General features: G+C 50.4%; 3 long non-coding RNA genes across 4 annotated transcripts; 2 read left to right on the top strand and 1 right to left on the bottom strand.

The window, feature by feature from the left end:
* Positions 1 to 11203: 11203 nt before the first annotated feature.
* On the top strand, positions 11204 to 47272 carry LOC120386420. The gene is made up of 3 exons (XR_005589716.1): positions 11204 to 11440; positions 38992 to 39167; positions 47040 to 47272. It is a non-coding gene; the product is annotated as an uncharacterized LOC120386420 (long non-coding RNA).
* An 8636-nt stretch (positions 47273 to 55908) lies between these two features.
* On the bottom strand, positions 55909 to 59097 carry LOC120386418. Its single transcript, XR_005589713.1, has 2 exons — positions 58955 to 59097; positions 55909 to 56885 (listed from the first exon to the last, which is right to left on the bottom strand). It is a non-coding gene; the product is annotated as an uncharacterized LOC120386418 (long non-coding RNA).
* A 27-nt stretch (positions 59098 to 59124) lies between these two features.
* Positions 59125 to 62263, top strand: LOC120386419. Of its 2 annotated transcripts, none has more exons than XR_005589715.1 (2): positions 59125 to 59253; positions 61996 to 62263. It is a non-coding gene; the product is annotated as an uncharacterized LOC120386419 (long non-coding RNA). The 2 variants fall into 2 exon arrangements; XR_005589714.1 differs by having other exon boundaries at positions 59138 to 59288.
* The last annotated feature ends 8901 nt before the right edge of the window (positions 62264 to 71164 follow it).

Below are 71164 nucleotides of genomic sequence, written 5' to 3'. Positions count from 1 at the left end.
CGGTCCCTGCTCCTGCCTGACAGCACCTTTGGGAGAGCACCTGCAGGAGCAGAATGATGTTCTGGGCCCCCTCAGCTGCAGCAGCTCAGAACATTGTCTTGGTGCCAGGGCAAGTGGGGAAGGGCAACTGCTGGTGTAGGCACAGCCACTGGGGATGGGGGATGATGGGACGTGTCCTCCACAGCTACTTAATGTCCTGTTCCTGGACCCCACAACGCAGTCTCGGGGCTCTTACATTGTCACTCCTAGTGCCACACAGCTGTGCTTATGTGGTGTGACCTCAGGAGGTGGACTCCATTTGCAACACAGCAGGTTGGCAGATCTGGCTGATCCTGCATCCCATTTCCCACTGCACATCTCCTGGGTTGGGCAGGGTGAGCAGCGAACTGCAAGTGCTGCTCAAAAACCCGTTTACCTCGCGCAATATTTCAAACCAACAAAAAATTTTGAAATGTTTTGATTTTTTGGTGGGAAATATTCAAAATAAAATGAACATGTCCTCTCACTTTTCCTCACTTCTAACAGTTGGGGGGAAAAGCTTTCAAATGGTTTTAGAAAGTGGGTGGAGGGAAACACTTTCACTTTTAAAAACATTTTTTTCAACTGTTTTAAAAAGTGGCAAAAGTAGCTCTTTCTTTCCCCCGTTAAAACATTTTTCACACTTTCCAGTTAAGAAAAAGTAAACAAGTGTGGGAAAATGTTTTTATCCACCACTTTCTCAGATGTTTCCCCCCCCCACACTTTTTGAAGTGGGGAAAAAACGACAAAAAGGGAGAGAGATTTTTAACCTTTTCTCCCCGTTTTCCAGTGGATAAACCAACATTTATTGGGTTCTGAAACTAAACTGAAACAAAAAATGCAACCGGAAATTAAACAAGAATGTCAGTTTGGTTTAGTTTCAAAAGTTTACACAGAAAATTGACATTGAAAATAATATTTTTTCTACAGAAAAGAACTGTTTTTGACAAAATCTCATTTGTCAGCGTGAAACCTTTTTGGTTTAAACATTTTGACCAGCTTAGGGTGACCAGATGAGAGGAAGAAAATATGGGGACACGTGGGGGGCGGGGGTCACTGGCGGAGCAAAAAACAAAAAACAGAAAAAAAGCTGAGCGCTGCCGGTGGAGCAAAAAAAAAAGTACCACAAAATATTGGGACTCATAATGCCTAAATATTGGGACAGTCCTGATTTTATCGGGACATCTGGTCACCCTAGACCAGCTGCACAGATAAGCATCGCCTGATGCTGACCACACAACAGCAGCAGGATTCAACCCTTAATGCCTTTCTCCAGTAATCACCTCCTCCTGCCTCGAGGGCCGCCCAGAGGGGGGTAGGGGGGCAAATGGGGCAATTTGCCCCAGGCCCCCATGAGAATATCATATTCTATAGTTTTGCAACTTTTTTTTATGGAAGGGGCCCCTGAAAATTGCTTTGCCCCAGGCCCCCTGAATCCTCTGGGCGGCCCTGCCTGCCTCTGCTCCCCATGCAATGCCTGCTGCTGATATTCAAGCCCAATTCCGACACCCCTCTCTCCACACCTGTGCCTTCAGTGATGGTCGTGTGCGCCTACTTGTCACCACAGCTGCTTAGAAGCAGAATTGCCATTCCATGTGAAATTCCGACTTTTGAAAACTTGTTTTAGGTCCAAATCAGCACAAAAAGTCCAAACATCAAAAGTTCTTTCAGCACAGAAATTCCAAAAAATGTCAGTTCAGAAAGGTCAAATCGTTTCATTTCGACAATGTCAACACATGATTCTATCATTCAATATTAAGTATAGTACATCTACATAGAACATTTAAATAAGTATTTTAAAATAATAGACACATTGGAATGAAATGAATTGAAACAATCAAGTCGCAATGAAACAGTTTTTACCTTATTGAAATGCCACGAGAAAGTCAAAACGAGTTTGTTTCAACTTTTCCCATCTAAAAGCACGTTGAAATTGACTCGCTCATGTGGAAAGCTTGGCTAATGTTTTGGCCAGCTCCTCTTCTCGCAGTGTGACACATGGGGCTGGTGCTACTGTCACTGCTCTGGCCTGCAGGCCTGTGCAGATGTAACCCACATGCCTCCTGGGTATGGGGTTCTGCCCCATCGAGTGGCACTGAGACCACTTAGAGAGACATTAACGAGTCTGCTCTACAGCCTTAGCTAACAGAGGCTCATGCACCGAGGTCCCCGGTTCGATCCCGCCTGCCGACGCCTGGGGTCTGTTGGTGTTACACAGACACCAGACAAAACCCACTGCCTCTGAACTCTGCTCCCCATCAACTTTAGCACATGCTGGGAAGTGCGTGGCCCATGGAGTCTCTGAGCTGCTCCTGCCCATTCAGGGTAGCAGAGCGCTCTCCCAGGCTACTATCTCCTGATCCAATGCCCCTCTGGGACTCCACATGGCTCATCTGGGGGCAAATCTATCAGCCTCAGCCCTGCTGTGACCTCTCCATGGACTGGCACCCACACCCTGAGCTCTCTCCCGTTGAGCAGAGCCATCGCCTGTGGAGCTGTGTCACCCCCTCAGCTCTGCTGTTCCCACCTGATCTGTACCCTCCAAGACCCCTGAGGCTCCCTGGCTATCCCTCTCCAGCTGTTTTGTTTCTCTCTCTGTTACTCTCCAGCCAACCCCAAATTACCCCAGTCCCTGCCCATCCCTTGTGGGGCTTGGCTCTGCTGCCCTGGCAACACACTGACACCCCGAGAGAATAATTAACTGCGTTTCCCTCACGGATCCCTTTAGCAGCCGCGAATCTGCACAGAGCAGCATGCTCGCTCAGGTTTCTCATTGATTTTTCGGGGGGCCGTGCAGTCCTTGACCTGCCTGGAGTGCTGGGAGGAGAAATGAATGGAGCTCTCCATTAACAAATCCCCAAGGATATATTTTTTACCAGCCTCTGCCTTGCATCTTTAGTACCCTGAGAGCTTCATGTTTTACATGATGGCCTGTTAGGCTCGGCGTAATTAAGCCAGAAATGGGCCTTTGCAGCATGTCTTATTGCTGTAGCTTTATCCAGCCTTCCAGATGAATTGTTTGCTTCGTAGGAGCCTGTGATCCTTTGGAAAGCATATTCCAGTAGTTCCTACTTACCATGACCATTGTATGTGAGAATCTCAGGGATTTGTCCCCCGAACCCTGCTGGGCAGCAGGGCAGGGTGGCATGGAGTCCCCGGGCGATGCCCTGGAACTGCTCCCCACAAAGCCAGGCAGGACTTTGGGGAGACTCCTCTCCCTTGGAGCAGACTGTCCCCAGGGCAAGAAGCTCACATGGCTTCACCTCCTGGGTCTCTCCTTGGAGCATTCAGCATGTGCCCCTCCGTGCGCTTCCCACAGCGAGTCCACCCAGGCGGGGTCCTGGGGAAACCAGAGGGTCCTGCACCCCCCACTTCACAGTCAGACGTGACTCTCAGCCAGCCAGTAAAACAGAGATTTATTAGATGACAGGAACATGGTTTAAAATAGAGCTTGTAGGTACAGAGAACGGGACCCCTCAGATGGGTCCATTCTGGGGCCCAGCAAGCCAGACAACCCTGTCTGCCCTCACTTCCCATCCCCAGCCAGCAACTAACTGAAACCCCCTCCAGCCCCTCCTTTCTGGCCTTTGCCTCTTTCCCGAGCCAGGAAGTCACCTGATCTCCTTGTTCACCTTTAGCTATTCCCTTGCAGAGGGGAAGGGTCCCAGCCATTTGTTGCTAGGAGACAGATTGCTGGCCATTTATGCACACTGGAGACTTAAGAAATGCAAAGGGGAAACTGAGGCACCCACCCAGTATTCAGAGGAAACATTAAGAACAATCCCACTTCGTCACACAGGGCTATTGTCCCCATTTTACAGATGGGGAAACTGAGGCCCAGAGTGACTAAGTGACCTGCCGAGGTCACCCAGGAGACCCTGGATGAAGAATAGCTGTGTGAAGCTGAATCTGAGTAAAACAGAGCTGATGCTGGGAGGCAGAGGAAAGTGTTCTGAGGGGTTTGCGGCTGTGATGCCGTCTCCTTTGATTCACACCCACAGTTCAGTTCAGTCTGTTCCTAGGAGCATTCTTGGATTCCTTGCTGATGCTGGGCTCTCTTATTGCAATGGCTGTGAGTGAGGCTTTCTGCCATCTCCGCTGGGCTAGAACGTCCATCTGGCAGATACTGACCTGGCTTCAGCTATTCATGTCTCCATCAGCCCTCGGCTGGGCTAGCCAGGCCACATACCTGGGCATGAAACCTTCAGTGCTTAGGACACTCCAACAGTTCCGAATGCTGCAGCGAGTCTCCTCAGCAACCCAGGCTACTGTGAGCTCATCACATCCGTCCTCTGCTCCCTACACTGGCTTCCTATCAAATATTGAAACAAGTTCAAGGTCTCAGTCCTTATCTGCAAAGTGCTCCTCGGGTCCAGGATACATACAAAACCATGCAAAGCTCCAGGACAAAGACCATGGTTGAGCTTCACTCCTTTGGCACAACGGAACTCTCTATAATAAGAATAAAGCTCATCTGTGCAGGAGACAGAACCTCCTTCGGGGACAGTCCGAGACAGTGAAATAACGCCCCCACCCCGCCGGAGCTAAAGCCCAGTGCAAACCTCACCACCTTCTGCTCCAAGTGCAAGGTGCACAGCTTTAACCTTGTCTTCTCCAAGATAAACACAGAGCACCAGGCACAACAAACCCTGCCAAACCACAACCCCCTACTCCACATGCTTCTCCCTGTGGGGAGAGGATGAGTGAGCGAACATGTGACAGATGTGCAGTCACATTGCTTAGTGCACAACTGCAAGGTGCTTGGATGCTACAGTGATGACCTACCTAGAACCGAGCGCAGTGTAAAGACCTACCTAGAACCAAGTCTGTAGCAGAGCAGGGAAGTAAACACAGCTTGCACAGGTCCCAGAATAACACCCAAACACCTAAACTGCCCTTTTGCTCCTGGTCTCGCATGTTGCACAAGGAAGGAGTTTGCTGTATACAGAGTCCCAGAACACACCCAGGAGATGCCTAGTCATGTGTCCAATGAATCCAGCACTTAGCCCTGTTCTGGTAACTGCCCACCTGCCCCCTACGACCCTCCAGCTGTGCAGATAGGCCTTAGCCCTGCCTGCTTGCTCCAGCGGTGTGAGATTCCTGTGCGTTTGCGTGTGTGTGGAGCCGCATTGCCCTGGTATAAGTGGGATGTTCTCCAGGAGAGGGCATGGTTCCTTGGTGGAATCATGGGGCTATCAGTGAGGTCTGGGGCTGTGGTTTATGTAGACATGGGCCACATTACTCAGGCCAGATCCTCCAGTGGCATCTGGAGGGCCAGGGAGGCTCAGAGCCGGGGCTCCGGATCAGACACAGCTCTAGCTTATTTAATGCCTGAGTGAAAATTCCCTATGTCTCAAAATGCTGCCCAGCTCCATCGAGCCCAGTTTTCTGGGACAGCCTTGCTACCCAGCCCTGCTGCTCCACTCTCTGTAACAGCCCTGCCAAGCAGGCACCACTACCCCAGCATCTGCGCCAGCCCTTGCACGCACGCCCCGGCACCCAGAATTTGTGCAATCTCTGCCGCCCACACGTAAATGCCAGCAGTGCTGCCCCAGCGCTGCCAAATGTTTTGTCCTAGCTCTGCCGCCCCGTGTGCCTACGCCAGTTCCACCATCCTTCCCGCGCCGAGCTGCCAGCCTCCAGACTGGAGTGCCCAGCAAGGGCGGGAGCAATATGCTCCTTTAACTGGGGCTTCTCAATTGTAGGGAGGCGTCACAGAAAAATGTGACCGGAGAATGTGCTCTGTACCCAGCCTGCGTATAGGGAAGGAGGTTAGGGAAGGGCAGTGCCATGAGGTGTGGACAAGGTGGGAATAGGGAGGTGTGTTAAACGGGGCAGGGTGAGAGAGGTGTAATGAAGGTGCTTTTCTGTGGGGCCAGACAGATGGCCTATTGGATGGGGGTGGGGTCATCTGATGGCTAGGGCTGTAGGACCACAGCAGGACACAGGGGGCGGTTTCTGGGAGCCTGTCTCCCTGTCAATGCAGATGGGGCTATCGCTCACTGGAAATGCTGGACAACAATAGGCAGCCAGGCGCTAGCATTCGGGGTAATGGCTCTCCCTCTGCTGGCCCTTGCTCCCACCGGGGGGCGTCCCCTCTGCACTGCTGCTGGGCTCTCTGGCTTGGCAGTTGGTCTTTCTGCCCTGCAGGCTGATTGCTGAGGGTGTGATATAGGCTCTCCGGTGCCCGAGCCCAATGTCCTATCTGACGGCATCAACAGGGGGCCGCGGGATCCCGCTGAAGCTGCCAGAGCTGGCTCTCCCGCTCCCTGAGGCAATCCCTGTCCCATGGCCATGCCAATGGTGTGAGGCCAGAGGCAACCCCGGAGACTTTAGCTGTCCGGTGGGCATGGAGCTTAGCCGGTGTGTGCTACAGGGCAATGGGGAGTAGGCCTGTGTTCCTGGGGATGGGGGAGACCCTGGAAGGGGCCCCCAAGACAGGCAGCCCAGAAGGGAGTGGGTCCGGCCTGCAGGGCATGTCTTAGAGCCCAAGCGCTGGGCTAAGGGTGTGTATACGTCACACACACAGAAATGACGTTAACGGGATGTTATTAAAGTTGCAAAGCCAAGGCCTTAGTGCCGTGAGTAGAAACCTTTGTCTTTGATCGCTCCGTGCCTCACTTCCCCAGCGGTACGATGGGGGTGACAGCGCCCCGCACTGGCCCGGGGGCGGAGAAGATACGTTTGTTAGCATGTGCGACGTGCTGAGAGACGGCAGGCAGGGTTGAGTGGCACAGGAAATTGATCGTTCTGTTTTCAGAGCAGGGTTTGAATAGTGGCAGTATATAAGGCCTAGGGCCACACACTGAACAATGAGGAGAAAACAAAATATTGAATCGCTGCTCAGTAAGTGAGCGCCATCCATCCCGTGCACTGGACAAATGAGTAGGTGGCCATATAACGAGAGACTGCTTTGTAATGCCTATGCTCAGGAGGGCTGAATTAAAGTGGCCCAGGCAACCTTAGTTCTGGCATTTCCTAATTTCCGTATTGAGACTGGCAAGGTTCATCAGCAGATCGGGAACCTTTAGATCCACTACCCAGACCCCTGCCGCTTGAGCTAATGAGTATCAGAGAACAGCAGTGGCTTGTCACCCTCTGTGTGAGCCGGCACTGGAGGGAGTGGGACGCTCTGCCCGAGGGGGTCACAGACACTGGCGGACAGCAGAGGATTGGTGAGACTCAGGAGTCGTGGGTTCCATTCCAGGCTGTGGAGCTGAGTGTGCACAGATGGTTCTTCCCATCCTCCCCAAGTGCAACCCCTGCAGCCTTCTCCCCTGCAGCCCGTCCTATCCCAGTCCTGCAACTTCCCCACTCCTGAATCCTCATGCCAGCCCCATCCTCCTCACCTAGCCACTCCTCAGTCTCCTGGCCCAGCCATCCCTATTTCCCCCACACATTCCCTTGGCTCCTTGTGATGCCTCTCCTTTCCCAGTCCCAGTTCCACACTCTCAGCTCCTCAGCCAACCTCTCTCGTTCCCCAGCCCGGCCTCCAACCCCTCCACCTACGTTCCCCATCCCCACTGGCTCCCAGTTCTAGCCTCCTTCCATGGGCTCCTCGTTCGACATCAGTGTCCCCCTCCAGCTCCTCCTCACAATCTCCTTGACCATCAAGTCCCAGTCTCCCCCCACCCAAACTACCAGTCCCAGTTTTCCTCTCTTCCCACACCAGCCCGGTCCCTCTTTCCTTCTCCCCACCCCACCCCATTCCAGTCCAGCTTTTGTTTCCTCTGCACTTGAGACAGGTGGCTTCCTCCTTCACCTGGCCTATGCCCGAGGAGTTGTGTGGGTGGGGAAGACACCAAGACCAAAGGGCAATAAAACCATTGAGGGCATTGAGACCAATCAGTTCTGGTGCCCAGCTCCGTTGTGGCCTGCAGCAAGCCAGGGAATTGCAGGAAAACTCCAGCTCAGTCCAGGGTACAGTTTACCCAGAGTGAACAGAATCTTTGGACAATTTAGCTGCAAAGCTCTAACAAGTCTCTACTGAGCATACGTGAACTGCAATTATTTGAAGGCTTATGACTTTTCCAAACCTGGGTGTATTTTCACAGGGATAGCAAGAGGCACATTGCTGATACTAAGGCAATTCCCCTCCTAAATTTCCAGTCCCTGCTCTAAAGCATGGGGCCCCTAGAGTTTATCAAAGAAGAGGTCACCAGATTTTGTTTTTAAACGTGGGCGAGCCAACATATTTTTCAGCCTTGTTCTTGGACGTGGCTGAGCAATTTTGGCTGAAATTTTCCAAACAATTTCATAAGAACAGCCATACTGGGTCAGACCAAAGGTCCATCTAGCCCAGTGTCCTGTCTTCCAACAGTGGCCAACGTCAGGTGCCCGAGAGGGAATGAACAGAACAGGGAATCATCAAGTGATCCGTCCCCTGTCACCCATTCCCAGCTTCTGGCAAACAGAGGGTAGGGACACCATCCCATTCACCCTGAAGCAGACTCCGGGCATGGAAAATTTCTGCCCAGACGGTTGAAGCTTGGCAAAGTTTGGCAAACTGAAAACAGGACCTTTTAAAGGGACATGTTGGGCAACCTTAAGTATAGGGGGTGCCACCAGCCCTGCTTTCAATGCATGAGACTCCTGCCCTAAGAGTGCCAGGTTTATTTTTTTGGGAACCCAAGTTCTTCAGCTACAAAACAGCTCAATTGCAGTACAATGAAGCTTCAGCCCCTTCAAGGCCTCTCCAGGCATCCAGGAAGATCTGTGACCAAGGTACGAGGCCACTGAGAATATTCTGATGACCTCCTTCGGGTGCATTGGCAGTCATGCCTTGCCACACACGGCTCACCGTTCAGTTGTCCCGAGGGCTTCCTGCTTGTACAGCCCCGTTCTCTCCCTTCCCGTTGGCTGAGCTTTCCCTGCTCTGCTGACAGGCCAAGTCTTGAACAAGGGGCCCCAGCTGGGGCAGGCTGTGAAGTGTTAATTGGGCCCCACTGGTAATCCCGCAGGAGATTCAAAGGAAGGTGCTAGCCTGCGGCTCGGCTCTCTCTGATGGAAAGAAACAACAACAGCCCTGCTTTTCCTGAGCCCAGAGAAGGCTCCGGAGCCAAACCACGTCTCTCCTCACATTCCCCAGCCCTTGTTGGGGGTGTATTCGTCATTTTCTTTACATCACATCTGTTCCCCTGCATGATTTGTTAGAGTTGCGTGAGCCGTCGATTCAGCCACCTGAGAGAGGCTCCCTGCCCTCTCTGGGGACCCCGAGCCACCTGACATGGCCGATCCCAGGTGACAAGCTGGGAGCGGAGGCCTCTAAGCCAGCAGCCAGATTAACTCTTCAGGCTGGATCCCAGCCCTGGGGATGTCAGTGCAAACGCTCCCATTGGCTGCAAAGGGAGCTGGATTGAGCACTGGGGGGTGCAGGTAGGATTGCCAGCTTTGTAATATTTAAAAACCTCCCCCATCCCGCCTCTTCCCCCGAGGCCCTGCCTCTGACCCTCCTCTTTCCCGAGGCCCCACCCCAATCCACTCCTCTTTCCCCTTCCCTGTGTCTTGCTGCTTCCCCCCTCCCCTGCCCGGGTAGGAGGGACTTGCCTGCGGAGCCAGGGCTGAGACCCCCCAGCTGAGAAGGGGCTGGTGCAGGTGATAACTCGGTGCCTCCCCTGCCTGCAGTAACTGGACTTTGCGTGTCCAGTCAGTAGATCTGACCGGACACTGTCAGATCCCCTTTTTGACTGGACTTTCTGGTCGAAAACCAGACAGGCACAGGGAGTCTGTGGGAATTACACTCCGGTTAATGCAGCAGGCCCTCGAGGGGCTGAGTGGGCTGACAAGGAGCTCAGAGCTCAGTCACTTACTGTGCTGCATGGATTGCTGTAGCCATGCTGGTCTGGGAGACTCCAGGGCAGCTGGGAGAAGCTTCCGTTTAGCCATTTGTTGACTCTGGGTCACATGAATCTTTCCCAGAGAGCACCGCCATCCCTCAGAGCCTCGGGGGGAGCGTGAGTGGAGGGTGCGAATGGAAATGGGTGTTTCCAGCGCAGCAACGTCTCATCCAGAGTTATCACAGAACCTCTGAAAACCGACTGAGGGCTCATGGATCCTAAACGCCCTGCTTGTAAAAACACAGGTTCCCTGTGATGAATTCCAGTCAGAGCTCCTGCACTAGGGGAGCTCTGCTGAGACAGACCGGAGACACCGCTAATGCTGCAGGAGATTAGAGGATGAGATTACTTGGATTTGGACAAGTGGGGATCTGGGAAGTTCCCCAGTGGGGAATTCTGAGGCGGTGGCTACGCTCCAGAGGCCAGACTCCTCCCGTCCCAGCCCGCATGGTCAGTGGGGATTATCCCTCTGACTCTGAAGGTGGCTGAAGAGCCCAATTTCCCAGTGTCCCATCTGCTCCCACCTCCCTCACATTCTCTTGGTGAAATGCTGATAGACGGCTGCCTGCTGAATGGCTTATGCAGGCTGAGATGGGGGTTGGTAGGAGGGGCCGGAACACAGCCTCTGTTCCTGCACCGGTGTCAATTTTACAGGGTACTGCCACCAAACCTACATGTTAGTGTTACATTGTCTAAACTGCTCCTTTTCTCTTCAGCGTTTTATTAGTTTCACAACATCTATCCCTTGATGGTGCCCATGTCGTGCTGCAGGCAGAGGGGCCTGAGCGGTAGCGTTGTGATATCAGAGGCAACTCAGCCAGTCATCTCCCTCTCCCTTAAGTAACTTCATCTCTGATCTTAAACCCGAACCCTAACCCCGTTGCCGGCCTTGGCCATCTCTCCCCTTGCCAGTGCCCATCCGGTGCTGCAGGTGGAGTAATCCCTCTGCCTGCAGGGTCAAAGGGGCGCAATTTAGATGAACTAAATCAGGTCTGACTGAGCAAAGGAAACAAATCTTTTCTGTGCCAGGCACAACGTGGAAGGACGCACAGTGCAACTCTCATGCCGCACTGCTCCTCAGCCAATGCAGCCATTTCTAGTCTGGTCCTGAACCCCCGCGGCCCAGGCCTCTCCCCAAACTCCTTCCTGACCGGCTGTTTTATTCACTGATTTATTCCAACCAATGGGATTGAAGTTTGCAGATGAACTGGAGGGAGTGTGCGATGATTGTCTGAGTTGCCCCTGAGGTCACAATGCTTGGTGCCCACAGCATCAAAGGGGCCCTGTGTGGAAATCAGGCGTATCCTCTGCTGCTGTTTTCTCATCAATGTCTAGAGCAGGCCTGCATAATATGCAGCCCCAGGGCTGCATGCGGCCCGCATGGAATCACTGTGGGGCCCGTGGCAAGCGGTGGGGTGGGGCTGCTGGGCTTGCCCCCTGCCCGGGGCGGGCCCTGCCTCATAGCCCTGCGCTAACGGCCAGAACCGCACGTGTCTCCGTCTCCCGCTCCCCCCACTTGGCGTACAGCGGGTGCATCACTTCCGGGGCCCACTGAGGCGGGAAGCGCTGGGCACGAGGCAGAGCCGGTAAGTGCTGAGCGAGGGGAGGGGGGCCCGGCCTGGGCTCGACCCGCAGCTCGGGGGGGGGGGGGCGACTGGGCCGAGACCCCCCCCCCAACATCCTCCTTCGATTGGAGGCAGGACGGTTACTGTGCTGGTTGGTCCCAGGACAGCCTCTGTAGTTATCGGGGTGCGGGGAGGTTAAACTGTCTGTGAGCAGCCAGGAAATCCCCGGGGGAGACGTGTGTGTGTGTGTCCGGGTCTTCAGCGGCAATTCAGCGACGAGTCCCTCATTCCCTCTCTTCCTCTTTGAGCTGCCGCCGAATTGCCGCCAAAGAGGAAGAGAAGGAGGACCTGCCGCCGAACTGCTGCTGAAGACCCGGACTTGCCACCCCTTTGAATTGGCCGCCCCAAGAACCTGCTTCCTATGCTGGTGCCTGGAGCCGGCCCTGTTAACGAGGCTCCCTGAGTTACCTGGAGACCCAGCAGCCCTGCCTTCAGGCACCTTGCCACACTGCCGGGAGCCAGGGCTGACAGGTCCATGACAGCCCACCAGGCAGGCCGCTGGGGCCGGGGGTGAACTGGCAGGAAACCAGGCCCCTTCCCCTGAGACACCCACCAGGCCTAATTATTACCCCCCATTACAGATGGGGAATGAGGCCCAGAGAGACTCAGTGACTTGCCCAGGGTCACCCAGGCAGTCTGTAGGGTTTGAGCTCTGCTCTCCTGAGCCCCAGCTCCGCTGCCTGTGAACTCTTGGGGGTAGAGATGGTCTCTTCTTACCAGGATATGTTTGTACAGTCTTAGCACAAAGGGGATCTGCCTCTGACTGGAGCCGCTCAGTGCTATTGGAGGTGATGAAGGAACTGTGGTGCCATCGGCCACAGCGGGAAGAAGAGGGCACCGGTGAGGCTACCCTGTGGACCTTGGAGTGTTGACGGGCTTGAAGATAAATGTCCTGGCCTAAGGAGTTTACAGCCTAAGGCCTGATCCCTCAATGAGCTCTGTGCAGCAGGATCTGTACCTACATAGCATTCACTGCAGGATCAGGGCCTGAATGAAAACAAGAACAAAGATGGAGGCGAGGACAGTCTCCTGAGGGGCAGGGAGAAGGATGGCTGGGGATTTGCTGTCACTCAGGAGGTGACTGTGTAACCCCAACACCTCCTGGGTGTGGTGTTCTGTCCCATCGAGTGGCACTGAGACCGCTTAGAGAGAGATTAATGAGCCTGCTCTACCGTCTGAGCTAACAGCCAGTTGGTCTCTAGCTCATGTGGTAGAGGTTCATGCACTAAGGTCCAGAGGTCCCAGGTTCGACCTTGCTCACCGACGCCTGGGGTCTGTTGGCTTTACAGCTGAACCAGCTTTAAAGGGAGCAGAAGGGCTTCTCCTTTTTTAAAATATCTTTTAAAAATATGATTTCATGAGATGCTGTGATCGAGGCTTGGCCCGAGAATGCTGATCCTGACCCAGCCCAGCAGAAGTGACTCAGAATAGTCACTGGGGCCTCAGGCCTGCAATGAGATCTGCACAGGCAGCCCGCTATGCCCATGCGGAGGTGAAGGGCTCACCCACACGGCTCTCCTGCTGTCACTGGGATATTACAGGGGCCTGTGTGCGATGATGGGCCCTAAGCATCCCTGTATTCATGCCCTACACATGATTGTAATCATCTTTGTACAAAATACACCTTGTGAGGTATCATCTGAAAACTAACAACTCGCTGGTCATTAATATTCTTGTGTGATGTGTGTACATGATGGGTATAAGAGTTATGGATATAGGCTGGAACGATGACTATGAGGGTGTGTAAACCTGGCACTTCAGGTGAGTTGGTAAACAGGTCTGTCCTCAACAAAAGGATGTGGGTAAGCAGCAGACAGAAGCAGCAAGACAGCAGCGAGAGGAGTTGGCAGGGAAATGAACAATTTGCATTTCAGCAAACACCAGCAGGGCAAGGAAAAGCATGGAGCTTCCTCTGCCACCAGACGCCATGTTGCCTTCCTCACAGCGTGAATAAACTTTCTTTTGAGGGGGTAACCTTCAGAAGAATTCATTTCAAAGGTTCACTGGGCTATAAAGATGAGGAGCGGGGCTGAACCTCAAGAGATAAGCAACTGAATCAACTGGTTGGATGCAATTTTAATGTGTTATAAAAGTGTATTGCGTGAGGTGTTTTATGAAAGCCTATGCCACAGTGGTGACTGATATCATTCTGCAGTGTATGTACTAATGCGATATAAGGAACTATGGGTACACGTTGATATTAGTTTTTACAGTCTGTGTCCAAACAAAGGGAGGGATAGGTCTCTCCCAGGGAGGAGGACTCTGACCTCCTGTATCACACTGGCCAAAGCTCATGTGCATCTGAGCAAAGAGGTCAAGGGCTGAGTGGGCCATGAGGACTGAGCTCCCCTCTGGCCTCAGGCAGTGGTACTATCCATGCAGGGTGAAGCATGCCAGATCCAGGGCATTGTGGGAGAAGCTTGTGTTGGCACTGCCTGTTCCATGCCTGTTGTGAGGATGGAGGTGATTAATTGTGCTGTTAAACAATAATAGAATATCATTTATTGAAATATTTTTGATGTTTTCTACATTTTCAAATATATTGATTTAAATTACAACACAGAATACAAAGTATACAGTGCTCACTCTATATTTATTTTTTATTACAAATATTTGCACTATATAAAAAAAAAGAAATAGCATTTTTCAGTTCCTCTATTAGAAGTACTGTAGTGCAATCTCTCTATCATGAAAGTTGAACTTACAAATGGAGGATTCTCTGCACCTTGAGGTCTTTAAACCACGATTTGAGGACTTCAATAACTCAGACATAGGTTAGGGGTTTGTTATAGGAGTAGGTGGGTTAAATTCTGTGGCCTGCATTGTGCAGGAGGTCAGACTAGATGATCATAATGGTCCCTTCTGACCTTAAAGTCTATGAGTCTATGAGTCCAGCCTGTAGAGCTGCCAGTCTGGCACCTTTCACCAGCTCTGATTCCTGCAACGCTTTAATTATTGCCAGCTGGCGGCTTTTCCGACTTTAATACCGGTCTGCTGGGAACCGGGGAGAACGCCACCAGCTGACTTCACAAAGGCCACCAGATCCCATCCAAATGCATAAGGGCTATTCAGGACGCCATCTGGGGGGTAATTTGACCTACAGTGTCACAAGGTGCACGGTGGTCTGGAGGGCCATAGCAGGGAAGGGGAAGAATGCCTGGCAGATGTCCTCCAGCTTAACATCCAAGCACATTTTGCCGTATAGCATCAAAACAACAGCCATAACCTATCCTGGACAAAGAAGGAGCAGTATCTGTGTGGTCTGGCACTTGGAGACACTGCCTTCCCCCCCAGAAACCACTCTGGAGGAGCTGCCCCCCATGGGACCCTGAAGTGGCTGGTGTTGTGCTGCATTTGTCACACGTCCCTCCTCTCCTCAGCTAACGTGATGGGAGAACAGCTGCGTTTTCACGCCATCTCTTGGGGCTCTTCCACATCTCTGGAAATATTGTTGGAGCGAGACACATTAGTTTGTTTACAGCATTCTGTTTGCCGAGTACGTCCTCCATTTAGGTTTTTTATTATGATATTTTATTTTTATTGCTCCTCACATGATCGGGTTGTTTGCATTAACTTGATTCTAAGATTTCCTAATCTGATTATGGGGAGCAGGGCTCAGAGGAAAGTCATAAACCAGACATGCTGTGCACCAATATACCTGCATTACTGAGCTCTGACTGTGCTCTCGGTGTTCAGCATCCACCACATTCATTCCAAGGGCTTTTCCCCAGAGACGAAGACCTTTTCAAGCCTTTGGGCAGCCAGAAGGTCCAAAAAGAGTTAAGGGTGTCGAAAGGAAAAGACTTAGGTCTGAGAACATAAGAACATAAGAACGGCCAGACTGGGTCAGACCAAGGTCCATCTAGCCCAGTATCCTGTCTTCCAATAGTGGCCAATGCCAAGTGCCCCAGAGGGAATGAACAAAACAGAGCAATCATCAAGTGATCCATCCCCAGTTGTTTTAAACCTGCTGCCTATTAATTTCATTTGGTGACCCCTAGTTCTTGTGTTATGAGAAGGAGTAAATAACACTTCCTTATTTACTTTCTCCACACCAGTCATGATTTTATAGACCTCTATCATATCCCTCCTTGGTCGTCTCTTTTCCAGGGCTTCACATTCAAGATCTTGGTCCTTGTCTTCACAGTGCTCAATGGCCTGGGTTTAGCGCTCAAAGATTATGTCTACACTGCAGTTGGGAGCATGCCTCCCAACTGGGTAGACAGATGTGTTAGCTCTGCTTCAGCTAATGCCTTAAAAATTGCACTCTGGACATTGTGCCACAGGTGGCGGCATAGGCTAGACACCAGCGTACAAGCTTGCTCCACCCTTGGGGTATGTACTTGGGTGGCTAGTTTGTGCTGCTGCCTATGCTGCCATATCCACACTGGATTTCTTTTATTATTATTTTTAGCATGCTAGCTCAAGAGGAGCAAGTGTGTGTCTGTCGACTCAAGCTGGGAAGGTCCCCCAGCCACAGGGTAGGTATAGCCTCAAAGATCACTGAAAGCTCTGGCATGGAGTCCATGGTTGACAACTCTGCTCCTCTGGTACAATGGAACTCTCTACCATAAGGGGAAAGCTCATCTGTGCGGGAGACAGAACTTCCTTGGGGACTGGTTCAATACGGTAAAACAGACCCCACACAAACTAACCATCACAAACCTTCCCACCTTCCACTCCAAGTCCTGGGCATGCTTCTGTGACCTACCTTCTCTGACAGAAACATGGAGCAGTATGGACATTAAACATACAAAACACGCCAGGGCACATACAATTCTACAGCTCGTGAGAAGGTGGGAGAGAGAGAATGAACCACACAGGATGAATGTTCATCACCTCGCTTAATGCACAACTAAGAACATAAGAACGGCCGTACCGGGTCAGACCAAAGGTCCATCTAGCCCAGTATCTGTCTACCGACAGTGGCCAATGCCAGGTGCCCCTGAGGGAGGGAACCTAACAGGCAATGATCAAGTGATCTCTCTCCTGCCATCCATCTCCATCCTCTGACGAACAGAGGCTAGGGACACCATTCTTTACCCATCCTGGCTAATAGCCATTTATGGACTTAGCCACCATGAATGTATCCAGTTCCCTTTTAAACATTGTTATAGTCTTAGCCTTCACAACTTCCTCAGGTAAGGAGTTCCACAAGTTGATGTGCGCTGTGTGAAGAAGAACTTCCTTTTATTTGTTTTAAACCTGTTGCCTATTAATTTCATTTGGTGACCCCTAGTTCTTGTATTATGGGAATAAGTAAATAACTTTTCCTTATCCAATTTCTCAACATCACTCATGATTTTATATACCTCTATCATATCCCCCCTTAGTCTTCTCTTTTCCAAGCTGAAGAGTCCTAGCCTCTTTAATCTTTCCTCGTATGGGACCCTCTCCAAACCCCTAATCATTTTAGTTGCCCTTTTCTGAACCTTTTTGAGTGCTAGAATATCTTTTTTGAGGTGAGGAGACCACATCTGTACACAGTATTCGAGATGTGGGCATACCATGGATTTGTATAAGGGCAATAATATATTCTCAGTCTTATTCTCTATCCCCTTTTTAATGATTCCTAACATCCTGTTTGCTTTTTTGACCGCCTCTGCACACTGCGTGGACATCTTCAGAGAACTATCCACGATGACTCCAAGATCTTTTTCCTGACTCGTTGTAGCTAAATTTGCCCCCATCATGTTGTATGTATAGTTGGGGTTATTTTTTCCAATGTGCATTACTTTACATTTATCCACATTAAATTTATTTGCCATTTTGTTGCCCAATCACTTAGTTTTGTGAGATCTTTTTGAAGTTCTTCACAATCTGCTTTGGTCTTAACTATCTTGAGTAGTTTAGCATCATGTGCAAACTTTGCCACCTCACTGTTGACCCCTTTCTCCAGATCATTTATGAATAAGTTGAATAGGATTGGTCCTAGGACTGACCCTTGGGGAACACCACTAGTTACCCCTCTCCATTCTGAGAATTTACCATTAATTCCTACCCTTTGTTCCCTGTCTTTTAACCAGTTCTCAATCCATGAAACGACCTTCCCTTTTATCCCATGACAGCTTAATTTACGTAAGAGCCTTTGGTGAGAGACCTCGTCAAAGGCTTTCTGGAAATCTAAGTATACTATGTCCACCGGATCCCCCTTGTTCACATGTTTGTTGACCCCTTCAAAGAACTCTAATAGATTAGTAAGACACGATTTCCCTTTACAGAAACCATGTTGACTATTGTTCAACAGTTTATGTTTTTCTATGTGTCTGACAATTTTATTTTTAACTATTGTTTCAACTAATTTGCCCGGTACTGACATTAGACTTACCGGTCTGTAATTGCCGGGATCACCTCTAGAGCCCTTTTTAAATATTGGTGTTACATTAGCTAACTTCCAGTCATTGGGTACTGAAGCCGATTTTAAAGGACAGGTTACAAACCTTAGTTAATAGTTCCACAACTTCACATTTGAGTTCTTTCAGAACTCTTGGGTGAATGCCATCCGGTCCCGGTGACTTGTTAATGTTGAGTTTATCAATTAATTCCAAAACCTCCTCTAGTGACACTTCAATCTGTGACAGTTCCTCAGATTTGTCACCTACAAAAGCCAGATCAGATTTGGGAATCTCCCTAACATCCTCAGCCGTGAAGACTGAAGCAAAGAATCCATTTAGTTTCTCCACAATGACTTTATCGTCTTTAAGCGCTCCTTTTGTATTTTGATCGTCAAGGGGCCCCACTGGTTGTTTAGCAGGCTTCCTGCTTCTGATGTACTTAAAAAACATTTTGTTATAACCTTTGGAGGTGCCCAGATTCTCCTGTGCTGAGTGAGGGACAGGCACCTAGAGAATAGAATAGAATAGCGGGTTGGATCCTCAGCTGGTTCACACTGGTGTAGCTCCACTGAGCGCTGTCAATGCTGATTTATGGTAGCTGAGGATTTGGCCCCACTTTTTTTTCCTTAGAAAATTCTCAGCCTGTTAAAATGACTTCGCAGAATCTGTGGGACCATCACTAGGGCCTTGAACGGTGGCTCCCAAGCTGTGGCTGTAGACAAGCTGGACCTCACAAAACATTTGATTGTTGGACATGGGGAGCTGGCTTCTCTTCCTGGTTTCCATCTACTAGACTGCATTAAAAGAAGATCAAAGCACATCAAATCCTTCCCCAGTGTTATTGTTCCGTGTAAGCAATGGCTGCACTTACTGCACGTATCTTATCTAGTCACCACTGGAAGGAGAGGTGGGTCCCTGTGGCCATCAATGGGAGGGAAAAGTGCCCAAGAGACCATTGATCTATTAGGATGTGGTTCATACTATGAAAATACGTGGGAATCCCGGGGCTAGAAAATTAGGCACAACGCAAGAAAGAGAAAGAAGTTAATGTCAAGCATATGCCGGGTGAAACTGAATGTCAGCGAGTCCAGGATTTCACCACCGTGCCCAACCTTAGAGTCATTCCTATTCAAATCAGCCCTAGCCGTGCCCTTTTGGAGAAGCCTTGTGGTTGTTAATAGGAGATGAAAACCACTCCATACAGTTTCTGATCCGTTGTATCCAATTGCATTGAGAATTCTATCCCTGCTCTCCGGTGCTATAGGATGATTCAAAATACCTCCAGAAAAAGACTCACCATCTATTACAATCTAAAAGGTTTTAGTGTCATTTCTGTAAGCCCCTCACATGTTTCTGTGTCACTCCATTGGTTTCATCCTGATTAAATTACATTGGACTTTTCGAAGTTAGACTAATACCTTTGATCTCGCTATTGCATTGTGCATGGCCCCAGATGAGGAGTCACTCTCTCCTGAGCATATTTCAGAGCTGGTTGGCAGCATCCGTGTCCTCTGTTGCCGTGTCTCTCCATGGGAAGCTTGGCTGTCTAATCCTAACAGGCAGAAGGCCTGGCTCCATAGGGCAGGGGGTCTCCGAAGGCTGACGCTGCTCCCGAGCCTCAGCGCTGGGAGTGGTGGGATTAGCACTATCCGTTCGCTTTTGCCTTTGTCACACAAAGAGAGCCGCATCCTCCAGAGTCAGCGTTTAAACAGGACCCAAAGAGCTGCTGCCCCGATTCCAGCAGCAGCCTCCCGGGCACTGGCCAGCGGTGAAGGGGGCAGCTGGCAGGAGAGGAAAGACCTGGTGATATACTCTGTAGTTTGCCTCTTTTACTAGTGCATCACTTTTACTCACTGTGGCTTTCATTTGCCTAATGGGAAATAGGCAGGTAAAGAGCCAAATAACTTTCTGGTTTAGTATTGCCACCGATTGCTAAATTGCAGGGGAAATTCATCTGCAGCAGCTCACTATATATTTGCCAGGTAATAAGTTTCCTCCAGAGCAATGGGGCTTTCAGCCTTTATACTCATCATTAAATGCACCATTAGGAGCAAGGAATGACCCTCTCCAGTCTTTCCCTGAGGGCTGTCTCTGAGCGGGGAGGGGAAGTGAGCTAGAATAGCCCTGGGCTTTTTTTTTTTAACAGGGCTTGTAAATCTTGGCCCGGACTATGCTGGGTATCGCTGTCTCCAGGGGCCCCAGGCTCACAGCCACATCCTCGGGGGCAAAGAGCCACCCGGCCCCATCTAGGGGCCTGGCAATGGATAGAGCTGGGGCTTGGCCTCCCCCGAGCTGCTGGGGAGCCCCGGGGGCTGGGGCAGGGGTGTGCTCGGGCAGAGGGGCTGCTGCAGGGCTCTGTGGCAGAGGCAAGGCTACGCAGGAGGCCCAGGCTAAAGTGCTCCTCACTGGCAGCCCTGCCCCTTGGGAGCAGACAGCCCTCGGAGACCCCCGTTTGGGAGGGCAGAGAAGCCCGTGCTGAGCTGGACCCCCCGCCTGCCCGTCTCCATGTGAGCAGAGGGCAGGGGGTACTGAGAGGCTCATTGCATGGAAAGGGGGGAAAGGTTGGGCTGTGGGGAGGCAAGAGAGGTGATGGGGAGGGGCTGGGGATGGTTAGGAGGTGCATGGTGGGACTGCGGGGGAAGAGGTAACTGGGGGCGGGGGAGGAAGATAGGGTTGGCAGGTGTCCAGTTTTTTTACCAGAAAGTCCAGTCGAAAAGAGGACCTGGCAGTATTGACCGGACACTAAAAGTCTGGCTACCAGAGTAACCGCAATCAGTCTCCCTGCTGAGAGGGCAGGAAGAGCAGCAGCTGCTTCCTGGAGGAGCTGCTCAGCTGCTGACAGAACTGGCTCCTAGACCCTCGGCTACAGCTTCCAGTTCCAATTTCCCCCTCACTCCGGGGACCGACTCCACCCCACCGGGCTCCGATTGCCCCGGCTCCTCCCTCTGGGGACCGACCTTTTCTGAGCCAGAGCCCACCCGCTGTGCCCCAGCTGGGCAGGCAAGCAGGCTCCCTGACAGCTCAGCAGGCAGCCCGTGGCTAGGAAGAGGTGCCATTGGAGTGGCTCTGGAAATGCAGCATTAGCGATGTCTCTGTGCAGTGCAGGCACCTGAGCTGGGCGTGGTAACACCTTGTCTCCCTCGGCGCATGCATTTGGAGCACCATAGCACTAGGCACTGTCCCAGTGATGGCCCAGGACCCCATGGAGCCAGGCACTATACAAACAGAACAGAAAGATGGTCCCTGGCCATCTTGTACCTTTTACGACCAGAGACAGCAGGTGGATGCAGACAGGGAGACAAGGAGACAGTATCGGCCAGCAGGACAGGCAGCGGGCCCAGCTCACCAGCAGCCTGGCCACTGGCAATTGTTTTGTGGGCAGAGGAGAGTGAGAAGGAAGGGTCTGAAGGAAGACCCCTAAGGTAGCTTTGGGGGTGTTTACGGGGAGCTCCTCCCACCTTAGCCGGGCAGCAAGGGAGGAAGCACAAAGGGGCGTGTTTGCAAATGTCACAAGCGGGTGACGGAGGCTGACTTCCTGGGCCGATCGGAGGCGGGAGGCGACCCCTCCGTGGTGAATGAGAGATGATCGGTAGGGCCCTGGCAGTGAAGACGAGCAGCTTACGTCGTGGCGTTATGGGATGTATGTGAGCTTATGATTCAGAATTTGAGCCCTGATCAAAGATGGTAACAGCTCTGGGGGCAGCTGGCACTTTGCTATCAGCCCGTCGTGGGCAGAAACCTGCATGGGACACCCTGAACGCTCACCTCAGCCCAGGGCAGCCAAAGGGCAGCCTGAATACGGCCCTGTATGCTGGCCTGGGGACCAGCAGAGCCCTCCTCTCTCGTGGGCACTACAGGAGCTGGGAGCAGGTGAATCAAATGGTCCAGTGTTGTCTATTCCTTTACAAAGAATGAACAAAATCCTGACTCTGCTCTGCCCACTGGACTGTTGCAGGCATTCTGGGCCTGCTCCTCTCGCACTGATTGTGTTTTCTGCACCTTTCCCGCAGCCAGGAACATGTTTTGCAGCATGTGTGTGTGTGTGTGTGTGTGTGTGTGTGTGTGTGTGTGTGTGAGAATGAGAGACAGCGTGCACACTGCAATGGCATCTTTGTGCCTGTCCTAATTGTGAGTATGACAAATACTAAAGATTGTTATTAGTAACAAGCTTTAAAAACATTTCCAGGGATTGATCTCCTCTCCCTCCTTTGAATTTAACTTGCTCATTAACCCATTCACGGGTTTCCTTGGGCATATTCCCTAGTTACCAGGACAAGGAGCTTTTTTGCTAAAGTGAATGAATTAGTTCTTCTCTCACTTACCCCACTGCAACCCCACTATGTGAAACGCACCCAGGAGGCCTGGCCAAATAGTCCCAGAGTCCAGGCTGAAACCCAGCCTGCTGCTGTCCTCCATGAGTGCTGGGCTGCGTGTTTCCCAGGTACTCTGTGTGGAAGCGTGGCCATCGAGCATCATTCAGTGCAGCTTGGAAGCCGGGTAGGAGAAACCCCAAGCATTATTAAAGGTGGCCAAGACCTTCATGGTCTTATTTAGACACATGGCAAGCTAGGTGCATAGAATGTAGAATTGTTCTTATCCAAGGGAGCGTCATATACAGTCCCCTTCAACTCTGCAGTCTCCTCTTAAGAAGAGACCCAGAAAGGGCTGCATTTTGGGAGGTGTTTCATCTGCTGGTGGGTGGGTGGAAGGCAGGCATCAAGCAAGGGATGCTGCTACATGGCTGGAAGCAAAAGGTTTGATGCATCTTCTTGTAAGATCATCTCCTGCTTCTTTATAGCTGGGGAAGAAAGGCTGAAGGGACTGCCTGTGAGCTGTGGGAAGGAGAGAAACCAGCACAGAGGACCTCACACTGCCTGGAATATCCAGCCTAGCAACCCGCCACAGAAAACAAATCCTTTCTTATAACCGTCCCCAGCAGCAAAAAATACATCCATGCAGCTCAACCCTCTACCGAGGCTCCTGGGCCAGAATCCTGGATTTGCAGCCTTTGGTCGCCTTTTCCTCTTTGGGGCATTGCCCCTTTAATCTCTATTAATTACAGAAACATCTGCTTAGAGCAGAGACTGAACAAACAACTCTTCAAGCCAACTTGCCAAGTGCCATGAGCAGCTGCTGGCCAAGCAGAATAACCCAGCCAGCAGTTCAAGTTTAGCCCATCCAAGGAAAAGCTTCTGTCTGGGAGATGTCCATCAGTCACTCCAATACCTCCTGATATCTCATTCGGATTCCTGAGTCAACCGCCCCAGCCAGGATGGGAACCTCAGTTACTTACTTGAGCAGCATCGCTCAAGAGCTGCAGCTTTCTCCGCCTGCATGCTACGCTCTTCCGTTATTTCTCGTACTCTGGTAGCCCCCAGGGGTTCCTGTGGTAGAACAAAGAGGCAGTGCCCACATTCCAAATTCATGAAAAAGTGTTGATGTTTTCAAAATTTCACCAACAGAAGTTGGTCTGATAAAAGATATTAGCTCCCCCACTTTGTCTCGCTAATATCCTGGGACCGACGTGGCTACAACAACACTGCCTATAATAATTACAGGAAGCAGCTAGAACACAAGTGACCTTAGCAGGAAGGGGAAACAGAGGTTAAGTAATTCTCTCAATGAGTGAGTGCTATAGCGGGGACTAGACCTCACCACTCCTGATGTGCCGTGCCCTGCACTAACCACTGGGAAACATCCCCTCACATTCAATGGCTGATGTAAAGTGTTGACACCACGGACACTTTCTGTTCACACTTATTCTGTAGGCAGCAACTCTGCCCCTAAGAAATGAGTAAGTCAGAGAAACTCAGGAGTGAACAGAATTTGACTGGTGCCATGATCATCTTCCAAAAGCACGTCCCCACTACTAACAATAGGCATGGCTCTAAATGCCTCTGCGGTCAGATAAATAGAACTTGTGAGATGGTCAGTAATAGCACCTGCCAGTGTTACAGACACCCTAATTCTGCAGGAAACATAGGTTAGGGGCTGACTGTGCAAACAGTTACTACCAGGCATAGTGATTTCAGTGGAACTAAGCACATGCGTGAGAACTAGCCCTGATAGTTGATGTTTTCGAGATCAGCAACTGTAGCAGGGACGGAGTAGTGCGACACGTAGATTCTGTAGGCTTGATTGGAATAGTATTTGCAGTTAAAGAGGTGCAAGAGGTAGAACATATATGCTTACAAGTCTTCAGTCATCAGAATCTAAGCTGATGGGTACCATCCACCGCACCGAAAAACAGTGCTCACAAGTGTGAATGTCGAGAGCAATAAGCGAACAACAACATCTGGCAGAACAGTAATAGCAGGTCACTTCAGCTGCACAGCTAGGAAGGGTGGGAACTTCCCTGCAGGACAGGGTTTGGAGAAGTAAATTACCCGATAATAAATATTTGCTTCTTGGAATGGCCCCTCCTGGAGCAGAGAGGCAAGTAACGGTGACCATACTTAACTGCAGCATCCTCGCGGGGGGATCCTGCCAAGTGCGCTGACACTAAACTTTGAGAAAGCGGCTCTTAAAAAAGCGAGGCCGTTAGTTAGAAAAAGCCTGAAGGGAAAAGTTAGGAAATTCAAATGAATTAGATCAGCATGGAGGCTGCTCAGGAGCGGAAAAAGGGAATCCCAAAGTGGCCGAGGGAAAGCCCAGGTGTGGTGCAATGTTAGCAGGAGATGGCACTTTGCTAGCAGCAGCAGATTGCTCAGGGCCTAGCACTGTGGGGACCTGGGCCACGGTTCGGGCTCCCAGTGCTACATAGATACAAATAATAAACAATCAGCATCACCCCCCAGGGCAAAGCAGCTCTGCTCTGGTTGCAGGGGGTGACCTGCCTGAGACGCACAACGAGCCAACTTTGAGGACAGTCTAAGTGATGCTAAGGGAGTCTAAGCTGACGGGCCTCAAATCTGCTTCCACTCCCCGCAGCCCATGTTACATGGACAGAGACTCACCGCCCCTTACGCGTGCCTCAGCCCCGGGAGGCTCTGGGGCCTGTGGTATAACTGACCTGCCAAGGAGACAGCACCTCCAGCCACTCCCTGGAGCACGTGAGCAACCATCAGCCCTGCACACCAGGGGTCGACGTCACCATCTTCCAGCCCGCAGTAGGATCCTGTTAAGCTTTATCCTCTTACCTCCACACTGTAACTAGCGATGGACCTTTCTCCGAACTCTTGGATTGATGCTTCCACATTTGGCGTCCAGCTGCCACCCTAGGCACATGCTTAGCTGCACTCCTCAGGCACTGACGAATCATTGTCCTTGTCCCCACCCGCCTGCAATGCAGCATCACACGCAGCTTGCCAGAGCACGGTATGTTCGCCGCTGATGATCCAGCACGTGAGCTGGGCCTGGCATTTCATTAATCTCCTCTCCAGGGAGCATCAGTGCTTTGTAGGTGCTGTCGTTATGCCTCTTGCACAGCACAAGCCAAGAATTTGCTGCCCCGGTGCCTTCCGAACAACACGATCTGCTCCGGGGGCAACTGAAAGGCCTGGATCCCCCTGCACGGGGGCTGGAGAGCAAATGTTGCCCTTTTATAGGCAGCTGCTATTACAGTGATGTCAATGGAGTTCCACGTGCTCACACCAGGGTGGGATCTGAGCCCTGCGATAAAGTTGGGGATCCCATGACAGCAGGCTCCCTTTGCTGAGCTGACCTCATGAGTGGACAGCATAGAGCTTTAGGAGTGGTCTGCAAGGAGCAGTTAAGAACCTGAACAGCCAGTGAGTCCCTCACTCAGCAGGTGAGGGAAGGCCAGAAGAATGGAGGGTAGAGTCCACCAGCCCCAGGGGCAGAGCAGGTCCCCTGCTCTGGCACCTGGTGGTGGGGTCAGACAGCCCTGGCGTGATGGGGCAGGTCTCACTCTGATCCACATCAGACTGAGTGGTGGGGCCATGGTCATAAGGGAAAACCCAACAACTAAAGGGACAAAAATTACAGCAAAAGCCGCTTCTGGAGGAGAGAGCAGAAAGCAGCTGCTGCTGGGGAGGCAGCGGGGGAAGGAGGGGCAGCCTGCCCCCTGCCTGGTAGCCTGGAGAGCCACCAGCAGGGAAGAGTGTCTGGGGAATGTCCTCCTTTAGGACAGTGGTGTTTCACACGTGGCACAAGGTGCGAGGCTGGAAGAGTCCTGTCAATCCCGACTTGGGGGGTCAGGGACCACAAGCAGGATTTAGCTGTAACTAGAGCCGCCAGGCTGAATGCTGGAGTTGTGGGCAGCAGCTGGGGAGACCAGACCCAGAGCCTGCACCCCCAGGATGAAAACCCTGGAATCTCTATGGCTCTTGTCTTTCTCCAGATCAGTGACCCCAGCCCTGTGGCGTTTTCCTGCTCTCTCATCGAGAGCTGGATATTTACACAATTATGTGCCCTGCGTCAGTGGTAATAAATCCTATGTGCCATTTATGCCTATGAAACAGCGCTGCTTGCCCAATCCAAGCCATCGCTCTCCCATGCCAAGTCCATCTGGGTGTCTACAGCTTATGTACAATCCTAAAGGGCAGCTCCCCTGTGGGGGAGGGAGGGGACATGGAACAACCCTCCTGCTGCTTGCTTGGAATTGTGCAAAACAAGCTGAAACAAAAAGCACCCATAGCTGTTTCTTTCTGCAACAGATGGTGGAATCCATCCCCTCCAAAGTGATCCCTGGCTGGCTACGGTAATTCATGGAGCAGGCAGAAGAAGCTGGGTATAAGAAGGAACGGATGGAACAGCAGGAGTTACCTTTGATAGGGTTTTGGATGCCCCTAAGACGCAGAAGCTCTTGGCTGACGCACAAGTCAGACACGCTGGGCTTTCATTTGTAGAAGCCAGAAATCCAGACAGTAAAGAGAAAGGACCTTACTCCCTCTCCTGGAGATGCTCATGCTTCTGAATATCAAAAAAGAAAACACACACAGCAGGGATTCTAATTAGAAAGGAATGGGAAAAAAATGCAGCTTTGTCTTTCATCCTCGTATTTGTTTAGGCTGCATCTCGTTTCACCACAGTTTGCTTGGGCTTAAACAGCCAGGTGGATTTATAATGGATGCAGAGTCTGATAACCCCAAGGCTCTTGCCCTGAAATGCAACCGGTGTCACATTAAAGGGGAGCCCCAAACCACTGAGTCCAGTACTGAAACTATTGGAAGTGTGAGATGCAAATGAGTGGATGTCATCTCTTGGATGTTTGGCTGAGTTGCCCTCTGATGTAACAAGCTCAGCAGCCAACCACAAGTGGTTCAGAACTGCCTGAAATCCAAATTCACTCTGATGGATTCAAATGAGCCTCTGGCTACCTTCCCCAGTCTGGAGGAAGAAGCTTGAAACCTTGCCCTTTTCACCAACAGAAGTTGGTCAATAAAAGATATCACCTTCCCTGCCTGTGATCCAAATGGCAGGAGAATGGATGGGGCAGAGAGATTGTGTGGCAGCAACTTTACATACAAATTTTAGGTGGGACGCTATAACTCACCTTCCCTGCACGTGTGCTGAGGGGGGCATTCAAAAGTGCCCCTCAGCCTCCAGGTGTGAATCCCTGCATTTCTGTTTAGCCCTCCTAAGTTCTTGTGGCAAACCTGCTGGGTCCCATGCTTCTGACCAGAGAGCCAGTAGGATAAGTGTGGGTACTGCCTGGATTAAATGAAGTTCATCTGTGTGACATTTCTCATACATCTGACTCCCACAATGGAGTACAGAAGAGAGTCACCTTGTATTCAGTGAGATCAATTAATCACTGGCTTACACCCAGGCACGAAATTTGACCCTGGAGCTGTTCTATTTTTAAAATTCCTTTTTTAACTTGTAATTCTTGCCATGTTTCTGATGCAATCAAGGAGCCTCCTGGAAGCCTCCAGTGGCTAATTTAACACCTGTCCATTTGCAGGAGTGTTTACTAATGGATGGAATCGCGCTGCCTGCTCATTCAGTCAAGTTAGATTTGTATTGTTATTAAAAATTCCTCTTATTTTTTTCTTCCTCTCATGCTCAAATGGATCCTGCTGTTTGCAAGACTTAATTATATTTTTACCTGCAAATATTCTTCACTTAACAAAGAGAGTCATGCTCGTTTGATCAAAGAATTGAAATGCAAGGTTTGTTTTCCCGACACTTGGTATGTAGGTGGTGATAGGAGCCATGTAGGGCATTCCTGATGCATTCTGTTGTCTTTATGGAGTGTGATCTTGTATTACTATTTCTCAGTAGGTTCCAGTTGTCTCTGTGGCATTCACAGAACAGGGCTCCTTCCTTCAGCTAACTGAGCTCTGCTTGCAATTCCTACGTGTGGTGCTTAATGAAAGACCTTAACTTAATTTTGTGCCAACAGTATCTGTTTTAAGTAGCAAGTCCAAATCCTGAAGGAATTGTATTTTTATTAAAAAATTCTCCTGATCGCTTATTCTTTGCCTGTCAGATGGATCACAACAGTAGGACTTAATTATCGTTATCTTCCCTCACTACTGTGCTCTTAACGACATTATTTAACTGCTCTTATTAAAGAGGCAAAGCTTGCACTACATCCCGGGTCTGACCTCTCAGCTCTGACTTGCGTGAGGCGTTTCACTGCTGTCCATGCATGGCGGTGTCCCCGACAGGGCAGACCCTTAAACACAGGCTTAGCTTGACACAGGGGAGGATTCCCACCAAAGCCACGTTCAGCACCTGCGCTGGAGTTCGTAGGATTGGGGCCAGAGGACCAGATCTTCAAAGGCATTTAGGCGTTTAACTCCCATTGAAATCAACTGCAGAAGGTTTTAAATAATTTTCAATGTGTATCCACTATCTAAAACCGAGGGACACCGCAGTGATCTAATGGCTCTTCTAAATCCCGCTGCCTTATTGCAGATTGTGGAGCCTTGCAGAAGCACCTGCACATCCAGGTAAGGTCACACTCTTGTGACTATTTCTACTAGCTTGTTTCTCCCAGTGTAATTCTGGCGACGCTCTGCTTCCCCTGCAAAATCTGTGAAGAGGACTCTGAATGGAGCTGGGGCTGGGGGGGCCAATCCCGTGCACCCCAGAGGCTAGGTGTGGAGCCGTGACAAAAGCCCACTGTCTAATATTATATCTTTTCCTATAGTCTTAGATATAAATATAGCCTCTTGTAGGACAGAGTACTAGGGTATGTCTAGCCAGCCAAGCCCAGGACAGGCTCACACAACGATCTGCCTGTAGATAATGTGCTAAGCAGAGAGGAAAAGGAACAAATTGCTGGTGTATATAGGCCGTCTTGCTTTGTAGCAAACTGACTCATCCACTGAATGTAGGCAGTGGTGGTGTAGCCATGTCGGTCCCAGGATAGTAGAGAGTCAAGGTGGAGGAGGTCATGTCTTTTACTGGACCCACTTCTGTTGGTGAGAGAGACCAGCTTTCGAGCTCTCTCACCAACAGAAGTTGTCCAATAAAACATCTTAGCTCCCACACCTCATTCCCTGGCTGGCACCTTGGACAGGCTGAAAATGTGTGGTTCCTGACTACCCACCAAGGCCCTGAACCTGCAGACACACCCTGGCATAGTTTGTTTTTCTAAAAGCTCGGCTCTGGAAATTATCGCGGGGCAGGTCTCTGGCCTGTTCTATACAGGAGGTCAGACTAGATGATCACAGTGGCTCCTTCTGGAATCGATGAACTTTGTGCTTGTGAGTAGCCTCAGTGAGTTCAAGGAGACCACTTGCACATGCAGAGTTACTCACTGGCACGTGTGCTTGTAGCCTCAGGACCTATATTATCAAAACGCCTACTGCAGAGGTAAGCAAACATCTCATCTGACAAGTCTTAAGTCGACAGAGACAGAGAAGCCCACTGAATGATCAGGAATGGAAAAAGTATTACAAGATGCTACAAGATGTGTACAGGGGCCCTGGAATGGGGGAGGGCGTTGCGGGGGGCACAGGGCCATGGGTCCCATCATTTTTTATCTGCCTTAAGGATGAGCGATGGGAGGGGGCGGAGAGGAGTGAGTGTGGACAGGACCTCAGGGGAAAGGTGTGGCAGGGGTGGGGCCTTGTGGGAAGAAATGGAGCAAGAACGGGGCCTCAGGGATGGGGCAAAGCAAGGGTGGGGAATCAGAGGGCGGGACCAAGGTCTGTGCACCGGTGTGTCCCCCCCCACACACTTTTAGGGTGCTTCCGGTGCTCCTGGACATGCATATCTGCGGCTGCAAGGGAAAAAAAAGTATTGTTTGAGACATGGCCTGTGATCAGGTCACTAAAGGCCACATGGCAATGCAGGCGCCCTGGCAGACCTGAACTCTGAATGCTGGCACGTCCTGCCTGGTGAGCTCCGAGAGCTACAGCCCGAACACGCTGCTCAGGGCAGACTCCACACGCAAACAGCTCAGCCCCGGCCCACGGGCAGTACTGCTTTGCTGGAAGTTCATTTTTCAGCCGAGTTTGGGCTTTGTCTCTTTCTGAGGTTTCACTTCTGTAGTTACAGGCTTGTACATCCTTGCAAGAAGAAGAATACATAACCGCAGGTGCTTATTGACTTGGGCACCGTCGCGTTACAAACAGCCTCTGCTACACCTTTGACTGGAGCAGAGACAGAGAGGCTGGTGAATTATTGATAAGGGCCGTGCGGTAATGGATGAGCGTGTGGGTGGCCTCTGCCTTGCGCACAGGCTTTCCTGCTGCAGCAAAAGCACATCAAAGAGATAAACAGAGAAGCCGCCAGTTTACACACGTGGGCCCATGGCTGCAATATGATCCCAGACTCAGAGCGCAGCTTGGGGTTTAATTACTAGCCGTTAGTCATTAGAGGGGAATTGGGTTAATCTTCTGGCTCCTCCGAGCTGAACACAGTCCACCAGGATCTCACCCGGATCGCATCATTTTCCCGGGGAAATTAAGGAATATGCATGACGTGCCCGAACTGGTGAGGAGAGATGAACTTTGTCAGCTAGTGCTCCCTGAAGAGCAATCACGCTTAGAAAGATTATTGACCTGAAGGAAGTGAAGATGATTTGTGAGTGATCAGGAGAATGAATGAGCCAGGAGCCATTTCAGACAAAGGTTCTGTGCAAAGGCCCTGATCCTGACACCTGCTGTATGCCCTCCCATCAGTTCTGGAGTCAAGGCCCTCTGGATGCTACTGCTCCCATCTGGCTTTGGATGGACATTCTGGGCTCAGGCGATAACCAACTGGCAGTTACTTTTAGAATGAGAGCTGGTCCGATTATTCGTGGCAGAAATATTTCCCAAGGAACATAGTCAGACTTGATTTCTTCTGCTAGATTTGTTATTCATAAACACGAATAGCTCACGCCAACTAATTTCAGCTCATGGCTTGTTCATTGAAGGCCAAGGTATTTAGGTACCCAAAGATGCAGAGGATGAGTGGGATTTACAGGGAGTTAGTCACCTCATTCCTATTGCAGGATTCTTGGACCACATTTTGTGCTAATTTTCCAAAGACAAGGAAAACTTGGAACAAACCCAACTCCTTGCCCTGATATAACCATGAACCCCTCTCTCAATCCCTCAGATAAGGCTTCTCTGAAGATGACCTCCTCTGATCATGCCTCTGCCATCACTTTTCTTCTTCAGATGGTCACTTTCTTTGCTCTAATGTCAATCAAACAGCTTGGATCACCTTGGAAGAGTTTAAAACACACACGTAGGGTTAAGTCCAGCTATTTTAAAATATGTTCCAATATAAAGTGTATTCCCCCATCAGCACCAGCCAGCATCAGCACTGCTTTTTTAAAATTCCCAATGTCCAAGCTGTGCTTTGATATATAGCTTCTCCTGTCACCATTCATTTTTGATTGGTAATAAAGGGTGTTTTATTAAGGATGAAGAAAATGTTTTATCCACCATCATAAACACAGTTTTATTAAAAAAAGAAAGAGAGAGACAGAGAGAAGAAAAAAAAGCCACTCCCTTTTGATAGCTCATTGGGAAGGACTTTATAGCTGATTCAGCTGCTGAGTTGCCACATTTCATTCCCGGAGGATGCAGATGTGAGTGTTTCTGGGCTGTAATTGCTGTATGTACAGGCCCTGGAGTACCCACCCGGAATTGCTGCCTGGAGACTCAGTGCTGGGGGAGAAGAGGAGCAGTTTTATTGGATTCATCCTGCCTGGCTGGATGGCTACACAGAACTAACACTCTTCTCCCAGCATCCTTTGTAAAACCCGACATGGATCCCCTAGGAGCTGTGTTTCAGTGTCCGAAGCTGTGGGGTGGGGAAGATCATTCAGGCCCAATCCAGCCAAAGGCAGCCTCTGGGGAAACTGAGTCACAACTCAGGGAGCTTCCACGGCCTTGGAAACTGGCCCCTTTCCTCTCCAGGAGCCATGGAACCTGGGATTCAACCTATTGCACAGGTGTTCTGACCATTAGGGGTCTGGATAGATGCAAATAATGGATCAGGTGCCAGTAGATGGTGCTCAGCAATACAGTTGTGTAAGCAGAGTCAGGATGAGCTCTACCCTGACATCTGGTGGTAAATTATGGGGAGTGCAGAAAGAAGTTTCGAGTATTCGCATTAGCATTTCAATTATTGGCATTGGCACTCCGACCCCACTTAGCATACCTCACAGCAGCCTGGGATGGTTATTTTCACAGCTGTGGGAGCCCCAATTTCGTTGTTATTGGGGCAGGAGCAATAAAATGTTGTCACCCCGATTAAGTAAATGAGGAACTACAAAACTGTCTTATGATAGAAGGTTTCATTGTCAGCTGGATAGCGCTTGCTAGATGGGGGACATGGGTTCCAAAACCCATTGAAAAGAGAGAGGCTGGGGACAGATGTCTGTACTTGGTGGTGCAGGCTCCTTGTGTGAGCCAGAAGCACCAGTTCCACCTGTGCCTCTCTCCACTGTGGAATGTCAGAGTTAATGTTTGATTCCCTTAAGAATCTAGATACAGGTTACTGAGCTGAACTCACTGGCACTGGGGCTCCCCCACTATGAGCTGGAATCATTAAGAGCTGAAATCACTGAAGAGCTGGACTTGCTGAGCTGAGAGCACTGAGTACTGTGCTAATGAGTGGGGGAGCCTGAAGCAATACCGTGGAGCAGAGCAGCTGGCAGAGTGGAGTGGAGCAATTTGTGCAGCCACTGGGTGAGTGGAGCCAAGCAGCTCGCGAGGATGGCTGGAGTGGCTCACAGGACGGCTGGTGGACCAGAGCAGCTGGCAGAGCGGAGCAGCCCACAGAGCAAGCTGAGCTGTATGCGGGGACCACGAAGCAGCACCCCACGAAGAGGCAGGGCAGTTGGCCCCGAAACCATATAAGGTGCCCCTTTCTACCCAGGCTGGGGAGGGGACCTCTGCAGAGAGACTCTTCAACTCTGGGGCTGCACTGACCCGGGACAGAGACTTTTGGATTGTGGGACTTTTGGGACTGTGGGTGATTTGGGGGTTGCTGGACTCAAGGGCCCCGAGAGAAGGACACAGCCCAATTTGCTGGGGTGGGTCTTTGCTCACGGTTTGACCTATGAACTCTAGCTGAGGTATTTTCCCAATTTAATGCTTGTTGTTTGTCATGTAATTAAACCTTTTCTGCTACACCAAGACTCTGTGCTTGCGAGAGGGGAAGTATTGCCTCTTCGAGGCGCCCAGGGGTGTGTGTAAGATTTTCCCAGGTCACTGGGTGGGGGCTCGAGCTGGTTTTGCATTATGTTGTAGGGAAGGGACCCCTAGGTATTGAACCCGGCCCTTGCTGCTATCGTTTTGGCCCGACAGAAGGGTTACAGTTGTATAGGACTAGTAAAACTGGTTGTGTTGTGAACTGCAAATGGCTGCCAGCAGCATCTCTTCACATCAGCTCTGAGCACCACCTTTCCGCGGGGGAAGTCTTAGTGGATTGCCTCAGGACGCAGCTTGAAGTGTCTGCAGATGGATGGGGTACTGTAGCAGGGTGGCCACCCTGCTCCTGCCTGGCGGGGGTAAAAGCAGCCTTGGAGAGGGCTGGGGCTGGGAGAAAAACCTAGACTGATTGGGGAAGTGGCCTCAGCTGGGGCCATGCCCCCATCAGGCCCAGCTGGCCCTTATAAGAGGGCTGGGACCAGAAGCCAAGAGCTCTGCTGGGAGCTGAGCAGGGTACTAAGGCTGGAGCAGGGCTGGGGAAAGACCAGAGGAGCTGGGGAGCTCTGGCCTGGAAAACCCCCAGGCTGCAGGCCTTGTTAAAGACCAAGAAGGGTACTGGGGTTGCAGAGGCGCAGCCCAAGGGTAGGGAGAGGCAGCAGGTCCAAACCCTCCTTGCCAATGATGAGTGGCATTTACACTGCAGTGCTCCCCAGTGAGTGGGGGCTAGATGGTGACTGGCAGTAGCCCAAGACTGAGGCGAGGTGGAGATAGGGGGTTGGGGGTTCCCCAGGGAGGGGAGACCCAGAGAGAGAGACTGCAGGGTACTGCAGGGGCAGAACCCCGAGAGAAGGGGCACCGGGGTCTGGGAGGGACACCAGGGCCAGCAGCAAGGCGAGACACTGGCTTGCAGAAGGCGCTCCAGAGGCTGGCGAGCTAATTCCCTGGACCACCAGCAGGAGGCGCCGTGCCAGTGAGTTGCAGCCCGCTACAGGTCCACATTGTTCTGAGCGGGGAACAAGCTGCCCTCTACTGCATGGGCTCAGAACTGCTTTCGTCTCATCACAAGCCCTAATACTGTCACAGCAAAAGGCGAGAAAGCCCAGCAGTACCAGTTCTCTGATCAGGCTGAGTCTGTGCAAGCTTCTAGAAATAGCTAGCCCCCATGGGCATGCTTAGAGGTTTAAAATGGTGTTATCCTAGTACCTCCCATACTAACATTGCACCATCGCATTAGCATAGTCATGCTTTCGTTAGTGTCATGAGGATGATCTTTATAGGGCTGAGAAGGCACCTCACATGCCAGGACTCATTCATTTTTTGAGTTTTCTGCTGAGAGTCTTCAGAAAGGGATTAAGCATTTTATTTTATGATGCAGACACGTGACCTGATACCCACCATCTCACTTTGCACAGGCTACCAAGCAGTCACCAGAGAGGGGAGGGTCTCGATGCTAGAAAATTTGGGAGAAGCTTTCACTGCCCGCATGTGTGCAGTGTCTGTTCTGTACCATGCATGTCAATCCAATGCCTCTCATTAGCTGTCTCTGGAGGTGAAATGATCTGGGTTGCAGGACCTGGGCTGCTAAGGGCTGACTCTGGTAGCATGATGAGCAATAGTTTGGAGGTCTCCAGGGTACCAGCGAGAGCAGCAGAACATCACTCCAGAGATGGATTTGTTAGCAAATGAAAATGATAAGGGTTTATTGACACAATATAATAAATAAACAGGGCGATAAATAGAGAATTGCTTCTGAAGTTATTTGGAAGCGCTGGATATTGAATTTTTTCTCTTTTTAGTGTTTGTGGAATGGGATTCTAGTTTTATATATCAGCATCTTTTGGATGCGCTGATTGTGTATGATTTTATAATCTACCATGGGAAAAGCCGGAGAAACAAATTTACTGCCGAGCATTGAACATACAAATGAACTAAAACCAAAACCACAGAAGAATATGTGACAATCCAAACCCGAGTTGAACTGGTGCCAAAATAAAGGAGGAGTTGTCATGATCAACAAGCAGCACTGCAGAGATTCAGTGACCTCACTGCATTCCACAGGGCAGCCTTATTCCTGGCTCTCCAAGCACAGCATGTCAAGAACTAGGGAAGAGATCTTGTCCATCAAGCAGCTGGGCTCCTCCTCCTCATTTCCCATCAGGCCTCAGAAACGGTGGAAGAGAAAGCCCATCAAAGTGGGCATCCTGGAACATTTTCCCAGCCTGCATTTCAAAGCTAGACCGAGAGCTGGTTAAATCCTGAGCAAATAGTCACCTTGACCTTTCATGTCAGTTCCAAATGGCTGCTTAGTTTAAGCCTGTCTGTGGTCATTTTTTATTTTCTATTCCTGAATATTTTGTTCACACTAATGTTTGGGACTGACCGTTTGTCATCCAAATGCCCATTTTCACATGTGAGTGAGGGGATGTGCATGAAGAAGAATTTTAGCTATTCGTTATTTGTGAATTGTTATTCTAAAATGTTTCAATCATTCAATCGGGAAGCAGAAACAATGCCATGTGACTAAGTTGACTCAACATCCTATGGCTGGAAATTGAAGTTGGGGGAAACAAAAAGTTTAGCAATAAAAGATGGTAGTTGACCGTTAGACCAACCTACCAAGGGAAATGGTGAAATCGTCATTGCTCTGCAGCAAGATTGAACTCCTGTTTCCAAAAGACCTGCTCTACTTTAATCACAACTTCTTGGGCTTTCTAGCATCACTCGTAGAATAGAGGAGAAGAGATCCCTCCAGTGCAGGGACCATTGGCCTGTGTTGTACAAGAGGTCAGACTAGATGGTCATCGCAGTCCCTTCAGGTCTGAATCTATGAATCTACTAACCACAAAGAGTGAATAGTTGGAGTGAACAGTTCACAAAATCTCACAGGTCTTTGGACAAGGGAGGTGTTGCCATGTTTTTGTATAAAGCACTTTCAGACCCTGGCCCACAAGAACACAATGTGCAGTGCTAGGAATAATTCAAGGAGATGATGAGAAAAGTGGGACCAGGACTGAGAGATCTACATCCAGCCACAAAGGATAGACCAATGGAGAGAGATTCCTAGTCACAAGGACCAGGAGGCACTCCCAGGGCCTGCCAAGTTCCAGAATCCCCAGCAGAAATGAGACATTTTCCATACAGAGCGAGGGGATCTAAGTTCAATGTCCACCAACAAGCTGGATGATGAGGGTTGGGAGTGTGTCAATGGCTGTGAAGGCTCTTCCCAAAAGCCCTGGCAGGAGAGCAGTGTCTGAGGAGCTAGGGCCAGTCACAAAGGTCATCCTGCCTGGATGCTGGCTCTCTGCTTCTCTGTCAGGAACTATGGTTCTTCCTCCTCTGTCTGTGTCGCTGGCCTGGGGCTTGTTACATTAGCGAAAGATGGATTCAGTGACTGCAAATGCTGCCCGTCGCAGGGAAATATCGGACCAGGTTCTGCTCTCTGTTTCGCTGTTGGAAATCCAGAGTGACTCCCATGAGTTCAGTGCAGCTACTGCAGATTTACACCACTGAACCTCAGATCAGGGTCTGGCCCACTGTGCTCTCCTCCTGGCCTCAGTGCTACGGTGCTGGTTACTGTAGAAATGTGTGTGCTAATCAGATAAGGAAAGAGTGGCCCGTCCTTTCCTTGCTGAGTTCTGCACCTCCCTCGCCTGTGCTCTAGCCCTTGTGGGAAAGTATATTAAAGAGTTGAATATTATTTGAAAAAGCTTATCACTGGAATCTGTCTCTCCTCCCTTGGGCACCATTGCAGCCATATTGCTGCATTAGCTTCCCCTTCCACAGCCTCTTGCCGACTGCCTGCCTGCCCCGTTGCTGCAGCATTTTTAAAACTCTTCCAGTTTTATGCTTCTTTGATTTATACCTCCCTGAACTATTGGCTGCCTCACCTCCTTCTCCGGCACCTGCCACTGTCCAAACAGCACAAGGAAATCAGGCGTCTTCCCAGAGGTAGCCACAAAGTTTGATTAGCCACTTCCCTTGTCCATGAGAAGCTTGCTGGAGGGCATCCTTCTCAGCCAGGGGCAGGAACCGCGTCCCAGCTGCTCAGCATTACAGGGTTGCAGCATCCTGCTAGGCTCCCAGGAACCCCAAGGAAATCCCAGATTGAGATGGTGTTTCAAACAGGGCAGCAGAAGTTTCTGTGTCCACCTGATGGTACAAAGTGCATTTCTTGGACCCGTCTTCTCTAACATAAATACATAACAACACGTATATTACAAATAAACACACTCACTAACAAAAACCCGCCCCTCCGCTGTGTACCCTTCTCCCCCTAGGGAAAGGATGAGAGAGCACGGACAATTGTTAATCCCCACGAGTAATGCACGGCTGGAAGGCTCTCAGGTACAGATCCAGACTAACACGGCTACCCCTCTGATACTGTTATTTGAAGAATCTGTGAAATCTAGCCCGGTACTGGTGGAGTCGGAGCTCCCATACTCCTCCAGAAAGTGTGGGTGGATCCCCACTGCAGTACAGAACCTATCAGAGCCTGATGAGCGGGGGAATTTATTCTGATGATTTGCTCACTGGTTATATTATAATATTGGAGGCTGCTAACAGATGGTGCCACCGTTTGTTCTTTAGGGAAGAAGAAGGACTCTCATTCTGGGCCAAAGGGGAGGGAGCGAAGAAGCTGCAGGTGGTCGCCAGCTGCCCAGGGAAAAACTGCACCTAATTCTAGAAAGCTGGGAAATGGCAAACTTCATCCCACAGGTCCTGGTATCCTCAAAATCAGTCAGGGAATAAACTGGTCAAATGAAAAACACTGACGGCAAGTGAACTTTTTTAGTGAGAAAACATTCTCAACATTTTTCAATGGGAAATTTAGAAATGAAATGAGAATGTGTGCTGCACGTAGGTTCCAATTGCCTAAATAAACAAACAAACAAACAAACTGCTTTTTGATAACTGAAATGAAACAAAAAAAAATTTGTTTCAAAATTCCCTACAAAATTTTTTTTTTGTTTCATATTTTTCATAAAGAAAACGCTCCAGTTTTTTCAACCAGCTTTATTGGTGAGAAATGAGTTAACACAATGCATCTGAAGGGTAAACAAGTGTCTCCCATCAAACACACATACACACACACGTGCTAATTACACAAGCAGCGTTGGGTGATTATTGCAAAGCAAACCAAAACAAAAGCTTTCTCTACCTATTTGTTTGCTTATGAATAAGAATTCATCCTTTTGTGTTTCCTTGCCATAAACATTTGTGCAACTGAGTTTTACTGGCACAAGTGATCACAAAAAGTCACGTTTATGTGCAAACACTCAAGTATTTTCAGAAAGCAAATTTAAATTCACTTTTCTTGAGCTTTCACACCAGATACCAGATTATAAAAATTACACTCACAGAGTCTGCGATCAACCAAAGGAATTTTAAGATGGATCTTGATAAATTTATAACTGTGATTATATGATGGGGTTGCTTGTTGTACTAGGGGATTGGACACGATTACGCAAGAGATCCCTTCCAGTCCTGTATTCCTAACAAACTCAATATGGTGCCATTTTTACAACCAGTCCCAGCTAAGCAACACAATTTGAATTCTGGATTCCAATTTTGAATAGTAAGCTGCGGAGGGCCAAGGCTGGTGAAAAGGTCAGCTGGATAAGTTGGAATAGTGACTCAATCTGAAAAAGTGGTGATGTGTTCACAGACATTCTGCCAGCAGAAGAAGTCGTGAAATCGATTGCATGACTGATGAGTTCTCAACTCCTTGTTGCCAGCTCTATTGGCTGCTCTGGAAGGGAGAGGAGCAAGCAGCATCGTTCCTGACTAGTGACGAATTTCCAGGCGTGCGAGAGCAGCTGTAGAAGTCCAGAAGCTTTGCAGGTAGGTTTGAGTTTGCTCAGTCCCAGAATCAGTGCCATGGACTGAAATGCTCTTCTCAAATTCTGCTGCACTCCTCCAACCTTCCCAGGCTCTGCGGGGAGCTTGCCCTGTACACTCTGCTAGTGCTTCTAGGGGCTATCAGGCCTTGAAACGATGCTTCTGATGCTGCGTCTGAGGGTCTAGGCCTATCATCCCCAGGAGCTGGCCAGTGGCCTGCCATGCAGCAAAGCTACTAGGATGTTCAGCCAAATCTAATGGGGTGAATCCTAGAGAAATTGCTTTGTAGCCTCTACTAGTACCACTGGGATGAAACACTTTAGCATTTCCCTTACAGATTCTGCCAGTGCTATGTCTAAACCAGTGGTCCCCAACCTTTTTGTGGCCAGCAGCACATTCATGTTTTCAGAAGAGTGTGGCGGGTGCCAACAATTTTTTCAAGGCTTATTTTGTATTTGTACATTAAATAATACGAAAAACATCGTATTTAATATTCTTCCCACTCTGGGTCGAAATAATACGTACGTTGTCTCTTCTTTGAGCCTCTCATTTTGGAGCAGAATGTTAAAAAAATAATAAATTGCAAAGCACAAGGAAACAGCAGTATCAGTGCAGGAAGAATACTCACATACAGGGCTGGCTGCAGGCACCAGTGGAGCAAGCAGGTGCCTGTGTCAGCACATGCTACGGGGCAGCATTCGGTCCATTCTGCAGAGGCGGAGGGGGTTTATTTATTTATTTATTTCTTTTTGGGCAGCAGTTCTGGGCAGTGCAGGGAGAAGCGCAGCCTGCAACCCTGGAGTACTCTGTCCCCAGCAGGCGGGGGGCCCTGGCATCTCTCCCCTGCTGGGCACTAGGAGGGCAGAGAGGACTGGGAGCACCGGCTCCCGCAGTCCTGGAGTTCTCTGTCCCTGGCAGGCGCGGGACCGGAAGAAGCCGCAGCCCCGCGCCTACTGGGGACAGAGAGCACTGGCTCCCGCAGCCCTGGAGTTCTCTGTCCCCGGCAACCGCAGGGCCGTGGCTTCTTTCCCCTGCTGAGCACTAGGCGGGGGCACATAAATGCCCCGGCGGGCGCCATGGCGCCCATGGGCACCGCGTTGGAGGCCACTGGTCTAAACGAGTGGGTAGCTGGGGGATTCTCACAAAGGGTAACAGTGATCTCCACAAGAGGTCCTTTCTCGGCACCCGGAAACTCTGGTAACTAGCAGCTGCCATAATTTCAGTCCAGAACAGCTGTCAAGGGATGCCAGGTGCCATGATGTAAATGCAAATGCTAGCAATGCCCTTTCATTTTCAAAACTCTGATACACATTCCTGTGTCACGTTTGCTTTTGTCACAGGCTAGGGGTGTTTGCCTGAACCACTGCATCCTGGAGGCAGGCGTTAACCTTACTTGGAAAAGCTAAATAGGCTCTACTGACTCACGGAGGCGGGTGGCTGATTGCCCCACCCAGCTAAGGAGGTGGAAGTAGCTCTCTAGGAAGAGAGGATCTAGGGTGTGGGCTGAGCAGTCCTGAGGCAGGAATGCAACCCGGGAAGAAGGCTTGAGCTGAACTTTATATTTTGTTATTATTCATAGATAATGGCTCCATGTCTAGTTGGCAGCCGGTATCAACCAGAGTGCCCCAAGGGTCGGTCCTGGAGCTGGTTTTGTTCAATATCTTCATTAATGATCTGGAGGATGGTGTGGAATGTACCCTTAGCAAGTTTGCAAATGACACTAAACTGGGAGGAGTGGTAGATACACTGGAGGGTAGGGATAGGATACAGAGGGACCTAGACAAATTAGAGGATTGGGCCAAAAGAAATCTGATGAGGTTCAGCAAGGACGAGTGTAGAGTCCTGCTCTTAGGACGGAAGAATCCCATGCACTGCTACAGACTAGGGACCGAATGGCTAGGAAGCAGTGCTGCAGAAAAGGACCTAGGGGTTACAGTTGATGAGAAGCTGGATATGAGTCGACAGTGTGCCCTTGTTGCCAAGAAGGCTAATGGCATTTTGGGCTATATAAGGGGCATTGCCAGCAGATCGAGGGACGTGATCATTCTCCTCTATTCAACCTTGGTGAGGCCTCATCTGGAGTACTGTGTCCAGTTTTGGGCCCCACACTACAAGAAGGATGTGGAAAAATTGGAAAGAGTCCAGCAGAGGGCAACAAAAATGATTAGGGGGCTGGAGCACATGACTTATGAGGAGAGGCTGAGGGAACTGGGATTGTTTAGTCTGCAGAAGAGAAGAATGATGGGGGGATTTGATAGCTGCTTTCAACTACCTGAAAGGGGGTTCCAAAGAGGATGGAGATAAACTGGAGATGACCGAACAAGGAGTAATGGTCTCAAGTTGCAGTGGGGGAGGTTTAGGTTGGATATTAGGAAACACTTTTGCACTAGGAGGGTGGTGAAGCACTGGAATGGGTTATCTAGGGAGGTGGTGGAATCTCCATCCTTAGAAGTTTTTAAGGTCAGGCTTGACAAAGCCCTGGCTGGGATGATTTAGTTGGGGATTGGTCCTGCTTTGAGCAGGGGGTTGGACTAGATACCTCCTGAGGTCCCTTCCAACCCTGATATTCTATGATTCTATGATAGATTTGTTCAGAATGCCAAACCACAGAAAGGCCATGAGTTTGGACTCTGCAAGGCGTGGATTATCAATGGCACAGGGGTGGGAATGCAGCTGCCTCCGGACCTCCATAATATCCAAAGTATAGAAAAATTTTAAAACCAGTTCCTCCAAACTGCATAGCCCGTGCTCACATGTCTAAGATGGGTGGCGTGCAGGCAAGAGAACGGAGCAGCTTCCATGACTTGATAAAGCTTTTTAATATTAGTGTGAAACTCAAGTCGTTCATCTTACCCTGTACAAAATGTATAAACGTGTCACAGCTGGATGTGCACAGCCCTGTGGAACATGGCCATCTAGACCCGACGTTTCCAAAGACCTCAGCACCCAGAAGAGGAGCAAGATTTTCAAAAGGCCTCCAAATCCCTGGAGCCCAGAAGGTGCCAAGCTGTTGTGAACATCTGGCCCTAAGACATGAAATATTAGCAACAATGGTCTCAGGCGATTGGCAATAAGATCCTTACAGAACCTTTCCCCCGTAGGCCGCTGGTTCCGTGTTAGCCTCTGTTTGTTAACAATCTCAGGTTATCTCTGATGGCTGTAGGCTGACCTATGGGATCTCAGCTGGTCAGTCATGGAAATTAGAGGTGGAGAAGATATATTGATCCCCATATATGTCAGACCCTTCCCAGGGGACAGTGCAGGACTGTCCGTTATTGTGGGCTCGCTCTTTTGGCCTGCCTAGATTTCTATGGCCCAAGCAATGGGGTTTCCGGTCCTTGGCTTGGGAGACTGTCCCATACTCTAATAGACAGATTGTCCCATATTCTAATGGGGGGAGGGTTAGCTCAGTGATTTGAGCATTGGCCTGCTAAACTCAGGGTTGTGAGCTCAGGGGGCTGTTTTGGGCTCTAGGGCAAAAATCTGTCTGGGGATTGGTCCTGCTTTGAGCAGGGGGTTGGACTAGATGATCTCCTGAGGTCCCTTCCAACCCTGATGTTCTATGATCTAATCACTGATGTAAGAGAGCCACACCACAAAAGCCACCACACAATTGGCCCAGGTTAGTGTAACCCACACACCTCCTGGGTGTGGTGCTCTGTCCCCTCTAGTGGCATGGAGACCACTTAGAGATGAATGAGTCTACTACAGCCTTAGCTATGTCGGTGTTTGGCTCATGCATTTAGCTCCAGAGGTCCCAGGTTCAATCCCACCTGCTGACGCCCACGGTCTGTCAGTGTTACATTAGCACTCTGGCATATTGCAGCAACGTGGACGCTTGCCCTGACCCTGGTCATGCTGTCTGTTTCCACGGGTAAATGGAAACCAGCGTCTATGGCTGCCGCCTAGTATCTTTCATGAGGGAGAAACTCACTGAAACATACAGGACAATCTCTAGGGCCAGGGCTTGAGTGGGTTCAAAGCATCAAACAATTTGGCTCTTTGTCAGCTGGACAAACACTCCAAGAAGTTACCCATCCCCACGTTCCCTGAATCTCAGTAAATATTTGGATTTTGTCATAGCTTTGGGCATTGTTTTTATTTCAACCAAGCCAGCCTGCCCATCCCGCCACGCTCTGCTCTCAGCTGGGGTGTGGAGAAGGGGCTGGGGAAATGTCCTGGGAAACCGGAGTTTTTACCTTAGGACCTCACTCGCTCGGCATTGCCATGTCCGTCTCCCCCCTCAGCCTCAAAGGAACCCCTCTCATGGTGCATTACCAGCAGCAGCCCTCTGAGTGCCGAATGGAGAAGGCTCAGGCGGAGGGGCCAGTGAAGGAGGCTAAAGAGTGCTGCTAGGAGAACTCCAGGTCTGGTTGTCCTTATCCATAATCTCGAGAAAATAGTGGCCCAGTCACTCAGTATATTGCTGCCTATCTTCATTTTCTGCATTAAACTCCTCCACTTTCCTTTAGGTTGCCATTTGTATGTTTTTTCCTCCTCATCAAATTTGTTAAGGGACTACTCTGTGCAACAGTCTGCTCTCAGGACTGCAGGGAAGATGCTGATGTATTCATCTGCATCACATCAGGAGGGAGTCAGGGGAGGGGCGGAGCCTGGCTCCAACCCATAATACTGTGAGTAACCCAATTAACCCCTTCATGACCACTTTACAACCATCAACCAGCCCAAACTCCGCTGCAGCTCAGAGCCTCACTGTTCAGTATCGTGTGTGATCTCTGCATGGGCTGGGTGTGTTATTGCCCAGTGATGGGATCCCATCCATCCAGAAAGGTTATGTTCACCAGTGCACAAAGGGCAGAGCACATGCTGTCTGTCCGGATGCCTTTGATTTCAGACTGAGGAAAGCAAAGAAAGCACAAATGTAAGCTCAGCATGAGAGCGAGCACATGCTGCACAGCCCGCGCTAGCATTCTACGTTAGAACCGAAGCACAAAATGGCAGCTGTTCCTGCCGCCCTGCGGGAGGGCTCCCCTGCACATCTACAAACAGAATGCAAAGGAGCATAGATATAAATGTCACAATGGCAAAGGGGAAGGGCTCAAATGGTATGAAGGGCAGGTCAGTGTTTTTAGTGCAACCAAAGCGGAGGAGACATGGGGTTGAGCTGGTCTAAATCTGCCAGTTGGGAAGCGCTATGTGACCTACTCAGCAAAAGCAGCCATGGCAAGGCACACACAGAGAAGACGTCTGTCTCAGCCCTCTCTATGTGTCCTGATCAGTGGAAGTGGAGTTAGAGGTCTTGTTCCCTAGACACCAAGGGGACAGAGAAAGCAGGGAGTTAAGCTAGAAGCACCACAGCCATGTGGACAGAGCAGTGCCCAGGATTTAATAGAGCTCCTTCGGTATTGCTGCCCGTCTTGGATGTAAGCTCCAGATTTTCAGATCCTGACTGCGATCTCACAGCAGTTTCTCCACTGGAGCGTTCCCTGATTTACATCAGTGTGCGAGGCGAACCAGGCCCTTCTTGTACGTAACAAAGTTTTAACAAACGTCCATACAGCAAATGGCAGAGGAACGGCGAGTTTCCTTTGGAGGGCGCCACTGTTAGAATTGCCTATCTGATTTTTAATCAAAGATGCAAAGAACTGAGCTGGCCAAAGAATAGAAAACCAGATTTGCAGAAGATTGGGGGTGAAATTCACCTCCGTGCCGAGAGCCAGCACCAGTTCTATGCACCACCTAAGTTCAGTGAACGCAAGCTCCCAGTGTAATGCAGTCACTGCTGCGTCTTTTGGATGTATCCGTAGCAGTAAGTACACGGGATTGTCTCAGTATATGGCCACGGTGAGACCATCGCACAGTGTCCTGTTTTAGGCTCCACACTTGAGAAATGAAGCAGAAAAAATTGAAGATGGTTCAGTAAAGAGCTACACGTATGTTTTGAGGCCAGGAACACTTGCCTGACAGTGAAGAGGCAGCTAAATCTGTAGGTTATGAAAGAGAAGGTTGAGAGATTATCATGGTCTGTGCGGATCTCCATGGGGAAGCGATTTCTGATAGCAGAGGGCTCTTTAATGTAGCAGATGAAGGCAGAAAGAGATCCAATGTCTGGAAGCTGGATCTAGATGAATAGAGATAAGGCCCCCATTTTTAACAGGGAGAGTAATTAACCATTGGAACAACTCCATCACCTGCAGGTTTTAAATCAAGATTGGATGTCTCTTTCTAATAAATATGCTCTACCTAAAGAAGAAGTTGTGGAGTGGCTGCAGGAATCAGTCAGTGGGGATTTTTGCTACAGGCAGTCGCCGATGGGCCACACGCCATTACAGGCAGTCCTGTCATACCATCCCCTTCATAAACTTATCAAGCTCAGTCTTGAAGCCAGTTTGGGGTTTCTGCCCCCACTGCTCCCCTTGGGAGGCTGCTCCAGAACTTCACTCCTCTGATGGTTAGAAACGTTCACTTAATTTCAAGCCTAAACTTGCTGATGGACAGTTTATATCCATTTGTCCTGGGGTCCACATTGGCGCTTAACTTAAATAACTCCTCTCCTTCCCTGGTATTCATCCCTCTCTGATGTATTTATACAGAGTAATCATATCTCCCCTCAGCCTTCTATTGGTTAGACTAAACAAGCCAAGCTCTTTGAGTCTCCTCTAATAAGGTCGGTTTTCCATTTCTCAGATCATCCTTGTAGCCCTTCACTGCACCTGTTCCAGTTTGATTTCTTATATATGAGAGATCAGAATTGCACACAGTGCTGCAGATGAGGTCTCACCACTGCCTTGTATAATGGCACTAACACTTCCTTGTCTCTACTGGAAAAAAACCACCTCCACGAGGGCCGTAGCTCCCAGCTCAGGTGCACTGTCTACACTGGTGCTTTACAGAGCTGAAACTTGCTGCGCTCAGGTGGTCCCCCCCCCCCACAAGCAAGAAAGTTGCATCGCTGTAAAGTGACAGTGTAAAGCAGTGGGTCTCAAACTTTTGTACTGGTGACCCCATTCACACAACAAGCCTCTGAGTGTGACCCCCCCCCCATACATTACTTTTTAATATATATTTCACACCATTAAAAATGCTGGAGGGAAAGCAGGGTTGGGGTGGAGGCTGACAGCTCGCAATCCCCCCATGTAATAACCTCGCGATCCCCTGAGGGGTCCCGACCCCCATTTTGAGAACCCCGGTGTAGACAAGCCCTTAGTAACTTTATCACCTTTTGAATACAACAACTGGAACAATTATAGAAAAATCTACAATTACTTTCTGTCATTTAGGCTACTCACTTTTTGCAGTTCACCAAGTTTGGAACAAATCATTGAACTTTCAGTAACATCCTACCAGCCCTTTCTTATCGTAATCCCCTGTTAATCACCCTGTTTTTAAACACAATTCTGACTCCCTGCCTTGGGGGCACAAGCTGGGAGCAGCACATCTCCTGTCTCCTCTGGGGAACTCGTCACATCGCACACTCAGGCTGCCTGCCTGGCTTGCAGGTTTGCTTGGCTTTTTTTTTTTGTGGGGGGTGGGGTGGGGTGGGGTGGAGCAATGCCCTCCCATGCCCCTTGCCCCCATGACACAACCCCAAAATATAGAAGTCAAACTACGCCTATAGTGCTGAGCCTGGTTCTTTCTGCTTTCTTGGGTTGCATTATTCCATCTCTGGGAGCATTCGAAACAGCCAAGAAGCACCAAAATGGCATGAATTTGAGCACAAAAGCGTCTTTCCCTATTCTAGTCCAAAGTTACTAGTCATCGGTCTTCTTTTTAAAAATGTCATTTAAAATGATTTGCCCAAGCTAAGTTGTGGAATCCATATGTCAACAGGTACCACAATTCAGTCATGAGCAATTTGGGAACTGATAAGAGGGGCTCGGTTCATAATGAATATCATTTGCAATGTTCAACCAGGCCCACCATGCCAGGGAGAAATGTACTGAAGATTAAAGACCTTTCACAAGACTCTGTATGCCACTGAGCTCTTCAGCAATGACACAACGGAGCGGAGTGCGGTGGGAGAGACATCAGACCCTGGTGAAACCCATTGCGGTGACTGATGCGCTAGATGGAGCTAACTCCCGAGCAGGAGACCTGGCACCTTTTCCCTTGGCAACAGAATGAGCTAAGGAGGGACGGGTAAAAGAAAGGCCTTTTGCAAATACATCAGCATCAAAGGACCTGCTAGAGCGCACGCAGACCCCATAATGAATGAGCCGGCATGAAATGAATAATGACTCCAAAATGGCTGAGACACTGAACTGCATTTTAAAATCTGTGCTCAGTGAAATGTTGGCAGAGATGCAGGGGTGTGTGTGTGTGTGTATGGGGGGGAGGTGCTCAGGGGCAGGGATCTTGCTGGGGGTGGGGGAGCTTGCTGGGGGGATGGATCACATGTCCATGCACATACTCCACGGGCAGACCTCTGAAAGGTTCTGGGTTGGGGCCCGTACCTGAGAAAAGTTCAGCCCTCTCCTTGTAGCTTGCATGGCTCGTGCCTCCTCTGGAATTGGTTGGGGTGCTGAGTGGTGCTGAGGGTGGCACTAAAAAGAACTGCAGGTTGGATAACTCTGGGCAGGGGGACACTGAACACAGATTGCACAAAGTGACAGAACATCATTTTCCACCTGATCTGGCATGCTGCCGACAGCACCAAGGGGTTTTCCCAGGGCTAGGAACAGCACCCTGTTGGAGAGATGAGCAAAGCCAGGAGGCAAGCAGTGTGTCCCACCCAGCATAGGATTCACTTGTACCTAGAATCATGGAATACCAGGCAGTTTTTTGCCCCAGATCCCTAAATGCCCCCTCAAGGGTTGAGCTCACAATCCTGGGTTTGGCAGGCTAATGCTCAAACTGCTGAGCTACCCCTGCCTGTCAGGTACTGCAGTAGCTACCAGTGATGGGGCAGGAGGATGAAACCATGATTCTAGCGCTACTCAGGGAGCTGCTGGAGGCTCAGAGCAGAACGTAATTGGCAAGCACTGAGGTGGAGAAGCAATGGAATTAAATTGCTGACACTCCAACGCCACCCGCGTCACTTCCCAGCTGGGAGGTTGCACCCTGAGTGCCACAGGGGGACAGGAGAGACCGGGGGGCGGACGAGGAGAGGCAGAAAGGGGGCAGGGGGCAGCTCTGGGCCCTTTGCCAAGCAGCATTCTGCACACAGACATTGTCTCTGGCCTGCCTTTGCTGCTCTGCTCTCTGCAGGCCCCAGCAGCCCCTCGGGAATATCATGGGACTGGAGAGAGGAGCAGGCGATCAAGTGCCCCCTGTAACAGCCCCAGTGCTAGAGTCGGGGAAGGGGCTGCCCTGCACTGTGATGGGAAGTGCCTGCGTAGCGGGGGGATGGCTGGCTCCTGCTGGGCCAGCTAGAACGCTGCTGCTGGGAACTGGCAGGGGCATGGGGAGTGGAAATCATCCCCTCCCCTGGAGCCCTTTGCCTACCCTGGGTTCAGCATGGTGCATTCGTTGCCCTGTTCCTGGAGGTACACCCGGCCTTTGTCTGTGTGACCTCACTGCAGGTGGAATCTCCCCAGAACAATCTCCTCTGTTTGCTGCTTGGAAAATAAGCAAACCCCGTCAGTGTCTGCTCTGTGCCGATTGCTGATGCCAGCTCGGCTGGTGCTCACAAGGCCGGAGGAGGGCTTGGACTCGGGCTGCATCTTCTTTGGCCATGGTGCTGCGAGGGTGCACTGGGCACTCAGGGGTTGGCTGAGAGGTTTGGGGGAAGCCATTTCAGATCCCTGCCCTGGTGCCCCCCCGAAGGGGTGCTGGATGGCAGGCTCTCCTGTCTGGGAGCCCAGCGTGCTTGACATGGTTGGCAGCTGGAGCAGCTCTCCATGCTCAATGCTTCCCACGCGCCGGTTTATTAAATTCAAGCCCACTTTGTTTGCAAAGGCGGAAAAGCTGTCAGAGGCCATTAATCCAAACAGAATTTAATCTCTCAAACAGCATTTGCTCAGGCACCGCTGCTAAATCTATAGAGTTAAAAACTGTTGACAATTAATTAAAATGCCTCTCGGCTAAAGTGTGGATGGGGCCGCTCTGCAGGGCACCAACTCCCGTGTCAAGAGCCTGTCCCGGGAACACAGGCCTCTCCTCCACTCAGAGGCAAAGCAACTGGCTTCCCTCTAGGCAGCTGCATGTGCGACTTGCCTGGAGTGCAGCCCTTGTGGGGAGAGTCCGGGGATGCCTGGCCACAGACGGCCGTGAGAGATGGAGCCGTCTTGCCACTGTCAGCAGCAGCTCAGGAACAGCGGGAAAGCAGAGAGGTGGCTGTCCTGGGACAAGGTGCGGGAGAAAGGCAACTTTCTTCCCTGTGGTGCTGAGACATCGCGGCTATGTAGACAGAGAGATGAGCTAATGGTGTCTATTGCTTCCCGCGACGATCCCCCTAACTCCCAGAGGGAGAAGGTCCCAACCGTTCCCTCTCTTGCTCCCCTTACTAGTACAGTGTGGAGGAGGAGGCCCCCACTAAAATCTGCCAGTGGGGGTCGCTGCTTTCCGAGGCTGGCTGCCTTGGCTCTCCCCCGCCCAGAGCTCAGGGGGCCCTTCGGAGGTATAGGGGCCTGCTCCTCAGGGCAAGGCCAGGCCTGGGACCAGTGTTACGAGGCAAAATTGCAGCACATGCAGTGTGTGTGAGCAAGAGAGAGCACGTCTGCGTGTGCGAGGGGGATGTGATCGCGTGTGACAGCACTGTAAACAATAGGATTGCAGTATTATAGTCATTTAAGTCCACCGTATGGTTATTGGCTACGTTGTTGCTGATGTCATTATGCTATTGCCCAATAAGAAGTGAATCAAACACCGCAGACATAGTCCAAAGAGTTGGAAGTCTCGGGCAAGGGGGGGGCAGTGTAAGGAGTTAGACTGGGGGCTCAGAGGCTGGGGGTTGAAGGCAGTGGAAGGAGTTAGGCTGGGTGGGGGTTCAGGCTGGGGGTTGAAGGCAGTGGAAGGAGTTAGGCTGGGGGGGGCTCTGGGTGGGGGGTGAAGGAAGTGGAAGTAGTTCGGCTGGGGAGGGGTGGGGGCTCAGGCTGGGGTTGAAGGCAGTAGAAGGAGTTAGGCTGGGCGGGGCTCATGTTGGGGGTGCAGGAAGTGGAAGGGGCTAGGCTGGGGGGGTCAGAGGCTGGGGGTGAAGGCAGTGGAAGGAGTTAGGCTGGTGGGGGCTCAGGCTGGAGGGGCTCAGGCTGCGGGGGTGAAGGCAGTGGAAGGAGTTAGGCTGTGGGGGCTCATGTTCGGGATGCAGGCAGTGGAAGGAGTTAGGCTGGGGTGCTCAGGCTGGGGGTGCAGACAGTGGAAGGGGCTAGGCTGGGGGGGTCACAGGCTGGGGGGCTCAGGCTGGGGATTGAAGGCAGTAGAAGGGGTTAGGCTGGGGGGGGTCAGAGGCTGGGGGGGTGCAGGCAGTGGAAGGAATTAGGCTGGGGGGGTCACAGGCTGGGGGAGCTCAGGCTGGGAGAGGAGGGCCCCAAGGGGATCTTCATGTAAATTTTTATCAAGAAAACCTTCCAGGGCTTGTAATGTCCTTTGTCAAGAGCCTGCTAGATCCCTTCCTGCCACTGTAGCTGGGGGTCCCTGGCCTACGTGGGAAGGGGGAAATGAAGCAATCAGGTTGGGTAAAGTCACTGGACTGGGCATGTAACAGTGACTCCATCCCAGCAGTGGCGGCAGATCAGCATGTGCTGTGGTGGGGACCAAGCCAGTGGTGAGGGACTGGATAACCCAGAGAGCCACGCACGGTGCTGGTGACTTGATTTCCTGCTGGCTGACATCACGTCCAACTTGGTCCGAGGGCTGCAGAAGTCGGGGTGTACATCGGCCTGCAGGTGAGCTGGACAACGCAGGGGAGCTGGCACGGTGAGAACGGCAGGGGGAGAGAACCAAGCACTGAACGCTGCGCAAAGGACTCTAGAGAAGGGGGGTTGTTAAACAGGCTATTCTGAGGGTGACACCTGCCACCACACGGGTACTACAGCATTACTGCTGTGCGCATCATCATCAGCATCCTGTCCATACCCCCGGGCTCCCAAACCCTGGCAGTTCCGTCCCCTCGCCCGGCTCTGAGGCCTGGAGAGGGGCTGAGGGTTTGTGCTGTGACTCATTCCTTTCTCCCACTGCAAGCCCACGTAGCCTGTGAATCCTGTGTGGCTGGAGGCGCCTGCTCACAAGCTGATGGTGCTCTTCTCTGTTTCACATGCCAGGCAGGTGGGGAGCATTGGGGGCTGTGACCCCGGGCACCCCAGATATTAACATCCCTGTTGTGTACCCCAGAATTCGATAATGCCGCAGTCAGCAATTTTGTATATTAAGCTGCTGCCAGCTGAAAAACAAACATCACAGAGCCAGGAAAAGCTTAGGCCTTTGTGAAGTGACCCCAGGCACCCCAGAAATTGGCATCCCTGTGTTTACCCCAGAATCTGATAATGCCGCAGTCAGCAATTTTGTATATTCAGCCACTGCCAGCTGAAAACCAAGCATCACAGAGCCAGGAAAAGCTTAGGCCTTTGTGAATCAAGGTCAGCCAGCTGCATCCTTGCAGCTTGTTAATCAGAATGGGAGGATGGGACAGAAAGTTAACAAGTATGGAAGAGAGAGAGTGACTAGCGCCCTTGGTTTGAAGTGCCCCTGACACAGTGTTGTTATGACTAGAAATGTTTTGATGATATGAGATAATGAGCAGTTTTGCTGAAAGTAGGAGAATGGCGACCCACTAGGAGTCGCTATAGGTTATGTGCTTCATTTGAAGTTAGTTATAAAAGATTAGATGAAAAAATATGCTTTGGAGCAGTCCGAGGAAGCTTTCTTTGGGCAAGGATCTGACAGCTAAGTTCCCCAGCAGCTAGCCGGAAGGTGTGACTCTGCACCCCATAGTCTTCACAGTGATCTTATGATATGATCATGACATAATCATAATGTATTTTATGCAAGATAAGCCACGTGAGGTGTCATTGCAAAGGTCAGGATTTACTGAATATGATTATCCTATTTGTATGCATGTATCTGAAGTTAGGAATATTGACCATGTATCTGTATTACAAATGTGTTTACACCTGAGGAATGCCCACTAGGCAAAAGTCTCTCCATCTAGATGGCTGTTTGGGAAGGGCCCATTCAGATTAATGAGCCATTAGGGGAGAACAATAGGTCTTAGGAGAAGCTTATCTCCCTCCTGGAGGCTTTCTGAGGACACTGCAGACAGCCTCTGACTCATGGCTGCTGTGACACTATAGGGACATGTGACCAGGTCATCTGGTGCTGGTCTCCAGCTTGGGATGTCAGTGTTTTTCCACTGACTGGCATGGGAACCAGGCTTTGAAACAAAGGGTTCCGCCATATGCAAAAGCTGTATAAGGCAGGGGAGCGACATCATCGTGGTTCTTCACTGACTCCCACCCAAAGAAACTCCTGGAAACACTTGAGGAATAAAGGCTGAACTGGGGGAAGTGCTGGACCCTGGCTAAAGGGCTTTTTAGCCTGTGAATGAAACACCTGGGGATTCCAAGCTGTAAGCGAGTGCAGCTTGTACCTTGAGCATCTGCAGCCTGCTTGTAGGATCACGTAGGGTGAGAATCTGTGATTCGTATCCAATCTCTTTAGTACATTGAGTTTAGTTTGCATGTTTTGTTTATTTGCTACGTAATCTGCTTTATTCTGTTTGCTATCCCTTATTCGCACTTAAAATCTATCTTTTGTAGTTAATAAACTTGTTTTTGCTTTATCTAACACCAGTGTGTGAGAGTCATTACTTGAGGCAGAAAGCTGTTGTAGATTTTCTCTCCACATTGAGGGAGGGGGCGAATTTCATGAGCTTACGCTGTACAGTTCCCTGTGCAGCGCAAGGCAATATAATTTTGGGTTTACACTCCGGGGGGGGGGGGGGGGGCGTGCCTGAGCAGCTGGGAAGTTCCTTAGCTGGAGCGTCCCCATGCAGAGCTGATCACAGGGTCTGCATGTCACTGCAGCTGGGGGTGTCCCTACCTGTATGTGTGCTGGTAAAAGTGCAGGCTGGAGCCTTGGAGAAGGCTTGTCAGGCTGGACACAGCAGTACAGTGTAAAGGGAGCCTAGGCTGGTGGGTCAGGGTGGCTCAGTGGTACCCCAGTTCCAGGTGGCACCCCGGGGGGAACCCATCACAGTGGGGCTCCCCGGAAGCCTGGCAGCTGATTCTTCCAAACTCTTAACTCTAGGTAAATATACTTGTTTGGAAATACTCTAACCCTCCTGTGCGTGTGTGTGTGTGTGTGTGTGTGCGCGCTTGAGAACCAATACAAAAGTTGTTTTAGATGCGAGCACTCCTGGTTTGTAGCCATTATATATCAGACGGAGGAGCTGTGTCCCCATCTGGGGTCTGAGAAACCTCGAGTAACAGCAGGGCAGGCGTATTCCAGGTTCTGGGGTGCCTTGTGCAGCCAGACCCTCCTTCCATCTGCCCCTCTTCCTCTGGGGATCTCCCAGGGGCACTTTCACCCTCTCTGTGAGGAGCAGGACCCTGCCGGCTCCAGCTGCCACTCAGCACTCCCTGGAGCGGTTGGAGGGGACATGGCTCACCATCATGAACACACTCTGGGAGTTGATTTAGTTGGGGTTGGTCCTGCTTTGAGCAGGGGGTGGGACTAGATGACTCCTGGAGTCCCTTCCAACCCTGAGTTTCTATGATAATTCAATCCCATTTCATCTCCCTGCTTCCTTTGTGCTCTTGCTGCTGGTACAGATGCTGCATCCTCTGAGTGGACAGAGGTTCTGTAGCAGAGACCAAGGAGGCCATGCCACCTCCCCGCCCACACTGCCAAGCCCTCAGCTCTGGGTCCGATGCCAATGCAGCCAGGTGACACCATGCAGGCCTGGAGGGAGCTGTTGGATCCCAGAGGCTGTCTGCACGGCTGCCCTGCTTAGGGCCCAGAGAAGCGGAAAGCAGCTGGAGAAGCTGCGACAGAAATAGAAAGCATTGTCTCTTCTAGCTCGAACCGATCGCTTTCAAGTCAGACATCAATGGTGGGCTGCGAGCCCTGCAAAGGCAATGTGAGCTGCCTGGCACCGAAGGGAGGAAGGAGGTCTGCCTCTGAGGCTGGCCTCTTCCCTGCCCAGGAGAGGATCCTTCCGCACAGGGGGAAACGCTAATTTTAACTACAAATACAGGCTCTTGCATTTGTTGGAAAGGGAGGCAGCCTTGGAGCTCTCGGCTCTGTCCCCAGCTTGCCAAGAAAAAGCCCCTTTGAAGGTGGAGGCGCCTGCGCCTTCAAACCACCTGCCAGCATCGTTAAGGACAAAAAGGCTTCTGAAGGCAGGTGAATCCCGAGGAGCTGGCTGCTCTCTGAAGGGGACTAGCTGCTTTTCCCTCCAGATCTGGGGGCGGAGAGTGTGCACACAGGGGGTTATAGACTCGCAAGGGCTTGTTTGAATGGCCCGGGAGGGAGAGGGGGCACATATGTCACACACAACACTCATGTTGTGATGTCACATGTCACACCTCCCGGGCGTGTCGAACAAGGCTTGGCAGGCAGAACAGCACAGGGCTGGTGTGGTTCAGATCTGGGCTGGGTCGCGAATCCTCACTGGGAGGATGGGGACTAGCAGGCGGCCCAGTGACGCGGCTCAGGCCTAGCCAGCACAGACAGGCCTGCCGCCCGCTCCCCAGGGCTGCGACCCCCCAGACGGTGCCTTGAGGCTCCAGGGCCGGTGTCTGCTCTGGCTCAGGCTGGTGTAAATCTGGAGTGAGCCCTGACTTTGGCAGAGCTGCTCGGTCTTGACACTGGTGCCACTGACGGCTCAGCTGCGGTGCTGTAGGGTAAATACACACTTGCCACAGCGATGGAGGGGTTTAAATCCACCCCGCAAGAGGTGGTAAGTAGGTGGAGGGAAGAATTTGACGTGCCTGGTGACGCTGCTGGGTCGGCCTAAGCTTTAGGTGTAGACCAGGCCTGAGAGCAGGATGGGCTCAGAGCTCAGTAGCCAGAGCGATCTGGGAGCCAACACAGCACCGCTGGGCTTCCACCCCTGCTTTGTACCCAGCTGCCCTGTTGGCAGGGAAGGGCGGCATGAAGAGTGGGCACCTGGCATCTGGTACCCGTGTGAGACGTTCTCAGTGTCTGTCGGATTCACCCAACGTGGGCTGGGAGCCCTACTAGAGTCCAGCTGCGCTGCTTCTGCCCATGTTCCCTGGCAGGAGCACGGCAGTTCCTATATTTAAACTCACAGTTTACAAGACAAAGAGATGGTGGGTGACTCTGAATGAGCCGTTTGCCTGGGGCAGAGGATTCCCGCTGTCAACTCTGCTGCTGCGCATTTCCTGCTCTGGTTAGCTGCTGCTAAGAGCTCCGGGGTGGTCGGTGTGTCCACTGGGCTCTGTACACTGCTGGCACCGCCGTACCGGGGCGATTCAACACCCCGCAGCTCTCCAGCCGTCCCCATCAGGCTCACCCCAGTCCAGCCCCCACCCTGCGGCCGGTGATGCCCAGCTGACATGCGGGGATCAGCGTGTGAGGGGAGGCCATACCACCTGGGTGGGTCCTTTGTGCCATCAGGTGCTGCTAGCCGTGATGGCCAGAGGAGGGGGCTCTTGAAAATGGCAGATTCCAGTAGCCAGGGCTGGACTGTCCCCAGTGTGTGTCGTCCCCAGGGCTGCCCCCCCCCCCCCGCCAGCGCTGGGGAGAAGCCTCCTGCACTTTTCAGGCACAGGCAGCGAGAGTCCCGAAGTCCCTGCGAGAGTCGGATTCGGGGTGTTTGTGCAGCACAGGGGCTGTGGGGGGGGACACAGCTCCTTCGAGGCCACAACTGCAGCTGACAGCTCAGTGCAAAGGAGGAGGCTTTAATTCCTGCTACCCAGCGAGGGTTGGGAGGGGCTGGCCCCTTTGCAGGGATGGTCTTAGTGTTGGCACCAACCCACGTGGGGAGCTTATCCCCCAGGGCTCATTTCAGATGGAGGCTGAGCTAGAGGTGTGGGCCCCCCAGCTCCATCGGCACCGTTGCCTAGACTCATTGGCCCTTTTGCCTAGTTAGCAACGTGCCTGAGACCCGGTAGCACTTCCAGCATCACGTCCATCCCTTCATGTGCTGCCCAGGACGTAGCTGAGTCAAAAGTGCACCTGGCTACTGTGCCATTCCCTGCACATCCTGGAATCGCTCCACGTTCACGTGACCTGTGAGAGCCTGCAACACCGTCAGCCTCAGCTCCCCTCCTCCCCTGAAGCAGGAAAACAATTTCCAGAGCTACTCTACCCTTCCTCTCCCCGCCCGTCTGTCTGGGCACAATTGCCGAGCTCCAGGGAAGGGGTCAGCTTTGGACGGTCTGGATAATGCAGAGCTGTGGTAGGCACTTCCACGGTTCTGCGGTTCAGTCTCGCCTCTTCCTAAGAGGAGCCTCTCTCTTCGGTTAAGCCTTGAACATGTGTCAGCTCTGTAGCGTAGACAAACTCCAGCCAATCCTGCTGAGCTCTCAGTACGTGGCTGCAGTTAAATACTCTCCAGCGCAGGATTTTCCCCGTAAATCCTGTACCTTCCTTGACATTTGCCTCCTTCCATGACACATTGGCACCGGGGTGGGATTTAGCTGTATTCTCTGGCACAGAAATCATCCCCGTTCCCTGTAGCTTTTAACCTGCACCTGACCAGCAGGGTCTCCCTTTGCCTGGGAATTGCCACAAGGAAAGTTGAGCAGACTCACCAAAAAAGTATTCGAGAAAATCAAGGAAGCAGTGAGACCTGATGTGTCTGCTACTGGCAAAGCCCCTTTTGCTCACTGTGGCGCGAGCAACGGCCCCAGTGAATATCTGTGTATGGAAAGGGAAAGTGCGACCGCTGGTTAGTGGGTCACAGATGCTCTCTCTGCACCTGATCCAGAGCCTTGGTTCTCCAGCTCAAGCTGCAGCAGATCAAGGTTTCAAGTCTGGAGATCCCTGGTACAATCCCCAGGGCACGTGGCCATAACTTAAGCGTCCCGATACTCGGGTGTTGTATGTCCAGCTGTTTAAGGATTCACACCAGAAGGGCTCACATGCCCATCTTGAAATCTCGAGTGACTGTGAATGGGAAGGCCACCCAATCAGGGAAGAGTTGCAACAACTTGTGACCAATCACATAGCACAGACATTGAATCTTGAACAGCCAGTGAATAGCTCCGTGAACAGTCAGGGTGAGCAATCTGAAGGCTGAACTGTTCTCAGCACAACAGATTTGACAAACATCTTTGAGCTGTCAACAAATCTGTACAACTTAGGCCTGCGCAGGGAGAATTTGAAATCAAGCCAAAGGGCTGGATTATCTGAATGAGCAATGTGGAGCTAATTGCTTAAAAGGTGAAAAGTGGCATCTTCACCCCAGCCTGAGCCATGACCTACCATGGTACGATCCAAGCGGCTCCGGGCCTGGCACTGATCTTGGGGAATCAGGTACAATCCAGAGGGATCCAGGCCTGGAACTGACACTGGGGAATTGCCTATAATCAAGGGGGATCCAGTTCTGGAACTGGCCCTGGGAAAGCAGGTCTGATCGAGAAGGATCCAGGCCCAGCACTGATCCTGGGGAAGCAAGTACAATACAGAGGGATTCAAGTCTGGAACTGAGCCTGGGGAACTGGATATGACCTAGGCCTTGCATTGATCCTGGAAAAGCAGGTATGATCGAGAAGGGTCCAGGCCTGGCACTGATCCTATGGAACCGTGTGGGATCCAGAGGGATCCAGGCCCAGCACTGATCCTAGGAAACCATGTACCATCTGGAAGGATGGAGGCCTGGCAGTGATCCTGGGGAATTGGGTGCAATCCAGGGGAATGGGACAAGTACTAGCTGAAGATCCCTTCTCCTGACCGACAACCACTGGGGAGTGTCTGTGAGAGGGATGGCAGGGAGCGCTGGCATTCAAAGCCAGCTCAGCACTAACTACTGCCCTCCCCATCCCACTGACAGGTCCTTCCTGGGACTCAAGAACCGAGAGCAAGTTGTGAGGGTACTTGTGGCCTGCACTAGCTGGGCGGTCGGGCAGGATGATCTGGTGGCCCCTTCTGGCCTTGAACTATTACGACTCTGATCTTATAGCCAAGCAGAGCTGGACTAAGGATTCTTGGCCATTGCTGCTAGGCCCCAACTCAGCAAAAGACTTAATCCCAGGCGTAACCTGAAGCACTTGTGCAAGTGCCATTGACGTCAGTGACTGTGCACGTGCTGAAGGGCCTGAGAGGGGGAGGGAGCCAGGTAGAGTTGGATTGAGGGGGACAGCTGGGCATGCCTTTCAGAAGCAGTTGGGGTTTGCCCTGAGGGTCTGACCCCCATGAAGGTGGGCCAGCCACAGGTCACAGGGCCCTCTCACCCCAAAGCTGAATTACGAACATAAGAGCGGCCATACTGGGTCAGACCAGTGATCCATCACGCCCTATCGCCATGGCCAGTGCCGGAGCTTCAAGGGGAGTGCACAGAACAGGGCAAAGTCTGGGGCTGCCAAACCAGGGAGAGGGGAGGGAATTTTAGCCTCCACATGCCCCTGGGTTGGTCAAGCTCTTGTACCAGGAGGTCACATGGTATTTGAAGTGGAGGTGGGGACATGCAGGGTCCAGGAGAGGGGTGGTTGGGGTCCCACACTTGTAACTCCAGCAACTCTGGTGTAATGTTCTGTGGTTTGGCAAGAGAGTCCTCTCCCTGCCCCCCCGGCCCAGTCACAGAGCTGCCACCACCCCCGGCACAGGGCCCCGGTGCCTCCGGCACGGCTAGAACTCCAGATTGTCCTTCTGGGGCTCTTACTCGATCCGGCAGCAAGTGCTCACAATGTGCTCTCAGACCAAAGGTGCAGCGCTTCTAGCATTCCTGCCACGCACACCCCAGGGAGCGTCCTGGGGCAGCTACTTACCCATTCTGAGACACCCTGCCCGTGGGATCCTGTCCCCTCGCTTTCAGGGCTATGGGAGAGGCCAGGCAGTGTGGGGGGCGCCACGAGCACCAGCAGACCAGTGCCACCCACCTGGGCTTCTTTGTCTCTGCTGACATCACGAGTGATATCACGAAGCTGTCACAGTGCCTGCAACAGGTGAGAAACAGGCAGGTGGAGTTCAGCCCAGGGAAGGCACCAGTGTTGCTGGTAGGAAGAGCTGAGGAGCTGGCCGAGACCCTGAAAGTATCCGTCCGCAGCTGTGAGAGCAGGGTGTCGCCGTGAGTTAGACTCAGCTGTGCTCCTCAGTACACAGGTACCAGGAGCGGTGAGAGATCACGCCGTGCTGGGCTCCACACCACGCAGCTCTCCCTTGTTCCTCCTACAGGAGTGGCCCTTTGGGCTTCCCATATGCTCACGCCTTTAGAAGAGCTCTAATAAGCAATGGGGCTGCTTGTTTTAATCCGCTGCCCTTCCTTCTCCTTGCTCTTCCTCTGGCAAACAGGCCCTTATTCTTTTTGTTCCTATGGGCTGTAGGAACCTGAAATGAAAACAATTTCAAGTCACTTAGCACCGTCTCCTGCCAAAACATCTGTGCTTGCGCACGCCAGAGAGCAGCTCGGAGAGCGGCGCTTGTTGTTTTACTCTGGCAATGCAACCAGCGCAGGGAGGACACACAGCAGTTGTGTTGGGGCCACACAAATACTGGCAGGTGTATATTTGTATTTCAGGAACAGAATAAGCATTTCTACCCCAAACTTGATCTTTATCTTCCCCACGTCCGGTGATCATTGTTGTGCTGGTCTTGCTGTATTTGAGATATGGAAACTAATCTAATTAAATAGTGGAGGGTAGACCCCTCAATGGCTGTTAGCCAGGATGGGCAGGAATGCAAAACCATTCTCCGAAGTGTCCTTAGCCTCTGTTACCAAAAGCTGGGAATGGGCGACAGGGGATGGATCACTTGATGATTGCTCTGTTCTGTTCATTCCCTCTGAAGCGTCTGGCATTGGCCACTGTTGGAAGACAGGATACTGGGCTAGATGGACCATTGCTCTGACCCAGTCTGGCCGTACTTATGTTCTAAAGCAGGGGTCGGCAACCTTTCAGAAGTGCTGTGCCGAGTCTTCATTTATTCACTCTGATTTAAGGTGTCGCGGGCCAGTAATACATTTAAGTGTTTTTAGAAGGTCTCTTTCTATAAGACCATAATATATAACTAAACTATTGTTGTATGTAAAGTAAATAAGGTTTTTTAAATGTTTAAGAAGCTTCATTTAAAATTAAATTAAAATGCAGAGCCCCCCGAATCGGTAGCCAGGACCCGGGCAGTGTGAGTGCCACTGAAAATCAGCTCGCTTGCCACCTTCGACACGTGTGCCATAGGTTGCCTACCCCTGCTCTAAATAGTGTCCAATCTATTCAAATGCACCTCTGCAACAGAAAAGCTTTCTGTAAGCAGCAAAGGGGCGGACTCAAGTCGCCCTAGTATCTGGCAGCTTCTTAAATCAAAACACTGAGACTCAGCAGTGAGGATCAGGCCTATGAGACGTATGGATCATGTTTGCCCTGCATAGGCATCCACCCAGCACTATGTCCCCAGAGTCCTGTCCCAGCAGGCACTGGGCTCAGTAAAATTCCTGAGATGGATTCTTCCCAGCAGGCTCTGCTTTGGTTGCTTCAAAGCCCAGTTTAGGAACGGGGAGATGCCCTGTAGCGGGATGGTTACCCGCTCCTGCCCTGAGGGGGTTAAAAAGCGGCCTGGGAGGGCTTGAAAGCTGCAGCTCTAAAAGCTGGGCTGACTGGGGAAGTGGCCACAGCTGGGCCACACCCTAAGCAGGCCACAGCTGGCCTGTATAAAAAAGGCCAGGGAAGCCAGGAGCAAACAGTCTCCCTCTGCCTGTAGAGGGAGAAGGGCCTGGCTGCAGGGAGCTAGACACAGGGTACCTGAGGGGAGCAGGGCTGGGGAAAGGCAGAGGAGCTGGGGAGCTCCTGCCTGGAAAGCCCCAGGCTGCGGCCTAGCATAAGGCCAAGAGGTACTGGGGGTTGCAGGGGACAGCCCAGGGGTAGGCAAAGGCAGCAGGTCCAAACCCCTTTGCCTATGATGAGTGGCTGATCCTGCAGTCTGCCCCAGGGTGTGGGGGCTAGATGGAGACTGGGCAGTAGCCAAGACTGAGGCGAAGGGGGGATAGTGGCAGGGGCGGCTCCAGGCACCAGCACGCCAAGCACATGCCTGGGGTGGCAAGCCACGGGGGGTGCTCTGCCGGTAGCCGCGAGGGCAGCAGGCAGGTTGCCTTCGGCAGCATGCCTGCAGAGGGTCCGCTGGTCCTGCGGCTTCAGCGAACCTCCCGCAGGTGTGCCACCAAATCCACGGGACCAGGGACCTCCCGCTGAAGGCAGCCTGCCTGCCGTGCTTGGGGCGGCAAAATACCTAGAGCCGCCCCTGGATAGTGGGTTGGGGGTTCCCCAGGGAGGGGAGACCCAGATTGGTGGGGTACTGCCAGGGGGTAGCACTCCAGTTAAAAGGGCACCGGGGTCCAGGGAGGGACACGGAGGCCAAGAGGACAGGCGGATCACTGGCCTGCAGAGGGCGCTCCTGGCTGGAAAAAGAGCTAATTCCCAGGAGTCACCAGCAGGAGGCGCTGCAGGGGTGAGTCCGCACATCTACATGACCTCAGCACATTACATAGTGCAGCAGCTTGTCCCTTGGAGCAGCTGGGAACACTGGAGACTGTGACTCGGAGAGACATCATCCATTTCCCACCCTGCAGGGGAGGGGGAACAATCTGAGCCAAGCCTGTAACCTCCATGATATGGACCACCTGTGCAAGAGAGTAAGGGGATGCAAGGATCTACTGAAAGAGCATTTGACAGGACACCCTCTCAACTTTCATTTTTAGCTTTTCTTTAAGCAATTCTTGGATGATTCATACCTCAGAATTGAGTCCTGCTTTCTTTGCTGAGTTGGCTGTTCAAGGCTAACAGGAACAAAAGAGAAGCAAAATTTTCTTTATTCAATTCAGCAGATGAAGTGCTGAATCCACAGAGGGAAGCATGATCCACTGATGAGGAAGGTACCAGTTTTGCAGTTACCTTTCAGAGTAGAACCACACTATAAGCTTTGTGCAACTGGAACGCATAGAGCTGCTGTGGATGAAGCACATTAGGACCAACATATTGTAATGCACAGCGGTGAAGTCATTATAATGAACCAATTGCTCAGGCCACTTTTCTCATGGATTTGTTGGATTTTGGGTTGTTATATTAAAGTGAAGATGTGAGAATTCTAAACTTGATATGTTTTATTCATCCAGATAGAACATAAAGTTAGACAAGAAATTAAAGAATGCTGGTTTTATAATAACATTTACAACATTGGAATGAACGTGCTTAACAAAGGAGACTAAAATGTATCAAAGAAGTAATAAATCAAATCACACTGAAAGTAATCACGGAGTTATAATAATAATAATTAGCTCATAAAATCCTTTGCATGGGTAGATCTCAAAGTACTTGTAAGGAGGTCATACCTGAAGCCACTGAATTAGAGCTGGTCAAATAACAGAATTCCCATCCTTCAGGAAATTCTAAGATTTCAAAATTTCATTTCAGCCCAAATCAGAATGAAAAATGGCAACCTTTGACTTTTTTTTGCAAAACGAAATATTCGGAACTATTTTGTTTTGTCCTTATTGAAACATTTCATTTCAGCTTTATTGTTTTTATTGTATTATTATATGATATTATAGTTGAAACAATAAAGTTCAAATGAAATGTTTTGACCTTTTTGAAATGCAGTGTTTCGATGATATCCCATCAGAAATTTCAACAAAATCAATACGTTCCTGCAAACTATTTCCATTTGTTCAAATCAGCATTATGTGGCAGAAAAATGTTCCCTCGGAATATTTTTGCTAGCTCTACTATCCGTTTCGGCACCGGTTACAGCCAGTGCACCAGGTACGGAGGGCTAATGAACTTTCTGAACTGGCTGTGCAGAACAGGAATTAAAAGGAAGGTTCATTCTTTGATCTTCTGCCCTCTCTCCCCTGCCATGGCAGCCCCCGAGCTGGGGTTGGGATGGAGGGGGTCTCTTCCCAGCAGCCGCAGCCCTGGAGCTGGGGAAAGTCACCTCTTTCTTGGCTGCCGCAGCCCTGCACATCCCAAATTTCCCCCAACCCCACTGTCCCCTCCCACCTACCCCCTATTCCCCTCAAAGCCACCACCTCACCTTACATGTGCGTCTTCTCCAGGGTCCAGGCACCTAATTAGTGGAGCCACGCCTGCGCGACTCCACTAATTAGGTGGGTGGCCCTTCATTCTCTTGTCCACTATCCACGGACCACCTGAATGGAGCTCGCGGGCCACAGTTTGGGAACCTCTGGTCTAGGTATTTAGTCCTGCCAGGAGTGCAGGGGACTAGACTAGATGACCTCTTGAGGTCCCTTCCAGTCCTATGATTTTATGATTCTATGAAAGAAAGGGTAGGAACAAACTGTCAGTGTTCCTCCAAGCAGGTCCTCCAAGGATCGGTACTGTGACCTGTGCTGTTCAACATTTTCATAAATGATCTGGAAAAGGGGGTGAACAGTAAGGTAGTAAAGTTTGCAGCGGATACTGAATTACTCAAGATAGTTAAGTCCAAAGCAGACTGCGAAGAGTTACAAAGGTATCTCTCAAAACTGGATACCTGAGTGACAAAAAGGCAGATGAAATTCAATGTAGGTAAGTGCAAAGTAATGCACATTGGAAAAATAATCCCAACTATGCATACAAAATGATGCGTTCTAAAGTAGCTGTTACTACCCAAGAAAGAGATCTTAGAGTCATAAGGGATAATTCTCTGAAAAAAATCTGCTGAATGTGCAGCTGCAGTCAAAAAAGCTAACAATGTTAGGAACCATTAGGAAAGAGATAGATAATAAGACAGAAAATATCATAACACTACTGTATAAATCGATAGTACACCCACATGTTGAATATTGCGTTCAGTTCTGATTGCGCCATCTCGAAAAAGACATATTAGAATTGGACATGGTGCAGAGAAGGACAACAAAAAATATGAAGGTTATGGAACATATGAGGAGTGATTAAGAAGACTGGGACTGTTCAACTTGGAAAATAGCTCTCTGAGGGGGAAAATGATAGAGGTCTATAACGTCATGAGTGGCGTGGAGAAAGTGAACAGGGAAGTGTTATGTACACCTTCACTTAACACAAGAACCAGGGGTCACCCAATCAAATTACTAAGCAGCAGGTTTAAAACAAACAAAAGGAAGTATTTTTTCACACACTGCACAGTCAACATGTGGAACTCATTGCTGGGGATGTTGTGGAGGCCAAAAGTAAAACTAGTTTCAAAAAAGAATTAGAGAAGTTCATAGGCCCATCAATGGCAATTAGCCAAGATGATCAGCGATGCAACCCCATGCTCCAGCTGTCCCTAAACCTCCGACTGCTGTAATTGGGCCTGGATGACAGGGGATGGATCACTTGATAACTGCACTGGTCTGTTCATTCCCTCTGACGCATCTGGCACAATCCACCGTTGGAAGACAGGTGGCTGGACTAGATGGATCATTGGTCTGACCCAATCTGGCCACTCTTAGGTTCTTCTGTTCTGTTCTTACGAACTGTGAAACTGAAGAATGTCAGCCAGGAGACTAACTGCCAAGGGAATTCTGATTGCTGGTGCCAGTGCAAGAGACGCAGTTCACATGTGCTCTGCAAGTGACCAAGGCCAGGCAGACACAGTAGAGAAGGCCTGCAGTGGCTCATGGGGGTAACTGGATGTTACATAGCACATCTCAAGGCTGGTGCTGAACACAGCCAGGTTTTTTTCATGGCCGAAGATTTAATTAATAACCGTACACACGAAGGTTAATGCTCGATTGTCATTAAAGAAGGCAGGGAAATTGCTTTTCTCTTTTAACCATTTTCTTTAATGATGGAAATATTAACAAGGTTCTAACAAGCGCATCAGTGTTGAGGCAGGCGGGTCCAATGGTTAAGGGATCTGGGAAACTGGATTCAATGTGTGAGCTTGGGTCAGGCACTTGGTGTCTCTGGGCCTCAGTCCCCCATCTACAAATGGGGCTATTAGCGCCGCAAGGCGGTTGTGAGGATAAATGCTTTAAAGACAGTGAGGCACGAGGGTAAGGGAGGTTATAGGAGGGTTAAGGATTCTTAGCTGACTCACAAAGCTGTACATTCTGCCATATCAATTTCCCCACCCAAATTCAGAGAAGAACGACAATGGGAGAAGGAAAAATGAAAACCAGACAGACAGCTACTGGCTGGGAGAGTGTGTACAAAAATCTGGTGGGTATAAAGACTAAAGCAGGAGAAGAATTATTTCTAGAGGCCCCACGAATAAAATCTTTGCCTTACTGAGGTCAGTTGGAGTTTGGATGGTGTCAGGGTTCCACCCCAGGAGGGAAGAAGTAGGAACAAGATTCATTTAAAGGAAAAGAACATTTAGGTTGAATATCAGGACAAATGGCCTCACATGGAGTTGTCTCAGGCTGTGGACCAGCCCTAGGAGCCTCACTTATTGGGACACTTAGAAATAGAATAAATCCCTACACAGTGTACTGTAGGGACTGCCCTGCCCAGGCCACAGGGAGAAGAGTTGGATGATCTAAGGAGGCAGGGCTGCAGCTGGAAGTGGGTTTAGGGGCGCAGAGGCTGTCTCTCCTAGAAGAAGGGGTGGGTTGAGAATACAGCCTTCGGCACATGCTGTAGTCTAGAGACCAGGACCCCATAATTCTATCCTCTTCTTCACATACTTCATTCTTATGGGGCTACTCCTCTTGCACTCTTCCATAATGCTGGGCACTGGGTCACAGAATCATAGACTATCAGGGTTGGAAGGGACCCCTGGAGGTGTCTAGTCCAATCCCCTGCTCAAAGCAGGACCAAACCCAACTAAATCATCCCAGCCAGGGCTTTGTCAAGCTTGACCTTAAAAACCTCTAAGGAAGGAGATTCCACCACCTCCCTAGATAACCCATTCCAGTGCTTCACCACCCTCCTAGTGAAAAAGTGTTTCCTAATATCCAACCTAAACCTCTCCCACTGCAACTTGAGACCATTACTCCTTGTTCTGTCATTTGGTACCACTGAGAACAGTCTAGATGCATCCTCTTTGGAACCCCCTTTCAGGTAGTTGAAAGCAGCTATCAAATCCCCCCTCATTCTTCTCTTCTGCAGACTAAACAATCCCAGTTCCCTCAGCCTCTTCTCATAAGTCATATGCTCCAGCCTCCTAATCATTTTTGTTGCCCTCCGCTGGACACTTTCCAATTTTTCCACATCCTTCTTGTAGTGTGGGGCCCAAAACTGGACACAGTACTCCAGATGAGGCCTCACCAATGCCGAGTAGAGGGGAATGATCATGTTCCTCAATCTGCTGGCAATGCCCCTACTTACACAGCCCAAAATGCCATTAGCCTTCTTGGCAACAAGGGCACACTGTTGACTCATATCCAGCTTCTTGTCCACTGTAACCCCTAGGTCCTTTTCTGTAGAACTGTTGCCTAGCCACTAGGTCCCTTGTCTCTAGCAGTGGATGGGATTCTTCCATCCTAAGTGCAGGCCTCTGCACTTGTCCTTGTTGAACCTCATCAGATTTCTTTTGGCCCAATCCTCTAATTTGTCTAGGTCCCTCTGTATCTTATCCCTACCCTCCAGCATATCTACCACTCTTCCCAGTTTAGTGTCATGTGCAAACTTGCTGAGAGTGCAGTCCACGCCATCCTCCAGATCATTAATGAAGATATTGAACAAAACTGGCCCCAGGACTGACCCTTGGGGCACTCCACTTGATACCGGCTGCCAACTAGTCATGGAGCCATTGATCACCAGCCGTTGAGCCCGACGATCTAGCCAACTTTCTATTCATCTTATAGTCCATTCATCCAGCCCATACTTCTTTAACTTGTCATCAAGAATACGGTGGGAGATCATATTAAAAGCTTTGCTAAAGTCAAGGAATAACACATCCACTGCTTTTCCCTCATCCACAGAGCCAGTTATCTCATCATAGAAGGCAATTAGGTTGGTCAGGCATGACTTGCCCTCGGTGAATCCATGCTGACTGTTCCTGATCACTTTCCTCCCCTCTAAGTGCTTCAGAATTGATCCCTTGAGGACCTGCTCCATGATTTTTGCAGGGACTGAGGTGAGGCTGACTGGCCTTTTTTAAAGATGGGCACTACATTAGCCTTTTTCTAGTCATCTGGGATCTCCCCTGGTCGCCATGAGTTTTCAAAGATAATGGCCAATGGCTCTGCAATTACATCTGCTAACTCCTTTAGCACCCTCGGATGCAGTGCATCCAGCCCCATGGGCTTGTGGTCAACCTACTACCTGCAGAGTCATAGATTTAAAGGACAGAAGGGACCATTAGGATCATCTAACCTGCCCTTCTGGAGAAGACAGGCCAGAGAATTTCATTGCAGGAGTCCTGCATCCAGCCTCAGAACTTGTGAATGACCTAGAACCGGTCTGTCAGAAAGACACATCCAATCTCCACATAAAGATCAGAGAAATCCATATTTTGGAAACACATATTAGCCAGGTGAAGGCGCTGAAATGCTTCTCATGTTGATAACAGTAAATTGTTGGACACAGTGGCACATAACCATTCCACTGAGCACTAGACAACAGGGTAGACCCTGGACAAAGACTGTGCTTTGTTATGAAATGATGTTAAACGCTCTAAAATAATAAGTAGCTGTTACGTTTTCCTGTAAAAAAGGCCATTAAGGTTGCGAGTTGCATAACATTGCTATCAAAGGAAATGGGTGATAAAGAAGTTATTTTTTTCCAATAAATATTTTGTAGGTGATGTATGTAAGGGTATCAATTATTTATTTCCCTATCTGGTGGCGATGTGCACTTTAATAAAATGCAGAAATAAAGGCTGAACAATAAATGCAATTGATTTTATGACCAATATGAAGAATAGATTGGCTCTAATGTCTTCTTGTAGTATTTTGTCTTGTTTTATGTGGAAATCTAAAGTCTAATAGGTTTTTAAAAAAAATAATCTAAAATACTTAGGGATAAGGATAAATCTTATTAATTCAATGTTCCTTATTTTCCATATGCAGATGTATAAGGATTATCATTAGCCCCTCGTTCATCTGGCTCATATCATGTTCATTTATTCTCTATTTTCATAAACATTTGCAAATATTAATAATTTAGAAAATATATTTCATTTTGGTGTAATGAATATGTGCAGGCCTAATAAACATGCAGTTTAAATAGCGAGTTTGCCTACTAGCTGTTAAAGATATTTTGATCGCTTTGTTGTCATTCAAAAGCAAGAGCAGTTTCTAACCTTGGTTATGCTGGAGTAGCTACTGCAGTTAGTGAATTTACCCCTGATTTACCCCAGTGCAGGGTTTGGCCCAGCAGTTGAGTGCAGCTCTATGGGTACCATGAATGAAATATCAGAGGGGTAGCCGTGTTAGTCTGGTTCTGTAGAAGCAGCAAAGAATATAAGGTGCCACAGGATTCTATGAATGAAATACTTTGGGATGCAAGGTGTTGCATAAGTGTATGTAACACATCCCAACAGGATCGCCTGCTTCAGAGGTTCTCAGACTCTCTCTACCCAAGACCTTCAGATGAGCTGGGGTTCCTTGGACAACTTCTAGCTATTCCTGAAAACATTTGCAAAGACCCAAATTTGACAGATCTTAGAATGATTCAGGATTTGTTTGGAAATCTATTATGAAAGTTTGTTATTTGCCAGTCATTACTTTTCTGCTTAAAACTAATAAACCATCTCGTCCGGGAGCACTAGCAGTGCCACACGATCAGTCACACAGCACAACTCACAAGCAGTGCCACACAATCAGTCACACGGCACAACCCACAAGCAGTGCCACGTGATGAGTCACACAGCACAACCCACAAGCAGTGCCACGTGATGAGTCACACAGCACAACTCACAAGCAGTGCCACACAATCAGTCACACGGCACAACCCACAAGCAGTGCCACGTGATGAATCACACAGCACAACTCACAAGCAGTGACCATTCAGATGGAATCAATGGCAAACACCCTACCGGTTGGATGCTGTTCATCCAAACTCTCCGATTAATAGCTGTGATTCACAAGTGCACTCCCAGATTCCAAGGCCAGAATGGACCATTGGGATCATCTAGTCCAGGGGTGACCAACCTGAGCCTGAGAAGGATCCAGAATTTACCAATGTACATTGCCAAAGAGCCACAGTCATACGTCAGCAGCCCACTGATCAGCGCCTCCCCCTCCCTCCCCACATCTCCAGTCACCTGTTTCGTGCTCTGTGGGGAGGGGGCAGGAGCTAGGGCATGGCAGGCTCAGGAGAGGGGGTGGAGTGGGGGCAGGGCCAGGGGTTGAGCAGTGAGCACCCCCCGGCACACTGGAAAGTTGGTGCCTGTAGCTCCAGCCCCGGAGTCGGTGCCTACACAGGGAGCCGCATGTTAACCTCTGAAGAGCCGCATGTGGCTCCGGAGCCCAGGTTGGCCACTCCTGGTCTAGTCTGACCTCCTTGATAGCACAGGCCAGAAACCTGTCCCCAAAATCATTCCTAGAGCAGATCTGTTCGAAAAACATCCCGTCTTGATTTAAAAATGGCAGAAATTAGGGTCATGTTAAGAACAATTTGCCCACCAGAAAGGGCTGGATTCACAGGCTGCATTACCAGCTCTAGGAGCATGGAATTATTACTTCAACATTTTTCCAGGGGTGCTCCTCCTTTGAGGATCACAGACAATAATGGAGTTTTTTCCTCACTGCAGCACTGTGCAGTAGGGCACTGCTATTAGCTCCATTTTATAGGTGAGGCCCAGAGAGATTGAAGTGACTTTCCTCAGGTCACCAGAGTCACTAGCAAAGGTGGGAATTGAGTGCCGATTTCCTGAGTCTCTGGCCACTCACTTGGCCACAAGGCCAGCTTTCCTCACAGCTTTCCTCACAAGGCCAGCTTTCCTCACACCTCCGTCAGCTCAACCGTAATTAGAACATAATGGAGTGTGCGAGAGATGCGCAGAACCTCTTTGAAACAGGCTTTGTTTGCAATCATTTACTGCAGCCAGGATAGTAGAGGTAGAGGCAGGCGTCCAAGGAGAGTAAGCTCCCCTGCTGAGTGTGGGTGATACTGTGATGGGATCCCAGGGGTAAAACCTGGAACTGGGGTACCACTGTGTCCCCTTAGCTCTCCAGCCTGGGCTGTCTCTCGTAATGCTTTGCTGGTGACAAACAGCAAACCCCTCCAGGTGCTGTTATCACTCAGCATAACAGCATGTGGAGTCCCTAGATTGCATGAATGCTCTCAGAGCCACTCATGAATCACACAGAGAAAGGCACCAGCCTTACACCCCAGAGCTGTACTGTCTTGCCCTGGTCAGAAGCCTGACCAGTGGACATTTATTACCCACTCCGCCCCTCCCTCAATGCAGAGAGGAGATGCACAAGCCTTCGTAACCTGTGCTGAGATTTCCCAAGCACGTCAACCAAAACACACTGTTTAGGTAAAATATAAAGCAGGTTTATTAACTACAGAAAGATCGATTTTGAGTGATTATAAGTGGTGGGCATAAAATGCCAGAGATAGTCACCAAAGAAAATAAAAGACAAGCGCACAACCTAAATCTTAAATCTTATTACACTAGGCAGCATTTAGATCATAATACACAGACTTCTCCCTTAAATCTGGGCCAGTCTCCTCAGTTGAAGTCTTCTGTCTTTCCAGTGTTCTTGTTGCTCCCAGCGTACATGGGGGAGGAGAAAGGCCAAGGCATGGTGCCACTGTCCCTTATTTCATACCCTCAGTCCATGTGCCTGGAAGACACGTGCCCGGACATGTCCTGATGGGCTTTCCTGAGTCACAGGGTTGAGCAACCCCCTTGGTGGTCTTGTCCAACTGAGTCATAGAGCTGAGCAGTCCCCATTGTGTGGTGCTTGCACAACTGTCATTGAATTGTAAATCCCTGGATGACAATGCCCCGGCTGATTAATAGTCGCTTAATACCCTCCTGGGAGTGGTTAGCAGTAGAGACTCTCAAATTTACAGCATATTTAAGTCACAACCATACAGCAAAATCTCATAACATCATACACACGAATGATATACATATTTGGACAGAACAATGGGTTTCAGCAGATCTCGGCCTTTCATAAGATCTCTCAC

Source organism: Mauremys reevesii, linkage group 18 (genome assembly GCF_016161935.1).
Source record: "Mauremys reevesii isolate NIE-2019 linkage group 18, ASM1616193v1, whole genome shotgun sequence".
Lineage (NCBI taxonomy): Eukaryota > Metazoa > Chordata > Testudines > Geoemydidae > Mauremys > Mauremys reevesii.
Note: the sequence above shows the minus strand (reverse complement) of the source record. Positions and strands in the feature narration are given on the sequence as shown.